Source organism: Brachyhypopomus gauderio, chromosome 2, assembly GCF_052324685.1.
Source record: "Brachyhypopomus gauderio isolate BG-103 chromosome 2, BGAUD_0.2, whole genome shotgun sequence".
Lineage (NCBI taxonomy): Eukaryota > Metazoa > Chordata > Actinopteri > Gymnotiformes > Hypopomidae > Brachyhypopomus > Brachyhypopomus gauderio.
Window position 1 is genome coordinate 18244178 of NC_135212.1, and position 70870 is coordinate 18315047.

The window sequence follows — 70870 nt, forward strand, 5'->3', positions numbered from 1 at the left end:
CTAAAATGCCTACTTGGCCTCTATATGGCCAAAAGTATGTGGACAATTACTGAGTTAGGGTTTTTCAGACACACCGAGGTCTAACAGACATTAAATCTGCACTGTCATAGGATGCCATCTTTGCCCTGTTCAAATAGCAAATGCTACTATTGGGAAATGGAAACATCTGGCAACCTGAGATGGCGTCTGCTCCTTAACCCAAACAAAAACATAAGAGCTGTATGTTTACTTTCTAAGTTCATTTAGGAAATTAGATAATAACAAACACATAGCCTGCCCCTTTGGTTTGAAGCTTCGATTGCTGAATATTAGATCCTTCACAAGTAAAACAGTTAATGGAAATTAAACTGTCACCAATCAAGGATTTAGGATTTGTTCTTTCAGAGAACTTTGGATTAAATCCAATGAATGTGCAGGTATAAATGAAGCCTGCAGCCCAGAACAATATACAACGCTCGTGTCGGTCTGGCTGAGGGGTCTGCCATTATTTACTCCAGTGTTCCAGGCTGTAATCAGAGGTTAGGAGTTACATTCAGCTCCTCTGAAATTCTTTTCCTTAATGTGACTGGTGCAAATGAGAAGAAGGAATTTGCCCTTCTCCCTCATCACTATTTATAGGCTACCAGGGCTCTATTCTGAATTTTGCAAGACCCAGAACCAGGCGTAGCTGTTGCAGTAGAAAAATCAACAGAGGTTTCAACATCCACTTTGACAACACTCAAAACTCTCTAAATAAAGCATTCATATCATTACCAGATTCAGTGAGCATCTCTCAAAATGTAATTTTTAGTATGGGAGTGGAAAAAAACATCCTAACCTCCCCCCCTACCCGAGGCTATGTCTAACCATGATATACGTCACCTCCTTCACCTCAGTAGCACTTCTGTGGCGCGCACATCTCCCAGATGTGTCAACTCTGATCGACTTGCCTTCTAGTCACACAGACTTCATAGCGTGAGCTTGTGCCTTAAATCCACTCACGCCTTAATTCAGCTCTCCACGCTACCTTCGATAAAGTTGCATTTCTTTAAAAAAAAAAAAAGGCTACAAGGTATCATACAGGCTAAAACGAGGAACTCAAATTATAAATGATTACTCAAACTCTATTAAATGACCTTCCGATGTTGCTTGTTCATCTAGTTGCTCAGATTGACAATAACAAAAATTAGCCAGCTTCTTCAACCCAAATGCAGAAAGAACTAGAATTCAGCTCCTTTGACTGGTGCCCAAGCATAACGGGGCAGTGGCAGTGGTTAAGGTACATGACCAGTAATCCAAAGGTTGCCAGTTCTTCGTACCATTGTCACGGTGTCATTTCTGGGCTCCTAAGCAAGGCCCTTAGCCGTCAGGTGTCATAATTGTATGTTTCTTTGGATAAATGCATCAGATTGAGGGAAATGTACCGCGTAGCTGCAGTGACTTCATCATTTATTCCAGTCAGGATGCATCACAGTACCGAACCTGCACTAGTAAAAGTTATAAGTGATTTATTCCAGGACTCAGTGATGAGGTCTATGTCTCCTCATTTTACTACTTGGTCTGATTGCAGCTTTTGACACCATAGACCACAATATGTTATTACACAGGCTAGAAGATCTAGTTTGGATTAATGGGGTAGCACAATCCTATCTGACAGTCCGACATCAGTGTGTGAATATGAATAGAGGGAACCCTACTCATACAAATGCTGGTTCTGTTCTGAGACTATGGCCTTTCACACTCTATCACCGCATAGAGTGGGTTCAGAAAGTATTCAGGAAGTTTCCATCTGTTGTATCGTACATTTGATTTTGAATGGATGTAATTGTCATTGAACCTATTGTACACTACACTACACTATAGTTGTATCTAGGAAATACATGAGATCCTGATATATTGTCACTGAATGATGCAGAAAAACCAGTCTATTTATCATCTCAAGGTTAAACTATGTAATGTAATGTACACATAAAAATTGCTTGTCTGTCTGTCACCCAGTCAAACTGCACAACTGGACGCTGATGCATGTCTGCTGTATGTCACTTCTGGGTCGGTCCGTTCGTCAAGCCAGATGTACATGACATGGCCGGATCTTTGGTGCTTCCTCGTTGGCGCCAGGACCGATCCTTGCTGGAAATGTGATGACTATATTTATTATGCCAGTACCTACACACTAACCATGCACGCTCAGATATGTCTAAGATCTGCTGAGCTGTATACCTGCACACCTGATTGAATACAAGCCTCAGGCAGATGTTGAATATTCCAGACTGAACTTCAGATGCTTGACCACATACATTACCTGGCGTCCTGGAACTACCTGAGCTGAACCTGAATCATCTGGACCCGCTGGACCCGACCTGGAATACCAGCCAACTGCAGCAGATTGAAACGTGTACCCCTGTGCACAAAGCAAGGGTAAGAACACTTCAAATCCTATCATCATGGTTTGATCAGTTTGATGAGTAGGAGGTACAGTTGACCGCACAGAGTGCTGACCTCAGCCTCACTGGACACTTTCTGGGATTAACTGGAATGTTGACTGTGAGCCAAACCTTGTTGTTGAACACTGGTGGACCTCGCTAATACCCGGCCTCATCTTAGGACTGGGAGGGGTTCATTCCCACTGGTTGTCCAAACAGCCCCTCACTTCAAACACCAACTCAAACCATGTAATGTGTCTTTCAGTGTCACTATTTTGTGCTTTGGTGCATGAACTTTACCTAAAAAAACAAAATATATCCAGAAAAGCCGTTTGTATGCCCAATTACTCAGCACAATTAAAGAAAAAATGTTAAAATGATTTTGGCCTAACATGAGCGCAGCAAGAGTTGACCTTTAATGTGAAAACAACATTGCTATTTAATGTGAAAACAAAATTGATAGTAAACATTTGTTAACACTAGATGGCGGTGCTGCACTTTAAAGTTGCCACTAAAATGACCGTTTGTAATGTTTTCAATGCCAAATTCCGCATAAGTCCTGTTTCCGTTGTTACCTCCAAAATGTCTGCGAAATGTTCAACACTAGATTGCGTTACCTTTTCTGTCCCTAGTTTGGTCTAGCTTTGTCTTGTGTCAATTGGCTGTTACCAGCTTAAATGAAAAAATGTAATATATGCATAACAAAGGTAAAATTATATATATATATATATATATATATATATATATATATATATATATATATATATATATACATACATACATACATATATATATATATATATATATATATATATATATATATATATATATATATATATATATATATATATACATTTATACAGAGGACGATTATTGTTACTAGAGATACTTCTATATCTTATATATATTTATATATATATATACAGTGTGTGTGTGTGTGTGTGTGTGTGTGTGTGTGTGTGTGTGTGTGTGTGTGTGTGTGTGTGTGTGTGTGTTGTTTGTTTTAAACCCCAATGGCGTGTAGTTTGTGAAAGTATTCGTAGAGGTCTCGCGCATTTTTCAGTCTCAACTGCCCCATTGACTACAAAACGTCACCGTGCCGCAGCGCTGCTACGCTGGAGGGTTGATGGGATTTGTAGTCCCGTTGGAGGGTCTCGTAGACTCCAGACACACGTTATCCCAGAAACATCCTGGAATTTCAGTCATGCATTTTTGCCCAAGCGATTGGATCCCGCCGGGGACGCATACGAAGCGGACCGACTGAGTGGTGTGGTCGTGCGTCAGGAACACAGAAGGTCCTCCCCTCGTGTGGTTCTACTGCCCCTTTCTGCCCCCTCCCTTCCTCTCTTCCTCTCGTTCCCCATCCCCCTCTCTCTTGTGTTTCCAGACCGCCTCCGAGCCCGAAATCGCTGAAGCAGAACGAGCAGGAGGAGGAAGCGCCAGAAAAGAGGCCGGTACCGAACCCGTTAACAGAGGAGTCACGGAGATCTGCCCCGGTCCACCGAGGTGAGTCTCCTCGCGGATGTTTTCAGATATTTTCTAAACTCGTACAGATGTTCAAACCTAAAAAAACGAGCCCGGTTCGTGTTAAAATGCGACGGAGGTGTCGTGCGAGGTTTAAAGGTCTTGAAACGCAAATACGAGGGTGAATTTATGCACTGACACTTTCATAACGTTCGATAAGCGGAGCACGCGCAGCTGTTATTGATTATGGAACGTGACAGCTTCAGTGACGGCGCGCGCGCCTCCGCTCTCCGGTACCGACTCCTCTCGCGTCTCCTCCGAGAGCGTTTCAAAATGGTGTCGGGGGTTCGGTGCGTCTTGGCCGTTGTAGAGTCCCGGTTATTCCTCCGGGGCCGACCGGCAGACACACACACACACCCCAGCAGACGAGCCTCGTTTGTTCGGGTTCGGCTCTGAAACACACTGGGCCTCGTGCATCTTTTGTTGATGTCAGTTCCAGTGTAACCATGAAGTGATTCATCACAGTTCAGACACTTTAAGCAGATAATAGTCGGTAATTTGGGTAGTTTAGGGGATTACTACTACTTAATGGATCTATTTGGGCGGCTAAATGAAATATATGACTAAAATGTCAATAGCTTCGGTTATTAAGGCGACTTAAGAGATTTTTGTGAACAGTCAAATAAGTTCATCAATAACGTGTCAATAGGCTCGATTATTATTTATGTGACAGGTGTCACGTGGATTTATGTCAGGATGTGACTGAAATATTGTTTCTTAAGTGGTTCCTAACTCGACATTACAGTACAGCTCTTATTGTGAAACATTAGCAGTCAAGGATCCTGAGCCACTGTATGTTTTTTTGTTTTGTGTGTGTGTGTTGGTGGGTACAGTGAGATGTTCTGCAAAATATATATTTTTTTATTGTACGCGATGTTAAAGGGCATCTAAAGGTCAGTTGAAAATGTACCTCAAGATGTCAGTCATGCTGTTGTATCCATAACGTCACCTCACTCTTCTCTCAATAATGACTTATTCATCATTAATGCTGAGAAATGATTGCGATTTGAAAGATGTGGGGGAGGGTTGAAATATGTGTCCATGCTTCTGTGTGAGTGTGTGTGTGCACGGCAATTCTCAGGTCTGTCAGGATTTTGTGATCCTGGCTTTCTCCTTATCTTTTGCCCCCCCCCGGTTTAGTCTCTGTTTATGGGAGTACACGCTGGATGAGTGGGTAGTGTGGTTGTCTCTCCGGGGGCTTCTGTAGTGAGGAGTTTGGCAGAGAGCGAGCTCTGGACTAATCCAACAGCCCCTTCTCCATAGAGGAGGTAGGAGTTCGAACACGGCTTTGAACAAAAGGATCTGCATTTTTTTTTCCTCCACTGCACTGGGGACATGTTGACCGCTGGACCATTTGTTCTGTTTTAGCAACCAATTTCCCCTGCTGACATACACACACACACACACACACACACACACACACACACGTGCGAGAACACCCTGAGGGTGTGTTGGTTTCCCCAGATAACTGAGCGCGGAGGGTGTTATTGGATTCTGCCTCATGGCTACTGCAGAGCCCCATTAAGTTTCTGTCTATGGCTTTGGGTTAATCATGCTGTCTCTGTGAGACAGGGGGACTTGCAAGTTGTGTCCTGTGGCATGTTGGACATGGTTAGACCAAAGCAACTGCACAGGTACTTTTTCATCCAGGAGTAGGTGAAGCAAATGTTTAATACCTTAGACTGAATCAGAAGTGGCTCCCAAGTAGTCAAAGGAGAAGGTGAACTGAGAGTGATTCCTTGATTCGTTTTTTAATCGTCTGCCCCTCTTGCTCAGTGATGCTGTGTTTATGGTAAAACCGCAAGCTGAAAATATTGTCCAGTTTTTTGAGGTTTTGGAATACTTCTGTGAGCATAAACTATCCATGTATTGTCAATATTTCCAAGGAACTGATTGATGAACATTTAAAAAGGCTGTATTTAAAGGGGAGTCATAAAACACAAACACAAAGAAAATGTCCATTTCAAACCAGGCTCCCTGAAACTGACCTTTATCAAAATAAACGGAAAACTGTCTAGTCTTTGCTGTGATCCAGATATGTTCATTCTTTAACCAGTTAACTGTGGACTATTGAAAAAAAACACATGTTCGATTTTAAACAGATATTTCAGAAGTGACCTGTAGTATAGTTTATACCAGGGGTGGATTTATTCTTACAGCCAATACATATGCACCATATATCATGGATGAATTATTCATGAGCAAAGTTTGATGGATTTCCTGTTAACTAAACTATGCTATTTGGGGTGTTGCATATCAGTGGGGCTACTTAACCATGTTAGTCTTGCTTATCACTAGTGATATGGTGAAGCAGCTTGCCACTGGATTCTATGGAAGGTTTCCTGTACTGGGACTGGGATCTCCCTCCCCTCTCTCCTCCTTTCCTTCCACTCTCTCTCTCCTCTCTCTCCCTGTCTCCTCCTCTCTTTTCTGCCTCTCCCCCTCTCCTTCTCCCTGCCCACTTTACGTGTCTTGTACACTCTGTCACTTCTTTGTCCTTTCTGTTCTTGCCCCTCACGCCCTGGACAGTGCCAGTGTGAAGAGGGTCGGTTGTGGTGCACGTGAACCTGAGAAGTGTCAACCAGGCGGGGGTAGGTCAGGGCTAGGGCCCGATCTGGACAGGGTCAGGACTAGGGCCCGATCTGGACAGGGTCAGGACTAGGGCCCGATCTGGACAGGGTCAGGGCTAGGGCCCGATCTGGACAGGGTCAGGGCTAGGGCCCGATCTGGACAGGGTCAGTCTTGTGCCCGATCTGCACAGGGTCAGGACTAGGGCCCGATCTGAAGGCCAAGGCATGGCTAAAAACTGCGGCAGTTCTTGGTCTTTGGCCGTACTGCAGTAGCCTGAGACCCTCCTGACCTTTTGATCCCAGCCGTACAGGTTGATGAGACCACAGGTGCATGTGGCCCCAGACCACCAGCGTGATAGCTGTGCCAAGAACAACTCCCTCTCCTCCCTCTGTATAAATCTCTTCTTCCATTTCCATTTGACTGTGTCACTGTGTGCATGTGTGTGTGCGCACACGTATGTGTGTGTGTGTGTGTGTGCGCATGGCAAGTATGGTCACCAAGGTGACCGATTATGGGATTCGGTGCTGTCTAGCCTGTAGTCAGGCCTGCAGTGACACACCGGGCTTTGTGGAGAGGATGCATGTGTTTGAGTAGACGTGCATGCCTTGTTGAATCGGGTGTCTGTCATGTCTTTACTCTCAGGAGTAGGAGGGATTTTAACTGTGGGGGTGATCACGGCATTACGGCTGGGCCCCGAGGCAAACACACACACACACACAAGCTCGTACTCTGGTGCTCACACATCCTGCTGGATCCTGCTGGTTCATGTGCTGGCCTTGAGACAGAATTAGCATGTCCACACAGGCTGTCTGATGGGCTCTGAGCTCGCTGGGCTGCCCCAGAGGTGATAACAAGAGGCTCAGGGGTCTGTTGCTACGACGATGTACCCAAGGGTCAGATGCTGTCTTTCTCTCATTACGTAGTCCTGCTTTTGCTGCTGACAGTCACATCTCTGACGCAGTTATGCTGGTGTGTTAAGACCTCAAGGTTTTGGTCAGATTATCTACCTAAGCACCAAGTGGGGTGTGTGTGTGTGTGTGTGTGTGTGTGTGTGTGTGTGTGTGTGTGTGTGTGTGTGTGTGTGTGTGTGTGTGTGTGTGTGTGTGTGTGCGAGCGCTTGTGTGCCTGCGTGTGCGCAGACTCCAACATGCGTGGGTGGCGCTGTACGGACTGCCAAACATGGTTTTATTTAGCATCACGCTCCGCACTGGAAATAACCAGCCAAAATCCGCTCCCTCTCAACTAGCCAAAGAATGCAGCAGCCCTTCTGTAAAGACGGAGGGATGGAGGGATGGAGGGATGGAGGGATGGAGGGTGGTTCTGCTCCTGTACACAGGAACTCTCCAGTCCCCACATTTCACACCGCGTGCTTGGAGCCCCCGAGATCGTCCCCCAGTGTTCTGTGGGCACTGCTGAATCACGGTCCAATAAAAGTAAACCCCCCCCCCCCCCCCCCCCCTGCTCAAAATAACAGCGCACCAAACAAAACCATCGGTTATGCTGTGTGAACGCACGGCGAGGTGACTCGCTCGCGGCGTGTCGACGTGCCCGTTGCTCTTGTGCGCATCGTGATGCGTCCTCCGTTTGTGGGGGGAGGGGAGAGAAATGGGCGGCGATGGGGGGGGAGGCGCAGGGGCGGGGTGGTCTTTGTGGGCGGGGCTACATACCTGAACTCCTGGCTCGGTTTGTTCTGATTGTTCTGAGGATAATGGGCCGCAGAAAAACGGAGGGAGGGGGTGGCAGAAAGGAAAACTCGGGGGTGGGGGGCATAACGGGCCAGTTTTGGACCCATAAGGGTGGGAGGACTCACGGGTCACTTAAAACAATGGCAACCCCTTTGGAGAACGACACTCCCTTCTCCTGCTCTCATTCAGGTCCTGTTAGGGTGTACAGGAAGGGGGGGATTATGTGGTTCTGTTGAGGCTTAATTAAATGTGGAGACCGTGAGTGGGATCAACACACTGCTATTTATTATTTGATTAGAATCTACAGCTGTGAAGCGCAGGAGCGTTGGTTGTGAATTGCTCCACGCCGTGAACTGCTGTATTTGAACAGCGGGTGATCGGCGTGCCCGTACCTGGAGTTTGCCCTCGTCTGCCGCGTGTTTCCGTGTTCCTTTGACCCCATTCAGAATGGCTGTTGAAGTCTCTCAGATGCCACCTTTTAAGCCCTGACAACAATGAACAACATGAAACAGAATCACGGCGGCACGGATCAGAGAACACAAAGCGTGCTGTATTACTGTACGTTAGCACGATGTACGGACCACATGGTAAAGTTCTCACAGATTCCCAAATCCTAGAATTCAGTACTGTTTACCATGTTGCTTTGAACACTCTTATGCGAGGGAGAAATCATTAGCCTAGACGTTAATTAAAGCTGTAATGATTAGTCAACATTACTGGCATAAAAAAGCAACTAATGAGAATTTTCATACTCAGCTTTTTTTTTGTGGCCAACTTGCTGTTTTGAAAGGATGGTGCAACTTGAATAATTAATCGTTCACAAAATGGCGGCCTCAGTGACGGGCTGGCCTGCGTTAGGGTTGGACAGGGGATCTCCACGGTCACGCTCACACTCTCATTCAGACGGAGAAAGTGCCGTCTAGCCTTTAACTGATTTTGGGCTGGAGCAACTATATCATGAACGCCTGATCGCTCGCATCAAGCACGGAGGAAAAACGATGATGGGAATGAGGGAGGAGCCCTGAGATAGACCGTGGTCTGCCCTCAAACGTGTCGTTCTCCTGAGGTGAAGGATGCTACGTTAGCATCAGGGATTTATGGCCCAATAAAGGTCCGGAGCTGAGAGAGTGGAGGTGTAACAGTATGAGATGGAGACGGATGTGTCTGTAGCCGACAGGTAAAGCAGACATAACAGCTCGTGGCACCACAAGCTCTGCACACATACCTCAGTCCATGGGCGCTGCACCAGTGTATTGATTGTTACTGATGATGATTATGTCTAAGAAAAACCAGGCTGTTAGTGACTGGGTGATTCTGTGAAGTATAAAGAGTTTGAGAGCTGAGGTGTCTTGGGATACAGCATCCTGCGTGTCCTTCTTAGCTCGGTGTCGGTCCCACAGAGGTCCGTGGGGTGGTGGGGTTGGTCTGCTGCTGTGTGTCTGTGGTGGTGCTGTGCGGGTTAGCTTGTCTCTCCCACTGTGTGCACTCTTCTCACAGCTGGACCTCACAGCAGGTCCACACACACACACACACACACACACACACACACACACACACACACACACACAGGGTGCTAGTGTGGTCTCTCACACAGAGCTCCTCTATAAGTGCTACTCCTCATAATAAATTATTCAGCCCTTCCTGTCTCTTACCCCATGATATCTCTCTCTCTCTCTCTGTCTCTCTCTCCATCTCTCTCTCCCTCTCTCTCTCTCTCTCTCTCTCTCTCTCTCTCTCTCTCTCTCTCTCTGTGAGTGAAGGATGAATCTCTCAGATCAGAGTGACACAGGAGGAAAATGTTCCTCCTGTGTGTGCTAACACAAAGAGAAACAGGAACTGCTCTCTCTGGTTCCTTCCTGCTGTGTGAGGACACACAAAGAGAGGGACACACACACACACGCACACACCCACAGGGACACACAAGCAGAGACAAATGAAATGTAGGTGATTTTTTTTAGATGTTAATAATTCATCAGATTAGATTAAAGGATTAATTATACATTAATAATAATCATTTATGTTCACTGCTCTCTCTCTTTCTCCCATTGGCGTATGGGCTGAATTGTTTTAGCAGTAAAGCGTGATTGATCTGCACTGAGAGACACGGGATGAGACGCACACATAGTGCCAAAAGTGCCTGATCACTAACTCAGGCTGTGTGTGTGTGTGTGTGTGTGTGTGTGTGTGTGTGTGTGTGTGTGTGTGTGTGTGTGTGTGTGTGTGTGTGTGTGTGTGTGTGTGTGTGTGTGTGTGTGTGTGTGTGTGCGCATATACTTGTACATCCCATCTTCCACAGCTGTCCAATTACATGCATGGTGTGTCAGTGTCTCATGCGTAATATCATGCAGCAGTAGTATGGGAAGAGTGCAGTGTTACGCGTATGTGCACGTTTGTGTGCATGTCTGTGTGCACGTTTGTGTGCATGTCTGTGCGTGTTTGTGTGCATATTTGTGTGTGCATTGATCATTTCCTCCTGAAATATCATAGTTTACCCCAAGTATAGTAACAATTAAAATTAATCTCCATGTTGTCATATATTATTCATGTCTTCTACAGAATCCCCATCTCACAATAACATTATCAAACAGAATGATTTTTCAACATTTGATGTATAATTTAATATATGGTTTTTGACTGGCTAAAAGAAACTTGCTTCGTCCATATTTCCATATTTTTTTCTTAAAGCCTTCAGTCTTGTATTTTTTACTACTACCTTTTTGTACTACCTCCATCATATCTAATGTGTTCAACACCTTTCCTGCTTTGCTGACATCTTTATTATTTGAGATAAATTATTCTACCCCCTTTTATGGCTTTATAAAAGGCAAAGATTTCACATTCCTCTCTCTCTCTCTTTCTCGATATCTATTCAGTTTAATATTTACTGGAACAGTTTTATTGCCAAAGCTTCAATTAACATAATAAGTGAAAGATAGAATAGATCTAAACAGTTATCAGCAATCAGCAAATAGCAGGTAGAGATCATTAGACAATAATAATAATATTATAATAATAATAATAATAATAGAAATAAACTACTGATAACAGTAATAATGATTATCATAACATCAACAATACTGCTGTTTAGGACTGTCGCGATAATTACATTATCGACTTATCGTACGATATTTTTTTTTACCGCGATAATTTTTGCTGATGTCGATAATTGGCCATTGGGTTTCCGCGCACATTTGTTTACATGAGAATAAACCGCAACTACGTTAGATTTCAGAAAGGCACGCAGTGCTGCTCTCTCGCAACCCCCTCCCCCCTTAAGGGAAGACAAATCTGTGATCAGAGAGCGACATTTACCGGTTAGGAAATGAGTGCAGTACACGGAGAGCGCATGCGTCAATAACAGTGCCTCTACACACACACACACGTGGAGATGTGTTCACGAACGTATTCGAGGCTAATAGGACTCGAAATGATTCGAAATAATTAGCTTTTTATCACATTATTTAATGGTTGTTTATTATAGTGACCGTAGCGCGACTCCGCCTACCTCTGTGAACGGTGGAAGTGTTTATAGTTGCTTTTCTTTGCAGTGTTGTTCGAAACGATATGTGGTAGTATAAGAAACACCCCTCAAAAACAAGGGAATGAACATTTACCTGATGAACTTTAATGTTGCTTTTTTGTTTCAGGTTTGAAAAGTGCTGGAATTTGTTCGTTTCACAACAAATATCTATCTGATTGAACAGTTCTCTTGTATTACGTTAACAAATACGAGCCTCTTGTAATTCCAGGACGAAACATGAGAGAACGTGAAGATGTTAAGATTGGGCGTTTTGAAAATAAACATCCATTAAATAATGTGATAAAAAAGTCGTGCAACTCTGCAGGTGCACGACCTCGCGAATCGACAGCGCGCGACGCCCTCGCGCACGGGCGGAGTCACTGCGATTACGTCATTTTCGCCGCGTGGACCTTCGCGCCGCTTGAGTCAAAATATTAATATATAAATATAAACGATAAATATAATATTACCGTTTATCGCAATCATTTCTGGGACAATATATCGTTCTGAAAATTTTGTTATCATGACAGGCCTACTGCTGTTACTCTTACTTGTACATTACATTGTACTTACTTGTTACATTTATAACAGTAATCATTTAATGTTTACAGTACATTTATAACTATGATTAGTAATACGTTATTAGCTATTAAATATTATTAATGATAATAATAGTAATAGCAGTATTAATGATGAATAATGATTATAGATTAACCTGAGCATGTGATCAAGTGTCTTTATCTCTGATATCTCTGGACATCTCTCTACCTTCTGGGTCTATATCCTTCCTCACACTGGAAGGACTCAAAGTAGTCCCTGCTTCCCTCTGCTTTAGCACACACGAGAACGAACGCGAAAACAAACAGATAGACGAGATGGTCCGCGTGTCACTGTGGACAAACCTGCCTTGCGGTAGCACTGGCTTGTAATCTCACTACAGAACATGCTGGTGCAAGACGTGTTTAAACACACAGTGTGTGCTGCTGGGAATTCAGGCGAGGTGCATGTAGCTAGGCTGAAGACGTCTGGAGGAACTGGATGAGGGTAGAGATGTATTTGCTCCAGGGCTCAAAGACACACACACACACACACGTTCTGGCTGTTTAAAACTTGCTCCAGCCTGCAGGTTCGAGTGGGGCAGTGGAGGTGTAAGGGCTACAGAATACCGCCCGTGTGGCCGTGTAGCGAGGAGACGAGGTTCCTCTTCAGTGTCTCTTACACTGTTTGGCTGCAAGTGTCTCCCCTGCTGTTCAGGATTCATCATCAATGGGGAAAAAAACTGTACTGTGTCACAACAGAGACCAATGGCCCCTCCCCCCTGCACAAATGTAAATCTGGAAGGGCTCAAATAAATCAGGTGGGGGGGTTGCAAAACTAACGAGCATAGAGAACAAAGAGACAGTGGGTGGGTAGTCCTCCGAGTTCCCCCTGCTGTAGCACATCACGTTCTACCTGGGCAAGATGGCGGCGGTGCTCGTTAGCGGGACCACCGGTCTGCCGAGATCCGTCTGGAGTTCGCAAGTCCACGATCCAGCCAGTGCTTTGTTATTTTTGTTGGTGTGTTTGTTTGTATTTTGCAGAGGTTGCCTCTTGAGTCTAAGATATCCGTGTCAGAATGGGGGTGGGTGAAAGGGGGTGTCCTGCAGCCGAGGGTAAAAAACATTGTTATTGTGGACACTGAGGTGGTCAGATGCCCCCTCACCACTATGAGCGGCACGTGTTAGTGGTCCATTGTTGGCGGCAACACATGGACTCCTACACGGGCCAGAATATGGGTGCTGGGAGCAGCACGCAGAACGCACACATACTTTGCAAACGCGCCTAATTTCACACCTTTTTTTACAAGCGTTTCAATCAGCACTTCCTACAAGTTTATCCGAGAAATGTTATACAACTTTTCATATACTTATAAGCTATAACGTGTGTGTGTGTGTGTGTGTGTGTGTGTGTGTGTGTGTGTGTGTGTGTGTGTGTGTACACAAACTATACGTGTAAATCTAACTGTTTATGTAAGTGTAATAGCTTAACTGAGTTTGTGTAACATTGGTAATCAATGTTTTTGAGTGAAAATGGGGTCAAGGGTCATCCCAAGGTCTCAGCTGTCTCAGTCCTATAGTCGGGGGGGGGGGGGAGTCTTTGAGACAGAGAAGGAGGGGAAAATAAAGACTTGAGTATACGGGAGGCCATATTAGAGAATTCCTACAGTAATCTTTGTGTACACTAGTAATCTCACAGCTGTTGGCGATCTGCAGTTGGGCTGTGCTCCACTATGAGCGGTGTACCTCCGTCTGCGCGCGGTTGGAGCTCGACTACGACCGCGCTTGTGAGAGAGGACCGAAGCGTGCCGTCCACGCGCTATTTTAAGACACGGGTCTCCGGGACGCCGCTGGCCCCGCGGCCTGCTGGGATCGATGGCCCTCCTAGCTCTAATTCCGATGCTCCGTGGCGGGGGGGGGGGGGGGGGGGGGTTAAAACGAGGCGGAAGAGATTACATAAGAGCAGGCAGAACCACGGCACTCCTTGAAAGATAGAAGGCGAGAGCGAGGGAGGGAGGGAAAGAGAGAGAGAGAGATGGATAGAGCAGCAGATTCAAGGGCACTGCTGCAGTGTTCTGTGCCATGCTGACAGATTTACCTCAGGAAAAAAAAATGGTGAGGTAGGGAGGGAGGTGAGGTAGGGAGGGAGGTGGGGTAGGGAGGGAGGGAGGTGGGGTAGGGAGGTGAGGTGGGGTAGGGAGGTGAGGTAGGGAGGTGAGGTAGGGAGGGAGGTGGGGGAGGGAGATAGGGAGGGAGGGAGGTGAGGGAGGTGGGGGAGGGAGGTGAGGTAGGGAGGGAGGTGAGGTAGGGAGGTAGGTGGGGTAGGGAGGGAGGTGAGGTAGGGAGGTAGGTGGGGTAGGGAGGGAGGTGAGGTAGGGAGGTAGGTGGGGTAGGGAGGGAGGTGAGGTAGGGAGGTAGGTGAGGGAGGTAGGTGGGGTAGGGAGGGAGGTGAGGTAGGGAGGGGAGGTGGGGTAGGGAGGGAGGTGGGGAAGGGAGGTGAGGTGAGGTAGGGAGGGAGGTGGGGTAGGGAGGTGAGGTAGGGAGGTGGGGTAGGGAGGGAGGTGGGGTAGGGAGGGAGGTGGGGTAGGGAGGTTAGGGAGGGAGGTGGGGTAGGGAGGGAGGTGGGGTAGGGAGGGAGGTGAGGTAGGGAGGGAGGTGAGGTAAGTTATTCATAGCCGCCAGTAAAGGCTGAAGGAAGAGGGAGCTGACTGGAAAGAGAGTCGAGGAGGAGATGGAGGCGTCTATCGATTTAGTTTAAGGAGGGATGGAGAGAGCAGGGGCAGAGTGAGAGAGGGAGTGGAGGACGGGTGGGAGTGATGAGGAAGAGAGAGAATGCCATCTGTGATATTTGTTACATTTAAATCCCCCTCTTCAGTTCAACAATGCGTTATTGTCAGGAACGCTCCCAGTTAGATTAACACCAGAGCAGTTGAACAGAAGCGAACGGGTTAGCGTGAGCACGAGGGGAAACGACGAGAAAACGAGGTGAGAAAACGGCTTGTTTTGCAGGAAGGTTAATGGCGCAAATGGGATTTTTATTTTATTTTTTACGTAGGATTTGTAACTCGAGCGTCAGCGTCTTGCCTTATCGTCTCTCCTCTGTGCTGTCAGAAGCTGTCACGGTTCCTCCTCCTCACGTGATCAGCCCACACTCCTGTCCCTTGACACGGGCCAGTGTCCCTCCAGCGCTGCGGTGTAGATTCGCCCCGGAGACGCCACAAGGGTTTGTTGGGCCTGGAATCCTGCTCTAATTGAGCTGTGCTCGGAGTCCTCGGTTAGGCAGTGCCGGCCTCGGAGAGAGTGTAGCTGATCCCAGAACAGCCCCGGCTACCTACAGTAGGGGCAAACTTTCAGTGGCCAGGACAGACACACTCTCTCTCTCTCTCTCTCTCTCTCTCTCTCCCCCCCTCCCTCACCCCTCCCCCTGCCCAGGGTGTCTACATTCATTTAAAGCCGACGGCTCTGACCTGCTGCCATCCTGTCAGAGTGTGAGGCGTACCGCTGCTGGGGGGGGCTAGGTGCTGCTTCTCTTGCCTCATTAGCGGGGCACCGAGCGCCTCTCCGGGGGGGACCGTATGGTCGGGGGCCCGCATACCCACGGGGAAGGTGCATGCTTAAAGAAATGAAAACGTCCTGAAGCTGGAGAAAATGCTTATTTACACACACACACACACACACACACATTTTCTGTCTCTGTTTGGCGGGGGGGGGGGGGGGGTGTTGGAGACAGAGCAACAGGTGTTGGGGGGCTAATTACAGAGGATATGAGGACACAGGTAAGATGCGTCAAAGTGTCCTTGGAGAGGGTCTCGTTCATGAGTGATGGGAGGAGGGACTAGACCCGCCCTGCAGTAGCAGCTGTGCTCATGCACTCTCTGGACCAGACTACAGCAAGCAGGAGCTGAGCTAACCTCACTCTGGATTGCCCCGCCCATCTGCCTCCAGGGGGGCGGGACTCACTCTCAGTGAGGAGCTGAGGAGTGATGTGGCTACTAGTCCTCCCCACTGAGAGGAGCCCTGTGTGGAGGATCAGGCGTCTGATGAGGATGCTCTGGGTGGCCTCCCGGTGGAGGTATACAACCCACAGCCAGCTGGGAGGAGGCCCCGGGGTGGACCCAGGACACGGTGCAGGGACTACATCTCCCAGCAGGCATGGGGACGCCCCGGGGGTCCCCCAGGACGAGCTGGAGGAACCTGCTGAAGACAGACACCTGCACTCCTCATCTCCCCGTTACCATGGTACCATCGCAACCTTGAAACGGACCAAGTGGAGATGACGCCACTGATGATGATGATGATGATGATGAGATGAGGGTTGCATGTAGCTAGTTTTATGTGTGTTGACCCACATAGTGTGTGGTTGTGGGTATGTGTGAGGTTGTGTGTGGGCGTGCATCGTGTGGTTCATTCCAATTCCAGGTCTGTGTGAAAAATTAACTTCTGCAAGAAAAACAAATATTGGGACTTGGTGGATAATGATATCAGTTTCATTTCATTTGCGTGTGTGTGCATTGCCCACTCTCTCTGACACACACTGACTGTAGGTAATTATTTGCACGTTTATTGAAGGCATGGGGGGGGGTTCTGAGCCTGTAAAGGTTATGTCTGGTGTCTGGTCTCTCATGAAATCACTAAATCACAGCTTGGAGGTTTTGAATTTCCAATCTACTGATCTGTGGGGTCTCACAGGCCCAGTATCATCAGGTCTGCCTTTAGATCTGTCTGCTTCTTTGTCTCTGTCTTTTTTTAAATAGCCCAAGAATTTTATTTTCACCAAAAGATGTTGGTGCATCCTGCTTTAAATTATGTAGCAATTTTATCCTTTTGTTGTCTTCTAAGATCACGTTTGCAGCCAATTCTAACATTCACCACATTGATTTTGATGAACCATGATGGATTTATTTATTTGACTCAATAAGTCCTTTGATGCATTTATGCACAGTTATTAATGGCAAGATGGCTGTGTCAGTGGTGTTAGTGTAGTGGATAATACTGTGTGGGAGGAGCTTGTTGGATGTCCCATTTCAAAACCTTCAAGCTTTAATGTGGAATTGCCTCCCCGCAACTGAGACTGCCTCCTTCTCCTGGGAAGGCTTTCTGCAGAATTTTGCTCTGTGTGTGTGGGTATTTTTGTGGGGTAAGGCACTCCGGTGTGTCTTTGCCTGAAATCGACATTCTGGTTCATGCCGTAGGTGTTCTTTGGGGTTCATGTCAAGGCCCTGTGCAGTCTAGGGGTTCCTCCACACCAGACTCCCCATACCATGACTGGGACTGTGGCATGCTGAGACAAGACCAAGCATCCTGCACAATGTCTGAATGCTGTAGCATTAATCTTACCATCCACTTGAACCTTAGAACCAAACCGGAACCCTGAAAAACTGAACCAAACGACTATCCCTCCTCCAGGGAACATTACTGCACCACTGTGTGTGGCATTCTCCTGCGATGGGCCGAGAACCACGCCCAGATTGGTCCACCAGACTCCTGAATAGTGATGCTTGGCTGAGCGCTCCAGAGTGTGGTGGTGGTGTGTGGCGATTGTGTGTTTTAGTGGTGTGTGCCGCGGTGGTGGTGTGCGGTAGCGGTGTGTGCGGTAGTGGTGTGTGCGGCAGTGGTGGCGTGTGGTAGTGGTGTGTGCGGTGGGGGTGTGTGGTAGTGGTGTGCGGTGGGGGTGTGTGGTAGTGGTGTGTGCAGTGGGGGTGTGTGTGGTAGCAGTGTGTGTGGTAGTGGTGTGTGGTAGTGGTGTGTGCGGCGGTGGTGGCGTGTGGTAGTGGTGTGTGCGGTAGTGGTGTGTGTGGTAGTGGTGTGTGCGGTAGTGGTGTGTGTGGTAGTGGTGTGTGCGGCGGTGGTGGCGTGTGGTAGTGGTGTGAGGTGGTGACGTGTGGTAGTGATGTGTGTGTGTGTGTGTGTGTGTGTGTGTGTGTGTGTGTGTGTGTGTGTGTGTGTGTGTGTGTGTGTGTGTGTGTGTGCGTGCACATGTACTGCTACGTGGCTGAGCTGCTACTGTTCCTAGATACTTTGGAGACACATGTTATTAGGACGGTATGGTGGAATGTTCTAGGAGGGGCACCTCCAGCCCACAGTAGTAGGACAAGGTGATCCTGGCACTTTGATGAATGATTTTACACCAGCAGCACAAGAACCATCACACACTCAAGCACAGTTACACATCAATATGTGAAGCACATGTTCACAATCTCTTATCACACACACATTATACAGGAGCATTTACTGCACAACCACACACACATCCACACACCACACAGCCACACACACACACTTCCACACACACCACACTCTGCAGGGCTTCCCTGACCTGCTGACCACATCATGCTTTTACATCCTGTACACTGCTGCTACTGTGATTTATGTCTGTAATTCTCTCTCTCTTTCTCCCTCTCTCTTTCTCTCTCTCTCTCTTTCTCTCTCTCTCTCTCTCTCTCTCTCTCTCTCAGAGACTATCTTAGTGTCTCTTTCTGGCTCTCATTCTCTTTCTATCTCTGTTTCACACACACACACACACACACACACACACACACACACACACACACACACACACACACACACACACACCCTTGCCTTGGCTTTGCATGTGTTCTTTTGCTGAGCTGTGCTTGACGATGCGTCTCTAAATCGTGACCTTGCTCTCCTTCTGCTTCTTTCTTTAATTTGGTTTTTTTGTTTTCTTCTCCTGTTTGCTTTGGTTTTTTTCAGATTTGCATATCCATTCCTCCATTTGCCTTTCGCCCCTCAGAATGGCAGGCGGACCCCCCCCAGACAAATTCAGTTTCCTCTACCAGACAGACAACAGCCACAACTTAAAGAGGTCAGTCTAGTCCTTGCCACTCTGCTCCAGACCTCACCGTGCTTCACACACACACAGTGCCCTTGTGTGTGTGTGTGAGTTCGTGCGTGTGTGTGTGCGTATGTGTGTGTGCATGTGCTTCCGTGCATGTGTGTGTGCGTGTGCATGAAGGTGAGTTGACTCATTTGTGGGTGAAGACTGATCTGAGACCTGTTCTCCCACTAACAGCTTTTGCTCCTTTCCTAAATATTTCCAATATAACCAAATTGTGTGTGTGTGTGTGTGTGTGTGTGTGTGTGTGTGTGTGTGTGTGTGTGTGTGTGTGTGTGTGTGTGTGTGTGTGTGTGTTGTGTGTGTGTGTGTGTGTGTGTGTGTGTGTGTGTGCACGCAAATGCTTGCTTATTCGTGTGTGTGCGTGTGTACACGTGTGTGTGTGTGTGTGTGTGTGTGTGTGTGTGTGTGTGTGTGTGTGTGTGTGTGTGTGTGTGTGTGTGTGTGTGTGTGTGTGTGTGTGTGTGTGTACATATGTGCACATGCCACACGTGTGTGTGCATGCACATCTGTGTGCACGTGACTAATGTACTAGTGTGTATTGTGATCCCTTGGCTGAATACCCCACTGAACCCCTCCACACACGCCAACTTCACCACCATGTGACATCGGCCACACTCCATCTTACCACCTGCTATAGTCACCACCGTGTGACGTCTACAACACTACACACTCCATCTTACCACCTGTTATAGTAACACCATCACCACCGTATGACATCTACTACACTACACACTCCATCTTACCACCTGCTATAGTGACACCGTAACCACCGTGTGACGTCTACAAACATTACACACTTCATCTTACCACCTGCTATAGTGACACCATCACCACCGTGTGACGTCTACAACAATACACACTCCATCTTACCACCTGCTATAGTGACACCATCACCACCGTGTGACGTCTACAACACTACACACTCCATCTTACCACCTGCTATAGTGACACTGTCACCACCGTGTGACGTCTACAACACTACACACTCCATCTTACCACCTGATATAGTGACACCGTAACCACCATGTGACGTCTACAACACTACACACTCCATCTTACCACCTGTTATAGTGACACCATCACCACCATGTGATGTCTACTACACTACACACCCCATCTTACCACCTGCTATAGTGACACCATCACCACCATGTGATGTCTACTACACTACACACCCCATCTTACCACCTGCTACAGTGACACCGTCACCACCATGTGACGTCTACAACACTACACACTCCATCTTACCACCTGTTACAGTGACACCGTCACCACCATGTGACGTCTACAACACTACACACTCCATCTTACCACCTGTTACAGTGACACCGTCACCACCATGTGACGTCTACAACACTACACACTCCATCTTACCACCTGTTACAGTGACACCGTCACCACCATGTGACGTCTACAACACTACACACTCCATCTTACCACCTGTTACAGTGACACCGTCACCACCATGTGACGTCTACAACACTACACACTCCATCTTACCACCTGCTACAGTGACACCGTCACCACCATGTGACGTCTACAACACTACACACTCCATCTTACCACCTGTTACAGTGACACCATCACCACCATGTGACGTCTACAACACTACACACTCCATCTTACCACCTGCTATAGTGACACCGTCACCACCATGTGACGTCTACAACACTACACACCCCATCTTACCACCTGCTATAGTGACACCGTAACCACCGTGTGACGTCTACAACACTACACACTCCATCTTACCACCTGCTATAGTGACACCATCACCACCGTGTGACATCTACAACACTACACACTCCATCTTACCACCTGCTATAGTGACACCGTAACCACCGTGTGACGTCTACAACACTACACACTCCATCTTACCACCTGCTATAGTCACCACTGTGTGATGTCTACAACAATACACACTCCATCTTACCACCTGCTGTAGTGACACTGTAACCACCGTGTGATGTCTACAACACTACACACTCCATCTTACCACCTGCTATTGTCACCACTGTGTGACGTCTACACTACACACTCCATCTTACCACCTACTTCAGTGCCACAATATTTTTTCATATGCTGAGTGCCTGCAAACACACACACACACTTACACACGCATGTGAGAGAGACAAGGAAAGACTCATTACATTAGCCCTACCATTAAACACACCCTAACCACAGAACACCAACACTTGTCTTATTTCTGTTCAGCTTTTAGAGGCCCACATGATTCTTACTCCCATACATGGTGCCGTGAATACAGTCCGAGCTGCTCAGAGATCAGGGCGAAGGGGTCGAAGGTCGTCCCTCGGAGCCCTCACGTGCTGCAGAGCCTTAGTTGTACATACACAGTCATACACGTGTCATACAAGTGATGCGCTGCAGTTATATGGTAACCATGGAGCCAAGTCTTCACAGAGTTTTCCCTCCTGGTGATTTTATTGTTTATTTATTATTTTATTTTCTCTCTATCTCTCTCTCACACAAACATTCTTACATTCAAAATCACTGTCACGTGCTCTGTCTTTGTCTTTCTTTTTTCAGATGGTGTTTGGCAATAATACTTTAGGTGTGTGCGTGCGTGTGTGTGTGTGTGTAAAGTGTTTTAAGGGAATGCATTTGTCTTCGTTTGTCTATCTATTGTATTCCATGAGGACTGCAGATGATTCATAGATCACCTGTGCAGTTCTGTAGATTTGATGCATAAAACTGAAATAACACAGCCCTCTCTCTCTTTCTCTCTCTCTCTTTCTTTCTCTTTGTCTGTCTCTCTTTTTGTCTGTCTCCTGCAGTAAGAGCAGACTGTCTTCCACCATGAATCCAGTGTACAGTCCTGTTCAGCCTGGAGGCCCATATGGAAACCCTAAGAACATGGCTTACGCAGGTAAGAACATGGCTTACATAGGTAAAGACATTGCTGACACAGGTAATAACATGGCATACACAGGTAAAGACATGGCTTACACAGGTAAAGACATGACTTACACAGGTAAAGACATGACTTACACAGGTAAGAACATGGCTTACGCAGGTAAGGACATGGCTTACGCAGGTAAGGACATGGCTTACGCAGGTAAGAACATGGCTTACACAGGTAAGAACATGGCTTACACAGGTAAGAACATGGCTTACACAGGGTCTGCGACTGTGCTCAGGTGGCTTTTGGCCTTGCTTGACACTCATCTGCGACATTTCTGTTTTTCTGAAAGCAACAAATAAAAAAATAATAACAGACAATTGTATTAATTGTATTTATGAATATATATGCAGGCCCGTTGACAGTCTTGCTGGGGCCCGGGACAAGAAAGTTTCATGTGCCAATTATTAGAAATAATTCGCTTTTTATCACATTATTTAATGGTTGTTTATTTTCAAAACGCCCAATATTAACGTCTTCACGTTCGCTCATGTTTCGTCCTGGAATTACAAGAGGCTCGTATTTGTTAACGTAAGACAACTGTTTAGTCAGATATCTATTTGTTGTGAAACGAAGTAGTTACAGTTTCAAGCATTTTCAAGTACTTTAGCCTAAATTCCAGCACTTTTCAAACCTGGAACACAATGCAACATTAAAATTCGTCAGGTAAATATTTTTCCTTTCTTTTCTACGCTCCAGATTTCTGTTTACTTTAACTATCCACCACTGTATTTCCCGCTGTAGTGCGGGTACCAGCCGGCTACGGTCGGTGCTGGATCAAACCATTTTTCAGTGGGAAGCGGGGGTGTATGCACTTAATAGAAAATATGCAGATAGGTAAAAGCATATATTTTAGCCATTGAGCTTATTTTGAGTACAGAATTTTATATTAATGAAAGATTTCAAGATTATTTAAAATTATAGACTTTAAATAAAAAATAAATTGCTGGGCTCTTTGATGGGCCCCCCTGGCCCTGGGGCCCGGGACAACAGACCCGGTTGTCCCCCCCTGCCGACGGGGCTGTATATATGTATAAAATATATTAACATTAATATTTCTGAAGACTAGATTAAGGTTAACGTTATGTGCTTTATATAGTGCTCGGAGTTTTACCAAATAAAGGACTTTCTGATGCGGTTAAAGCAACTCATTTGATTCTAGCTGTATCAGATCAATGCTGTACTAAAACCAGAGTGGTTTCGTATGATGGTGTTATTAGAGGACAGACAATACTGGCAGGATTTCATATCGATTGCGTGGACAGAAACGGCGAACAATTGCACCTCTGTTGTGTAATGAAGCCAGACAGGACTCTACATCTCTCATAATTACACCAATCACATCTCCTCTCCTCTCCACTTATTAATACGCCCCTTTGAGTGCATCCGTGCGTCTGCGTGTCCGTCTGTCCATGTGCGTGTGCTCCTCTAAATATCCGCACCAGTACGTGTGGACCATTGGCTTCTGAGCCCAGCTGCTTGCCTGTCTCTATGGCAATAGTGTGGTTTTCACTGGTCTTCTGCTATAATGAGGGCCAGTGTGAATAAACCCTTTACACTGCAGTGGGAATAAGGACAGAGATCACCCACCATGCCCTCTTCCCACCCGAGGACACGCCCTCTTCCCATCTGAGAACACACCCTCTTCCCATCCGAGAACACGCCCTCTTCCCATCCGAGAACACGCCCTCTTCCCATCCGAGAACACGCCCTCTTCCCATCTGAGAACACACCCTCTTCCCATCCGAGAACACGCCCTCTTCCCATCCGAGAACACGCCCTCTTCCCACCCGAGGACACGCCCTCTTCCCACCCGAGGACACGCCCTCTTCCCATCCGAGAACACGCCCTCTTCCCACCCGAGAACACGCCCTCTTCCCACCCGAGGACACGCCCTCTTCCCACCCGAGAACACGCCCTCTTCCCACCCGAGGACACGCCCTCTTCCCACCCGAGAACACGCCCTCTTCCCACCCGAGAACACGCCCTCTTCCCACCCGAGGACACGCCCTCTTCCCATCCGAGAACACGCCCTCTTCCCACCCGAGAACACGCCCTCTTCCCACCCGAGGACACGCCCTCTTCCCATCCGAGAACACGCCCTCTTCCCACCCGAGAACACGCCCTCTTCCCACCCGAGAACACGCCCTCTTCCCACCCGAGGACACGCCCTCTTCCCACCCGAGAACGCGCCCTCTTCCCACCCGAGGACACGCCCTCTTCCCACCCGAGGACACGCCCTCTTCCCATCCGAGAACACGCCCTCTTCCCACCCGAGAACACGCCCTCTTCCCACCCGAGGACACGCCCTCTTCCCATCCGAGAACACGCCCTCTTCCCACCCGAGAACACGCCCTCTTCCCACCCAAGGCAACTGGCACTCCTGGACTTGGGTGTTTAACTACTGTGAACCCCGGTAAGCCACGTACCCCAGTAACCCCAGTCCTCCTGTACTGCAGTGACGCCTGTGAGCCGGGTACCATTACACTTCAGAAAGTGCCATACGCTCCCCCCATCCCCTCCGTAAAGTGAAGCACTGCGTTATGTCACAGTGGCGGTTGGCCGTCTCACGGTTTTCGTCACGCCCGCCATCATTGGCTGAGCTGTTGCCGGGGTCTTTTCCTCGCTCGGCCCGTGAGAGGTGGAGGGGGGCAGGCCAAGGGCGGGGTTGGTGCCGGGCCTTTCCAGGACACAGGGAAGATGCCAAAGGGAGACGTAGAGACAACAAGGGAGAGGTCAGCAGGACGGGGACGTTGACGTGAGGACAGATGGGGTAGGATTGCATCATGGGTAGGAGAGATGGTGAGGAGAGGTGTAACGTAGTGGGTTGTATTGGGGGCGTCGTTAGCGTGTCACAGTGTCCTGGTTAGTTCATGGAAATGTGCGTCTTGTCGTTTCTAAAAACACATTTCTGTTTGGTTTGTGGTTTTTCCTTACACCAGTGGATAGTGATCCTTTTGTGTGTTTCTTTAAAAGAATGGAAGTTTGAGTTTGTGAGGCCCTGTCTGTAAATCCCCTTAATCACATGGAACATGAACTTCATGAAAAACTTTGCCTCTCCATTCTACATAATCACTATATAAATGTTATTAAGTCCATGTAATCACTACATAAATGTTATTAACTCCATGTAATCACTACATGAATGTTATTAACTCCATGTAATCACTACATGAATACCCCTATATAATCACTACATAAATGCATGATCTCTACGGCCATGTTCTCTAATCCATATAAATATTATGTTACTACCTCTCCTGCTGCCTCTAGTATGTTTGTAACTTGCTGGTAAAAATTATGTTTTAACAGATACTGCTGTCCATAACTGAGAGAAACAACCACTCATGGCCTTGAGCTCACAAACTGAGCAACACGAGCTGTGCTACTTCTGTTTATTATTTCGTTACTTCTCTTGTTTTCTCCCCTATCCTCAGTCACTCTGTGTTTTCTGCTTATAACAGCAGTGTGATTATAAATACTGGTAATGTAAACACATTTATGATAAAGTTCCGATATGTACTGTATGTAATTTGGATTATGTACTTTTTCGGCATTCTGCCTGCATTTAAGAATTCCTGCCTTAAACACCAGAAAAAAGCTCCGTAATTAAAAACTGGTATTTATCATGTAATTACTGTCAGTGCACACCAGAGGTTTTTTATAGCTAGCCTGTATAAACCACAGCACAAGTCATACGCTGTTTGCAAATCATCATAATCATCATAATTTAACAAAATACGAATGGCTAATCAGTACGTGTTTTGGTTTTAAGCCATTATTATAAGCACAGTAAAAAATTAACTTGACCAGGCTTCCGCATTAATGTATACCTTAATTACGTTGTTCTGCTAATTTTCACAATACGTATTCCTAGTCGAGGTTTCCGCCAAGGTGAATTCGCGCCTTCCGTATGCGCGGCCGCGTGCGCCCCGCCTTCGTGATCCAGAGTACTGCAGGACTCCGTCTCCAGGGAGACGCGGGCCGTGAAAAGGAGTCTCTCCAAGGCCATTTCTGCTGTAGATCTTCTGAAGTATTGCAGAAGCCGCCATGATTAAATCTAACATGCTTTCAAATTGAATTTTCTTTAAACAAGTCGTAAAGCTCCCCCTGCGCGTCTGCGAATACGGCAGGTGAAGATCTGCTGTTCTTTCAGGATTTATTGCTCACCAGAATCGTGTGGCGGGTGCTAGAAATCTTGGGGTGGCATAAACTTAACAGTAAAGTGTCCAGCCCTGCCCCAACGTTGTTGAGCACCCTCCCCCCGCCCTCCAACCCCAGTGCGGCTGTTTGGAACATAAGGCTCTTACAAATGAGGTGCTGGATTGAATGTACAAAACAGCCAGGACAGGAATTGGAAGGAGAAATCATCTGGGCGTTTGAGTTGTTGGGGACTGTGAGCAGACACGGCTTTCTTCGAAATGTGTGAGGAGCTCACAAGTGTTCAGTCGCACTAGGCTCTGTCTCGTTGTGTTGTGTCTCGTTGTGTTGTGTTTCGTTGTGGTGGCGTGTTGCCGTGGCGTGCTGTGTGTCTGACAGCTCCCCTCCTCAGTATGTCTGAGGTGCAGTAGGTTCGCGCTCAGCTGACTGAGGCTTATGAGCCCAGACGAGTGGTGATGAACACCATCTGTGTCCATCCTGCTCCTTCCCCATCCTCTCCTCCCCCATCTTTCCCCTCTCTTTCCCTGAAGCCCTTTCTTCTCTCTCTCTCCCTCCCTCCCTCCCTCCCTCCCTCTCTCTCCACCCTCATGTCTCTACGTTATCATGGCAGATTTGTATTCCTGTAATACCAAAACGATTCCAGTGCCCGATGTCCCTCTGAGCGCTCGTAGAACGTCTCCGCACATCTCCTGGACCCCTGGCGTCCTCCAGCTTCTGCAGCTCTGTCTTTTGACTCTCCTCTCCTGTGTGTTGCTAGGGTACGCAGCAGGGTATCCGACCGCCGCCCCCGCCTACACACCAAGCCTCTACCAAACAGGCAGCCCAGGCTACCCTCCAGGTGAATACAGCGCTAACACACACACTCTGCACACACTCCTTAGTGCCTTTGCATTAAGGACATGCATAATCGCAGGTTTCAACTTATGGCTGACATTGAAAACTAGAAGAAAAAATGAAAATGCAGGAATTTACTCAATATATTTGGGATTTGTCTATAACATAACACATTTACTGCACATGGGCTAATTAGGAGCTTGGCTAATTATTAGTAGGTGGTAGTCGAGTGCTTCTAGGCTGGGCTGCACTATCACTCATGTCACTCTGGGATATGATCAAATTTTTGTTGCACAAAGCAGCCGGATGTCACAGGTTCTGAAATCATCAGCACGAGGTTTGGGGAGCTCACGGGGGGCTCATGAGGAATTCATAGAGGGTTCATGTGGAGTTCTTGAGGAGTTCTTGGAGAGCTCACATGGACCACAGATCTACTTGAGCAGGCTCAGAAGCAGCAGAGCAGTTCAGCTGTTGGGGGCCCCGTGCACCAAAATGTCAGATATGCACGTGGATCATGTAGTCGGTCCCCAGGGGGCCTCGGGCGACCGTCGGTGCAGGTACGGCTGTGCGGAGAAGAGCAGACGCTGGCGGGCCCTGTTTGGTCGGCTGCTTGCAGTCTTCTGCACCGTAAGCATGATGTTGGTATAAAGAGGCTTCGGAAGCCTCTCAGACTCCTGCCTCGCTGGGAGGGGCTTGAGTGAGAGAGGCGGGGCTTCCTTCCCCACCTGACAGATGGGTGCGAATAGGCGGAAGGCGAGGGTCGGGTCAGGCGTCCTGGACACCCCCGGCCCAGCGCACAGACTGTCTGCCACGTCTGAGCAAGACCCACAGGGCGCACAACAACATCACTTACCTGTCTGGCTGTGGCCTTGAACAATGTCACATGCGTCTTTCTCTCCTCTCTTGTTCTCCTCTCTCTCTCCCCCCCGTCTGGATTTTCTTGTTTTTGTCAGGAACATATAGTCTCCTGGCCATCACAACCATAAGATCCACCATTTCCTATGTGAATCCTCTCCACCACAAAGTGTGCTGTTGTTACAGTGAATCGCTGGTGCGTTTTGCCCAGTGATGGCATGCTGTTTTTACCCTAGGGGCTTTTAGGCAGCTCGGGGGTGCGCTCCCATTAGCCGTGCCTCCGGCGGACCGTACACACGGCCGTGTATCCGCGTTCAAGGCTGCGGCATTGTTCGCGCTGCAACATGGTCTCTTTGTTCCTCCGTGTGCTTGGCAACGCTCTCTGGCCGGGCAACTGTGGCGCACCGCTGCCCCCTTGTGGCGGTCGAGAGAAAGTGCGCTCTGTTGGTGAACAGATTCTTTCTGTGGTGATTGCACACATGAGTGGAGAATGTGTGCTGGGACATGTCACCGTGCCAACACACCGGAGAGCCTATGGGACAGGAACAGGACAAGAGTGAGACACAGGGAGTGAGACACAGGGAGTGAGACACAGGGAGAAGTGCACAGGAATTGCTCAGGTGACACGACACTGTACTCTACAGTGTGGTACACACACACACGTGTGCACATGCATGTACGCCCGTGCATTCGCCCCTGCGTTTGCCCATGCATGTGCCCCAGTTTGTGCTTGTGTGTGTGTGTGTGTGTGTGTGTGTGTGTGTGTGTGTGTGTGTGTGTGTGTGTGTAACTCCTTATTCTATTGTGTGTGTTGGGACAGTTGTGCTGGTGAAACCAGGCTGGCCCCAGACGGTGTCGGCCCCAGGGCCCGCCGACGGCTCCTTTGACCTGGCCGTGGACACGGGCTCAGAGAGCAGGCAGTTCCAGGCCTCCTCCACAGCGTTCAGTAAATATACCTCACACTAATACTAATACTTCACCTTATCTGACCCAATCAGCAGGGCATGTACACAGGAGCACACACACACACACACACACACACACACACAGGGCAAATATACTTTCACCACTATGTACCAGTGTACCTCAGTGTGTGTACAGACATACAGCATTGTAAAAACATGTTGCCCTGACACACTCCTGTGCTTAGGACAAACACACTTGTAGTATGTTCTTTACTCCTACACTTCTCAAACACACACACACACACACACACTTGCAACAGGCACTCTGAGCAGTGCCCAGCCTCTATGCATCTCAAACACACACACAAATTCATACTTACAACATGTCTTCTGTCCAATGAACAGCCCCTCAAAAATTCACACACACATACACACACAACTCCATACTGTTTGCCTTGATATTTTCATATCCAGAGTGACTTACGGTTTCAACCAGATGTACCAGGTACCCAAGTGAAGCGTTAGGAGTCTTGGAAACCTGTTGTAGAGAAGAACTGCTAATCTGAAAGGGGCATTTAACAAACAGATGGGAAGGATTGTACCTGCTGTGACCGGTTAGCCTAATCACAGCTAAATGATGGGGTTTAGTTTGCTAGCCTAATCACAGCTAAATGACGGGGTTTAGTTTGCTAGCCTAATCACAGCTAAATGACGGGGTTCAGTTTCCTAGTCTAATCACAGCTAAATGACGGGGTTTAGTTTCCTAGCCTAATCACAGCTAAATGACAGGGTTTAGTTTGCTAGCCTAATCACAGCTAAATGACAGGGTTTAGTTTGCTAGCCTAATCACAGCTAAATGACGGGGTTTAGTTTGCTAGCCTAATCACAGCTAAATGACAGGGTTTAGTTTGCTAGCCTAATCACAGCTAAATGGCGGGGTTTAGTTTGCTAGCCTAATCACAGCTAAATGACACGGTTTAGTTTGCTAGCGTAATCACAGCTACATGACAGGGTTTAGTTTGCTAGCCTAATCACAGATAAATGACAGGGTTTAGTTTCCTAGTCTAATCACAGCTAAATGACAGGGTTTAGTTTCCTAGCCTAATCACAGCTAAATGACACGGTTTAGTTTGCTAGCCTAATCACAGATAAATGACAGGGTTTAGTTTCCTAGTCTAATCACAGCTAAATGACGGGGTTTAGTTTCCTAGCCTAATCACAGCTAAATGACACGGTTTAGTTTGCTAGCCTAATCACAGCTAAATGACAGGGTTTAGTTTGCTAGCCTAATCACAGCTAAATGACACGGTTTAGTTTGCTAGCCTAATCACAGCTAAACGACAGGGTTTAGTTTGCTAGCCTAATCACAGCTAAATGACGGGGTTCAGTTTGCTAGCCTAATCACAGCTAAATGACAGGGTTTAGTTTGCTAGCCTAATCACAGCTAAATGACAGGGTTTAGTTTGCTAGCCTAATCACAGCTAAATGACACGGTTTAGTTTGCTAGCCTAATCACAGCTAAATGACACGGTTTCGTTTGCTACATGCAGGTTGGGAGTGTAAGGATTATATCCACTGATGTTCTGCTGATGTGTTCTTTTATACATAATTATATTATGTAAGTCATCTCACTGGTGAAGCTCCCACAGGCTCAGTCTCAAACAGGAAGACCATGTGTGCAATAAGTCATTCACTTCACTTTTGTCTGCAAATCATGTTGAGCAACCACTAAGTGAAAGTGTGTGTGTATGCGCGCGTGTGTGTGTGTGAATGACATTCTTAGTAATGTCTGTTCCTCTGGTCTCTGACAGCTGTCTGTCTGCAGTATTCAGTAAACTTTGCTACAAGACCAACATACTTCATTTGACAATGACTTCACTTTTTATGTCGGTAATGGGAGAACCGCAGGCCAGTCGCGCCTCGGGTCAAAGCCCCATGTTGGACCTCCCACCACCCACCTGTCCAATCAGCACCTAACGTTGCCCCTTCTGTGTTCTTTCCTTCCTTTCTGTTTTTTCTTCCTGTCTTTTCCTGTCGTCTGTATGTTCTCTCTCAGGATACACTGCAGGGACCCCTTACAAAGTGCCCCCGACTCAGAGCAATGGGGCCCCCCCGCCATACTCCCCCTCCCCCAACCCGTACCCCACCGCCATGTACCCCATACGAAGTGCCTACCCACAGCAAAACCTTTACGCTCAGGTAAGGCTCCTGTACAGCAGCTCGGGGGGTCCAGTTGTTCGAAATTTTTTGGAGAAGAAAAACGTAAAAAGACTCCTTTGGCATTCAGAAAGGCATGTGATGATCAGGGTGAGGCACATGTGTGAAGTTTTTATCTTTTTTTGAATCCCTTGCTGTCTGCTCCAGCCCTATATCCAGGACTACAGTTCACATTTAGTGTGAAACTACGTGGAAGAAGCCCGTCTGATTGTTGTTTCAGCTTTCTGTTCTAGATGTTTCCCACAGCATCCCAAGAGACTTCTGAAGTAATCCAGCTGGTTTCTAGAGAAAACCCTTTTACAAGGGGTCAGCAGCAGCATCTTTCAAACATCCCATCACGTCCCATTTGTAGCTACTTGTTACAGGAACAAGATTCATGTCCGCTCCGCCCAGAGTGGCCTTAAAGCACCTGGCCTGCAACAGAGTGGGTGCGTGTCTGCGTGACTCACAGTGCACCTACCCTTCTGTTCTCCTGTGTCTCCAGGGAGCCTACTACACACAGCCGGTGTACGCCGCACAGCCCCACGTCATCCACCACACCACGGTGGTCCAGCCCAACAGCATCCAACCGGCCATCTACCCCGCCCCCGTCCCCGCCCCACGGCCCAACGGAGTGACCATGGGCATGGTGGCTGGAACCACCATGGCCATGTCCGCAGGTCAGGCCGAGCGCTTTGATACGGTGTTCACAGCACCATCGGTTATGCAGCCATATTATTTATGTAGTTCTGTGATGAATAAGATTCATTTAAATACATTTATTTTAATTAATTCCTAGTTTTTGCCCTAATGTCAGTAAAATGTATATAAAAACAAATCTGCCTGATGATTACAATGTAAGTCAAGTTCTTAGAGGCTCTTAAATCAGAAAACGCATTCAGTACAATGTGCAACACTGCCTTCTGGGAAATGCAAAGAGGCTAAAGAGTGCTGCCCTATCATCTTCTTTAGGAACCCTGTTGACCACGCCCCAGCACACTCCCATTGGTCCACACCCCGTTACTGTGCCAACATATCGTCCCCAAGGAACACCGGGGTACAGCTATGTTCCACCTCACTGGTAGAACCCACCTGCCAATCATGTAAGTGGAACCCTTCACACTTTCCCCGCCCCTCAAGACAGAAGCAGTACATCACAGATACTCAATGACTTATTTTCCCTCTTCTAAACAGATCTGGAGTCAAACATTGTATGCAACTACTCAAGTCTTACATTGGCACTCTGTGATCAACAGGGACCACGTCTATTTGCAAGAATGAAAGAAAAAAGGTCACTTTATGCATTCTTAAGTGTTTTTGTAAAAGCTGCTTTTTTATTTTTTTATTTAAGTAGAATTTTCTTCTCGTGTTATGTCTTATTATTTTGGGCCCGTATTGTTGCATTAGGTTGTTTTAGTTCCATGTTTTCAACAAATAACTCCTGCAGAAACTCCAGAATGATTTTGACCAACCATGACTCTGAAAACGATCCGGTTTCGTGGTCTACATTAACATCCTCACGTAGGAATTTGTGCAGCACAGTGGCATCACCATGTTCATCACGTTATGCTGCCAAATTTGATAACTTTTAACTCTTAATACAGTTTGTTATTGTTATTGTTTTTGAATTAGGCGCATTATATTATTTTCAGGTTCCCTCACACTGTACCCTTTAAGAAGGGCTTTTTTGTGCACGTTTAATTTCATAATACATGAAACCATTTTTTACATTTTCCCCCACTGACTTCTGTTCTTCTAGCATCGATAACAAGGGTGTCTTCCAGCTTGTAGCAGTTTATTAGGTACATTTGTAATAAATCTAGCAGCAGTAGGACAGTGCAACGTGGTTAAACTTCATTAGAACATCGAGTACTTACAATAATCTGAGTTGTTGTTTGCTTAGTAGAGGATGCTGGAGTGAGCTGCTTTCATTATTAGTTTTGTTCATCAGGATAGAGTCAGCTTCTAAATTATGATGTGCATATTTTAATTATATATATATATATACATGCACACATACACACGTGTGTGTGTGTGTGTGTTTGTTCATAGATGTGCTAAGCAGTGGCATGCGTGTGCACGAGCAGAGTGAAACCCGTGCGAAAACAACTGTGGCCACAGGGCTGCCGTGGGGTGCGTCGGAGGACGTGTCCGTGGCGTTTAGCTGGGGGAGCCACGTCCCATGTCTACTTTACCAATATTGAAAACTCAAAACCCAATACGTGTGCCAACACAAGAGGGCACTCAGAGGGGAGGCACTCTGATTGAACCTTCAGGATCTCCGTGACAATTTAAAGGGACTTTTATATTTATTTTGTTTTGTTTTTTTTAACCCCGGCACTGGGGTGAAACGCAGGTAGCACGTGTTAGAGTAGGCAAGACAGAGGAAAAGGGGACAGGGTACAGGTAAAGGACAAAGCCCTGACCTTCCCTGGCCCCTGGGGACACTGTAGAACAGCCTGCCTCGTCCTCTGTGAACTAACGGGCCAACAGGTCCCACTGCACAGGTCTGAGGTGTATAGAGAATCGGTTGGTAAATGCAATAATAAGAATGCCTAGATGATTGAGCCGTGTGTGTCTGTGTGTGTGTGTGTGTGTGTGTGTGTGTGAGAGAGAGAGAGAGAGAGAGAGAGAGAAAAAAAGGGAGGGAGGGAGAGAGAGAGAGAGAGAGAGAGAGAGAGAGAGAGAGAATGAATAGTGAACTTGGTTCATGACCTCCCCAGTAATCTATGAACGGTGCACTCAAAACACTACAATACATATCAATTATACCATTTAATGATATCAGTAATGAAGCATTGCATATTGACATAGATATAACCTAATAACCAAGTATACGGTACACTCTCTTATTTAATGATCTAATAAAGAATGTCAAGTATTTACTATGGTACCCAGTAGTCTTGGTAATGTCTTTGGAAGTACTTATTATTCTCAGTAAACAGTATCACGTTTTTAAAGTTCATTTAGGCTATTCAACCACTATTTTAATATATTAAGCTCATGAGGAAGAAATGACTCACAAAGATTATGTAAAACCTACTAGCAGTATAGCATGCGTTACGCAGGAGAATGTGGTGTGGGCTACGCGGGTGAGCGGAACCCTAGCTAAGCATGGTGGCATCTTGAGGGAACGTCTCTTTGGTCAGGCTTTTGTAGAACCTTCAAGGGAAGGAAAAACAAACCCATTCCCTATAAAGAAGTGAGAGGTGGAAGAGAGAGAGAGAGAACGCCCTGGAGCATTACGGAAACTTCCGCAGGCTAAACGCACGGAAACGCAGCAGTCGGCAAGACCCCCGAGCTGCCAGGCGAGTGTGTTTGAAGTCTCTAACTTCAGTAATAAAGGAAGTTGCTCTGCGATGTGATCTTTAAGTTGACGTTTAAATTGACATGCAAAACGATCTGGTGTCTCCCTCCATCCCTCTTCCCGCCTCTCACGCTCTTCTTCTGATATTGTCCTCTAGTCTGAAGAACAGTGTTATGGTAAGCAGTGAAATAGCAGCAGTGAAATATATATTTTGTATATCTTTGCAACAGATCAATTTGTAATGCAAGACTTAGTCAATGCAATTATTAATAAAGTTATTAATGAGTTCACTGGTCCAGAACTAAAACAGGTAGACTTTTGTTGGTTGCGTGATGGAGTTAAAACCTTTTAAAATTTAGGAATACATTTGTTTTTGTTTTTGCAGGGGATGGGTTAACATAAGCAGCTGGTATTTTAAAACTAAGAATAAGAATTAATGAAAGCTGAATACATTTAAAACAAAAAAGATCACTAAAATGGAGTCCACTCTCACCTGTAATTAAGCGCTTTTTACCATAAGTGTTATTTAAGGTTTTATTGATCATTGATGTTCTTTTGTTCTTTAGTAGACGATCTTTATGGCTGATTTGGGAGCGTGGTGTGTTCTAGTATGTGTGGCAGAGGGGCATTTCAAACCACAAGCCTGTAGGGGTCTCCTGTTCCTGTTCATACCTTCAACTCTCTTATTTTCAGTTTTTAACAGCCTGCCTTGGAGTGAAATCACATGATTATATAGGAGCTGTGACAGTTTTGCCATTACGGGAGATCCTTTTTTAAAAATGCTTTCCGAAAATAGGTGTTTCCCATCTAACTAGAAACAAATGTATAAAAAATGTCAAGATTAGAGTTCACTTATTGCCTCATCAAATTTTCAACAAAGAGGTTCGAACCATTTTGACATTCCATCAAGGCAGCTGGTTTGATGGATTTTCCTTTGGAATCCAGTGGTTTTGTCCAACATCATTTGCTAAATTTGCATACTTCTACCTTTTGCTTTGATGTTACTGCAGCCATTGCCATCTGCTCTTCACAGAAGCCTCCTTAGAAACCCATTAAGGTACTGTGAGTGGTTTACACGGAAACGAGAACTTCGTTTTGGTTTTCAACAGTATCGTGCATTTTCGTTTCTTCTAAAATCTCAGAGAGGTCATGGAGAGGTCGTGAGAGATGTGGCCATCCACCTTCGCTGCAGTTTCCCTCTTCTAGGCGGTTTCAGGCAAAACGTGGTGATAATGTCATTACTCACAGCTGTGAGGGACAGCAGCTATTTAGTTATATTTTGTAAGAAATATTTGTTATTCAAATACTGAATGTGAAGCAAAAAAGGTGAAAGTTATCGTCTTCCAACTACATTTTCCGACCTTGAGAAGGCACGAGGAATCCCTGGTGTTTGATGTTCCATAATGCCACTATGTTGTGGTAAGTGTGTCGTTCTCATCTTCTCACCTGTAGCAGGTTTGATGACAGCACTCTCTAGAGCAGGAACTCAAGCTGAATACAACTGGAACACAACTGGGCTTATGAGGCCAGGAAACCCAAATCAGGCTTGTGATATGAAGTGTGAACCTGTTTGGTTTGTTTTAAGAATTTTTTTTATTGTTTATGATTTTGTTTGGGTATTATTTAGCTTTTATTTTTTGGTTTGGGTTTTTTTTTTTTCGTTTTTGTTTGTTTATTTTTGTTATATGGGGGGATGTTTGGTTCTTTGTTTTTTTTTAGTTTTTTTTTTTTTTTTTTTGAAGATCAGTTAGTGATCTCGGTGACAGAATTAAGCCAAGTTTGTAATTGTATAATATTTACTGTAAGATGATGTAGAACGTTCAATAACTATTAAAATTTTTCCCAAAAAAAATCCCCAACATAATCCTAATGTTTGTTGCAGTCTTTGGTTTTTTTTCTGCTCTTGTAGTGTCTGGCGGGGTGAGAAACAGGCTTTACACACTGACTGTCTCAACACTGCCGGCCATTTCCATACTAGGAACCTGCTACGTGCGGTTGTGCAGCAATGAAAGTGCAGTGCAAATCACTCCAGCTTACGTTCCTCCATCAAAATGATGCAAGGAATATTGCACAGCAGAAATGTTTTGACCACATTCTTTTTTAGCACAGCGAGGATAAGCAGATGTCTGCTGTGATGAAGGTGTCGCAACGCAGGCTTATCAGCGAGTTTCAGTTCTGTTTCATTGACTCAGACTTCCTGCAGGAAGAACGACTTTTAACACGTCGAGTTAAAACGTGTGCGCGTTTTTTTGCTACGTCTCACACCAAACCCGAAGTCGTGCAGGACTTCCCGAGATCTCTGGAGGTATTGTCCTGCTTGGGGGAGCAGCAGAGCGTAGTGGCTGGCGTTATCTTCCAAGGACAGCCAGCAGGTTTGAATCCTGCTCATCCGTACCTGCTGCTATCCGAAGGTGACGAAGGCCAGACTCAGCACCACGGAGAGCGCCCGCAGGACCCTGGCTTCCATTCCCAGCTTTACAAATATTTCTTGTCCCATTCCTCCCAGTACTCCGTTATCCAAATTTGTTAGGAGACATAAGAGATGCATTTCACTGTTAAATTGCATAGCAAAGAGTTATGTGTAAGTGCAGTGATCTAATTGAGGACTATATGCTATATGATGCAATATTGCACTTTTAAAGACATCAACTGTGGACATACAAAATCGTCGTTTATGTTTGGGGGGAGGTGGAGAAAAGTCCGTAAGGGGTTCTTGTTTTGTAGATGATTCCTTTTGAAAATCAGAGTATCTACTCTTTGTACATGCCATGTGCGTTTCCTTCCTCTCTTCCACAATACTGACATCTGTATGGTTTTACGCAATCCAGTGTACTGGCATCTGTGTGATTCAGTTGGTGAACACAGTGTCGAGACACGTCTCGATCCCTTAGACATCAAAAGACGGAACCAGTTCTGCAAGGAAAGAATCTTAGAATCTTACAGAAGTAATTAAAGTCATGCTGTACAAGACATTTGGCAGCTGATCTAAGTATGCATCAGTAAGGTAATTTATCGCACTTCTCCGACCATGTAAAACGAGTAAAAAATTAACGAGTGAAAAGTTAACCCGTGTCTCGTAATGATGCGTTAATGGACACACGTATCACTATATGCATATGATGGATCGTCCGCTGGGCTTGAATAAGGACCTCTACCGGCATTTGACTTTCAAATAAAACATACTCGGTGAGAAATCACCAAAATAAAAGCACGTCAACGTGCAAAGTTGTCGGCGTGGAGCCTGGACATTACTACACTTCGTACCGGGACAGCCTCGGGGAAGTGGGCGTGGTTAAGGTACAATTAGGCGCTGGCTTTTCCGGTGATGTCACAGTTCCTCTGTGTTCTAACGCAAACACTTAGGAAAACAAAGTCCATAGAAAATATACTACTGAATTGATTCTTATCAACAACAACAAAGAAACTGATATCAGATAGACCAAACATAGTGCATAAACTTGCCGTTGGGGACATGGAGAACTTTTTCAGGTTTACTACTAATTGACGTCCTTTGTCATCACCATTATACGACCAGTGAGTCCGCATATAATAAACTGGAATCATACAACAGATTTGACTGTTCCAGGATTGTGTGAGGGCGGTGGAGAAGACTACACCGGTGTACATCGGTGATTTTTATTCCACAAGCACGTACATTTTTTATGGTTGGTGTAACCTATGTTAGCCCGGTTCAGGCCAGCTAGACACATCTGATTCTAGTACACGGTGTAGCTTACAGGCTGCTCTAGAAACATGATTGGGAGGCGTTGGTACAGTCCTGGGATCAGAGTAACGTCACTAAAAGTGCACTAGGACTAACTGGGCATACACACATCGACACGGGGTATCAAGTAACTAATGGACAAGCTAATGTATAATAATGTATTATAATGTATATACATTATAAAACATTTGGTTAATATTGGAAATACATTATTGTTTTACCGAAAGGATGACTGTCCTGCTGATGTATTGACTCACTGAGTGCGCAAATGCATGCGGCACTCTCCACCCGAGACTGTGGGGATCTTCTCAGAGATGTACTGAATGTTTAAGGTACTTCACATGCGTGTTTGCTGGCTTGTTTACACCTTTCATTATAATGTGTTAAATGTCCGGACCGTATCTGGATATACCTATACATGGGCAGTTTTGCCTATACCAAAATATTGCCATTTCAGAAACATATCTGAAAGTATCCCCATCGTGCAACACATTTATTTGTGTTCATTTTTATTAATTTTCAGCACAAGCTCGGCCAGATCAATAAAGTATTATCATAGATCACTTGGGCGGCTCGCAAAGCTGCTTTATAAAAACAAGATCAAAGAAATGCAAACGTTTTATTTGAAAGTTTCTTAATTGAAACCCAGTGACAGAAATACGTGTACAAAAGAATTTATGAAAGAAAAATGATGCTCCAAGCTTCTCTTTTTTAAAAGCTTCAAGCTAAATGTGATCAGGAACTTCTTACTGCGAAGGCGATGCCCCAGTAGACCCGGGCCTGGAGGAGAAGATGAAACGATGCTGGAGGCATTAAAATGTCAGTACCGTTTACACAGACCAGTGTTGACTCCGTGTAAACAATGTCACGGTTTTCAAAATAGTTTTCATTCCACGGTTCGTTGTAACTTGTTCCTCGTCGCCTTAGCTGGAGGGGAACTGGTTCAGTGCGTTAGCTGTGTGCAGATGTAAAGAGTATCAGATGGATATGTGATATGTATGAAACTGACATCACCGAACCGTTTAAAGAAGTAAAAGTCGAAGTGTGAGTAGAAATGTAGTCACAACGGTGGGGCTCGTGTTGCTTACTGACTGATATGGATGATACAAAATCTTTAGTTGTTCCCAGTTGAACTCGCCGGTTCGTTTCACCCCCTTGGTTCATGAGAAAACGTAGCGTGGGTGGTTGACACACAAGACTTCTGGAGTCCAAGAAGGACCAGCAGGAGAAGTCACAGCATGCTTTAGCGAGTGTGGAGCGGGTGGTGTAACACCCGTGATGTCTATGTAGACTACACTCGCTTTGGGCTTCTCAACACACGGAACCGGACCACTGCGCTCCGTCTGCGGCAGGCGAACCTGACACCTGTTTGCGCGCTTTTAGGGAGTAAGAGGAGAGACTACGTTTTGTCAATAGTGAGGTAGGTTCTCTCAAATATCACTGCTATTCTGGGGGAAATATTTCGTTTACTTCCCTTTCGACTGAATATTTTAACTAAGACATGAACTGTTGCAGGACAAACTGCTGATTTATCTAAAACATTAATTGATAACTTTTTTCGAATATATATATTGATATATGGTCTAGTTCGGTGTAAGTTTGTTAAATGACTGTCTTTGAATTTACTTTTAGTTCCTCAAGAATTAGCGGCTATGGTAGAACACGTGACTTTTACTTGACTGTGCCGAAATATACACCGCATAGAAACCATCACATTACAGCATAAACCAGCACATTACAACATAAACCATCACAACATAAATCAGCACATTACAACATAAACCAGCACATAACAACATTAACTATCACAACATAAACCAGCACATTACAACATAAACCAGCACATTTCAACACAAACCATCACAACATAAACCAGCACATTACAACATAAACCATCACATTACAACACAAACCATCACATTACAACATAAACCATCACATTACAACACAAACCATCACATTACAACATAAACCATCACATTACAACATAAACCAGCACATTACAACATAAACCATCACATTACAACACAACCCAGCACATAACATAAACCAGCACATTACAACATAAACCATCACATTACAACACAACCCAGCACATAACATAAACCAGCACATAACATAAACCATAACATTACAACACAAACCAGCACATAACATAAACCATCACATTACAACCACACCGTCTGTTCAGTTATCTGGTAGACTAAATGTGGTCCAATCTGCATTTCTATAAGCTACTTTAATCTTTTTAGACAATGTAATAAATGCAAGAGCATCCCATTCCAGACCTAAGGACGTAATTATTTAGTAAAAAACTAAATATATTTTTATTTCCATATTGCATTGCGTCTCTGTTTGAGCTAAGTAACTTTAACGTTGTGTTTTTAAAATAGCTACAGATCAGTCACATTTTTGTTAGAACGATGGTGGATATTGCATATTTAGAAACATTGACATTTGTTGATTTAGCTCATGCCGCGGTTTCATGAATTCAGAAACAGTTTGGACGTCTGGACCGCTGTGATGCTTTTACTGTAAAGCTTTCTGGAAACAGACTACAAAAGAACTTGATGTGTTTTCATTTAGGAGTCCATTAGATTAGAATTACTGCCATGAATGCTTTTCTGCGATCATCATTTCAAATACTGAGACGTATCTAAAAACACAAACTGGGGATGTCACACAGCAGAAATTAATGTTTTCCTTAATTGATTTAGAAAAAGATCATTTGATGAAAGTCGGGAAAATCTAACAGAGGCGTCATTTTGTTGGTTGTCTCGTCAGTGAATTAGTTAGGTGGTCAGTTTTGAACATTACACCCCACTGTTGCGTTGACGAGTTCAGGGACACTTCATGAGATAAGATAGATCACAGTGACGTACATCATTATCACATTATCATTGAGTTAGAAGAATTTCTGATGCTTTTTACTACAATCACTTGGCAAGAAAACACTTAAGAAATGTGTTTAATGGTACAATTAGTGAACTTCTGTCAGACAGCAGCACTCAATATGGGAAAGTGCACTGATTAAAAATAAACGCTTTTATGTCCATCAGCCGCAAGAATAGTGACTCATGTCTCATGTCTCATTGCTTTCTCTTTCAAATGCGCAGAAACTACTTACAATAATAAAGGCATTAGCTGGAATATAACAGTTGTCAGCAAAACGTGGTCGTGTAACATTTTTATAATGGACGCCGCTTCTATGGAAATCCAGTAACCCAACCCAACACATGATCATAAATACACACATGCATTGTTTTTGTTAGCTGGTACTAACTGGCGTTTTCTCTGTAAATTGATTGGATGAGTTGGTGTGCGTGCGTGTGTGTGTGTGTGTGTGTGTGTGTGTGTGTGTGTGTGTGTGTGTGTGTGTGTGTGTGTGTGTGTGTGTGTGTGTGTGTGTGTGTGTGTGTGCACGTTTGTTGGTGCGTCTGTGTTTTTGTAGTGCATACTGTCCCACAGTCCAATGCCTTTGAGGATTTATTTGAAGACTCAAATCCCACAGCTTCCTTTATATTAGTAAGGACAACCAATATGAAAAAGACTCTGAAATGTATTTCTGTCCTTATCCATTATATTTATGTATCTGTATGACATGGTTCTTAACTGAAACTAAATGTGTGTTAGATTGTTCCAATCAGTCTACATCAGCCTGTGTCTGTTACCTGTAGATCCTGGAAGACTAATTAAAGACTGGTGCTATGACACTCTTTTTTTTTACTTAAGTCATGTTCAGAGGTGTCAACTCCAGGTTCAGAAAGTAAAAGTCCTCACCAGGATTTTGCTCAAGCTTGCTAGATTTTCTAATTAGTGCAATCCAGGTAAAATTAGTGGAATCAACACAATCCAGGAAGCCTGAGCAAAATCCTGGTGAGGACTTTTACTTTCTGAACCTGGAATTGACACCTCTGGCTATGTTAGACCTCACTGCAATCACAAGCTACACTGCAGGAAGTGGAGTGGGGGACTAACTTTCTTTCCACCGAGCAGAGTTACTGTGGGCCACACTGGGTTAGGTCTATAATAAACTCACAGGAGCACACTGCTCAGAACCATGTGAGAGATACTCAAAGTGTGTGTGTGTGTGTGTGTGTGTGTGTGTGTGTGTGTGTGTGTGTGTGTGTGTGTGTGTGTGTGTGTGTGTGTGTGTGTGTGTGTGTGTGTGTGTGTGTGTGTGTGTGTGTGTATGTATGAGCTATCTTCAGACATGTCATCTGCTGCAAAGCCTCATCTCCCACCTGTCGGAATATGGAGTGCTGTACACTGGACACACTCCAGAGCTCGTTCACACACACACACACACACACACACACACACACACACACAAACACACACATATGCGCAGACATACACACACGTACACACACACACACACACACACACACACACACACACACACCTTGCATGCAGAACATGTCAGTTCCTTCACACATTCATATTCCAGCTTCACTGTTATCCAAGGCGGAAGTAGAGAAATGCGACTGATATCCGTTTCCCAACAACATACGTGCATACACAGTCTTCTGTTTCAGTACATGTTCACTGTACACTGTCAGATCATCCTTACTAAATGTTCATCATCAAGTGGACAGTTTGTGCAACTAAAGCGCTGAAAACATATTTCAGTTAGGCTCAGTTAGGCTCTTATACGGTTGCACACATGTGCAGAAATAGAGAGATAGAATTAGGCGGTCATGTTAATGACCCCGTTAAAGACCCAGCAGAGTGGAGACCCACTTGTTGATTCCAAACATGGTGACACTTGATCCAAAGACCGTAACCCATATACACTTGCAGATTCCAGTGTGTGATAAATGGTTGTTGTCTGGTAGCTATTATGATCTCTCACTTTCCAGGGGCAGAGAGTCAATCGTGTTCACACGCACCAGTACATATAACAAGTCTATGACAGGAGAAATGAAACCTGCGATGATAGATTAATAGTACTGTTATAATAATAAGTCAGTGACGCAGGTGGACATGTAGTAAGGGTGGCCAATAGTCATATGGTATTCTTGTGTTTTGGCCAACGTGGTGGGTCGCTGGTTAGCGTGTTTGTTTCTCCACAATTGAATATTGGGTTCAAATCCCTATCTGGGAGGAGATTGAATGTTCTCACTTTGTTTGTGTGGGTTTCCGACAGATTCTCTGGTTTCCTCTCAAAGATGTGGAGGTTAGATAAATTGACTGCCATTTTAAGATACTGTATTAATAATTTTCTAGGTGTGTCTGTGCATGTTTAATAAACAGTTTAATAAAGAGTTTGTGTGAATGGTTTATGTGAGTGTATCTGCATTCCCAGTGATGGATGGGTGTGTCCTGGGTGGTGTCCTCTCTCTCCTCTCTGTGTCTGTATGTCCAGTGGTGGATGGGTGTGTCCTGGGTGGTGTCCTCTCTCTCCTCCCTGTGTCTGTATGTCCAGTGATGGATGAGTGTGTCCTGGGTGGTGTCCTCTCTCTCCTCCCTGTGTGTGTATGTCCAGTGATGGATGAGTGTGTCCTGGGTGGTGTCCTCTCTCTCCTCCCTGTGTCTGTATGTCCAGTTGTGGATGAGTGTGTCCTGGGTGTGTCCTCTCTCTCCTCCCTGTGTCTGTATGTCCAGTGGTGTATGGTGCTCTGTCCTGGATGGTGTCCTCTCTCTCCTCCCTATGTCTGTATGTCCAGTGGTGGATGGGTGTGTCCTGGGTGGTGTCCTCTCTCTCCTCTCTGTGTCTGTATGTCCAGTGGTGGATGGGTGTGTCCTGGGTGGTGTCCTCTCTCTCCTCCCTGTGTCTGTATGTCCAGTGATGGATGAGTGTGTCCTGGGTGGTGTCCTCTCTCTCCTCCCTGTGTGTGTATGTCCAGTGATGGATGAGTGTGTCCTGGGTGTGTCCTCTCTCTCCTCCCTGTGTCTGTATGTCCAGTGGTGGATGGTGCTCTGTCCTGGGTGGTGTCCTCTCTCTCCTCCCTGTGTCTGTATGTCCAGTGATGGATGAGTGTGTCCTGGGTGGTGTCCTCTCTCTCCTCCCTGTGTCTGTATGTCCAGTGATGGATGAGTGTGTCCTGGGTGGTGTCCTCTCTCTCCTCCCTGTGTCTGTATGTCCAGTGGTGGATGGGTGTGTCCTGGGTGGTGTCCTCTCCCCCTCTACACCTGGTTCAGTCTCCCAGGGGGCGGAGGTTTCAGGTTCAGGTGATGGAGGTTCAGAATATGCTATTTGGAAGCTGCTTCTAGCTGGCATGTGATTGGATGTAAAAAGGTTCTGTCTATGTTCACTGTAAAGTTATGTTGGGTATCAAGAAAGGCACTATATGAGTGTATAATTCATATCTACATTTTTGCCCCAGTACACTTTTCTGAGTATATCATGGATATCGTCGATACTTCTAGAACTCTGAGCAACTGCATGTTTCATCAATAATTAAACACCCAGTGGTGTCAAGCTGTCAATATCAAACTACAGTATAGTACCAGGTATTTGTGACAGGATGTTAATTACTTGGTCTTACTGTCTGATTACTTTGATGGTTCATGGTCGATTTGTTAGTACATGTGAGATAAGCTATATATTGTGATCTATGTTGTAAAAAAAAGTATTTTATTTTTACTTGCCCCAAGTTGTGATAATCTCAATAGTCTCCACAGATGTGAAGATGTATTGTAAATTCTGTTGTACTTATGTAATTTTAGTCTGGGAGTCAGCTGGCATGGAACGACCTGATACATGTGCTGCTTATTCCAGCATTTGTGCCAATTACATAATTACATAATGTGGTGGTATTTGTTTAGATTCTTAATTTTATTGTTACATTGCCTACAGTACAGTGGTCTACCTCCAGTGTTGTCTACTCTGTTCAGATATGGGATTTTTATTAATTTTCTACATACGATAACTAAAAAAACTGTGTGTGGGGGGGCGTAGGGAGTTGTGGGGGTGTGGGGGGCGTGTGTGGGGGCGTGTGAGGGCGTGTGCAAGCGGCCATTAGGCTACACTGGACAGCACAGTCGTTCAGGTGTGTAAGACACCATCACAGCAGTGGACTGGCAGAATGTCACCACTGGAAAAAGTAGGACATCCTTCATTGAGGACATGAAGTAAGACATATTTCAATTAGGACTTGAAGTAGGACATCCTTCAGTGAGGACATGAAGTAAGACATATTTCAATTAGGACTTGAAGTAGGACATCCTTCAGTGAGGACTTCAATTAGGACTTGAATTAAAATGATACAATATATATGAGAGATATACTTCAGTGAGGACATGGAGTGATATAGATTTCAGTGAGGACCTGAATTAAGATGTATTTCAGTGAGGACATGGAGTGTGATATACCTCAGTGAGGACATGGAGTGTGATATATTTCAGTGAGAACATGGAGTGAGATATACCTCAGTGAGGACATGGAGTGTGATATATTTCAGTGAGGACATGGTGAATACCATGAGAATAGCAGGAGGGAAAAGCATCCTCTGATGACACACATGCTGATTACATAAGCACCCCCTCACTTTCCCGGTCCAGTTTCCACACATCAGTAGTCAGCATCTGACCAGTGCCTGTTGGCTGGATATCTGTGGATGGCAGACTGCTCTCGAAGCGGCAGTGAAACTGTAAAGGCTAAAAACTCCAGCAACATTGCTGTGCCTCACACTCTTGTACCTGGGCAACACTTACTACCATCAGTACCAGTGTCACTACTCTACTGAGAATCAGTTGCTTCTAAATAATCTATGCAGTAAACATGAAGTCACTGATCAATAATGAATGAGGAAATGGTGTGATACAGTTTGAACTGTACACATGTGTACCTGTTAGTGCATCTAATACATTTGCATCTAATACATTTGCAAAACAGGAAACCTGTCTGGATGGTATTAAAAATAGATTAGGATATCATCATACTAAAACTCATTCATAATCTCATGATCACACATGGCAGTGTTGTCTTTTTTAGGCAGCTGTTTTAATTTAAGAGGGTCAGGGTTAGTGTAAGCCCTGAATGAACATGACGATGAATGCACTGGCTTAGTTTATGTATCACTGCCCAAAGTTTTTCTTAAATTCTGAAAAAAAAATATGTCTTGATGTTAACAATCCTGTGTCCTAGTAGTCGTGTTTACAGTTTGTTCTTTCCCCTCTCCTCTTTTCCTCTTCCTGTTTGTGAACTTTGAACTATACAGCAAGCAGCGGACACAAGGAAGGACACAAGCGGACACAAGCGGGTGCCTGGGAGTTTAGGATTTGACTTCTAAGTTAGAAATTGTGGTTCTTAAAAATGCAGATGTTACTGTAGTGCCATCTAGTGGTAGGTCTACACATTAGCCCACATTAGCTCTCTCTTAACTCCTATGAAAAGATATTATCTTTATATTTTCTTCTGTTATTTTTTGAATATGTATTTTGACCTCTATTAAAATGTCCTCTCTGAGCACGCTCTGATTCCTGTTTGGGCCTCAGGCCTCCATTATATAATTAGGCTGTGGTCATTACAGGAAGCAATCAAGATCCCCTACACTTCCCTGCACACTTTGCATATTTCCTCTCTCTCTCCCTCCCTCACACACACACACACACACACACACACACAAAGAAATCAAAAGTGCATTTCCTGAAGAAAATGCATTGATGCATTGTACAGATTGTGACTTTGTGGTTGCCACGATATACCAAATGGTTGCTATGTTTTTGCTATGATTGCTAACTATTGGTTACCTTTTTTGTTGCTAATGGATTTCTGTGGTATCCCTAGTAGTTGCTATGGAGTTCCAGGTGGTTGCTGTAGCATTACAGGTGGTCTTGCTAGGTGGTTACTATGGTATACCAGGTGACAACTATGCCATAATAGATTCCCATGGATTGGAGGTCCCTCGTGATTATTAAGCTGTTAATACATGATTGCAAGCCAGTTACTATGATATCCTAGATTATATTCCAGGTTGTTGCAAAGGGTTTGCGATGGTATCCCAGGTGGTTGATAGAGTGTTGCTATTGCAGATGACTGCGATTGCTAAGAGACGCTGATGGTCTTTTGGGCTGTCTTTGCTAGTCTCTGCAGGGCGTTGTGGTTGGAGATGGAGCAGTTAAAGGTCGCACTCTACTGTCCCCTTGTGGTACATGGTTATGGGGACTGGCTTTCTTCAGTCGCTGCTGGACATTCTTGGCTATGGAGCCCGAATTGAGAATCCAGGTGAGATTCTCTGCTAGGTGGACACCATGTAGCATGGTGGTTGTTACAATGTCTGCGAAGAAGCTCTTGATGTTGACTGGAGAGTGATCATCATGTGCTTTGCTGGCCCTTATGAACATACTCTCCACCACGTACTCTCCACCACATACTCTCCACCACATACTCTCCACCACATACTCTCCACCACGTACTCTCCACCACGTACTCTCCACCACATACTCTCCACCACGTACTCTCCACCACGTACTCTCCACCACGTACTCTCCACCACATACTCTCCACCACGTACTCTCCACCACGTACTCTCCACCACATACTCTCCACCACATACTCTCCACCACGTACTCTCCACCACGTACTCTCCACCACGTACTCTCCACCACGTACTCTCCACCACATACTCTCCACCACATACTCTCCACCACGTACTCTCCACCACGTACTCTCCACCACGTACTCTCCACCACATACTCTCCACCACATACTCTCCACCACATACTCTCCACCATCTCCATTGTTCCATGTTCAGATGTTTGCCTTTGCTCCGCTCCATCGTCTGCTGTTCCATGATGGGACCCACCACGGTCATGTCATCATCAAACCTGCTCATGTGTTGTGGGCTAGCAGAGTGAACAACGTTGGACCCAACACACAGCCCCAGGGCTCAGTGGTACTAGAGACGTTGCTCTCTGACTGGGCTCTCCCAGTGTCAGGGAGTCCAGGAGAACCCAGTCAGATAGGGGACAATAGGAGAACTGTGGGGGCCCAGGGAGCGGGGTGTGGGGGACGTAGGGACAGTTGGTACCACTGAGGGACGTGTAGATGTCTGTGAGATATTCTGCAGGTGGTCTGCACATCCTCTGATCTCTAAGAACGTTGTTTATTGCAGCGATACATAGACGATGCTGTGTGCTAGTGTGTATGGAACATTCCACCTTTCATTTCCTATGAGTAAAAGAAAACTGGATTACAAACGGTTGCTTCTCAGAAACCAAAAACACCAATAATGTTAGTATTATTAAAGATCAACACAATTCATCCCATTCTCTTAAAATTAATTGTTACAAACATGTTTACCACATTAAACTTTATTCCAGTGCTCCAAGAGTCTGGAAACCAAACCTTTCATAAAATGCATACTGTAGCAGCACTTAGTGACATGTATGCTCGCAACATTGGGCTGTGGGCTGACACATTTAAGATCACATTTAGAATGCTAAATGCCTCAATAATGTATTATATTTATAACAATAATTATACCTGGAGTAATTAGCAAATCCAAACGGTTGAAGCAAAAATCTTTCTAAACCATGCGCAACCTTTAATGTATTCTACCTTTCTACCTTTCTGTTGGAATGCAACGCAATACTCTGCTGTGATGTCAGGCATTGACTAAACACGCAGCAGCAATTAGGGTGTGTTTGGCTGGCTTCAGGTGTGATTAGCGTGATTCATGTATGCAACCACCAGTGCTCTCGGTGTGTCTGCCAAACATGATTTACCCTACAGGCTTCATGCATTAGCTAACAGCACTTTGACTCCAAAGAAAATCCCTTTCTTCTTTTCTCCTCTCTCCATCAGAATGTGAAGTGGGGGGTCTGATGGATAACAGCTCCTCTCCCGTCGTGCTGCCCAACTGCACCTACAAAGAGGACTTCAAACGCTACCTCCTCCCCGCCGTCTACAGCGTGGTCTTAATCCTGGGCCTCCCGCTCAACGCAGCCGTCATCCTGCGCATCTGGGCTTCTCGTCGGGTTCTGACCCGCAGCACCATCTACATGCTGAACCTGGCCGTGGCCGACTTCCTCTACGTCTGCTCCCTGCCCCTCCTCATCTTCAACTACGCCAAGGAGGACTACTGGCCGTTCGGCGAGTTCGCCTGCCGCGCCGTCCGCTTCCAGTTCTACAGCAACCTTCACTGCAGCATCCTCTTCCTCACGTGCATCAGCGTCCAGCGCTACCTGGGCATCTGCCACCCGATGGCGCTCTGGCCCAAGCGGGGTGGGCGTCGGCTGGCGTGGGTGGTGTGCGGCTGCGTGTGGCTGGCCGTGGCGCTGCTGTGCGCCCCCACCTTCGAGTTCGCCGCCACGGGAACGCAGCGCAACCGTACGGTGTGCTACGACCTGAGCACGCCGGAGCGCTCGCCGGAGTACTTTCCCTACGGCATCGCGCTCACCTGCCTGGGCTTCGTGTTGCCCTTCCTGGCCATCGTGGGCCTGTACCTCAGCATGGCGCGCGAGCTGTGCCGGCCCGCGGGGGCACGCGGCGAGGTGGCCGAGCGGCACCGGAGCAAAGCGGTGCGCATGATCGCCATCGTGGTGCTGGTGTTCGCCGTCAGCTTCCTCCCGTTCCATGTGACCAAGACGTTGTACCTGCTGGTGCGCACCAGGCCGGACGCGCCCTGCCAGCTACGGAACTTCCTGTCGGTGGTGTACAAGAGCACGAGGCCGTTCGCCAGTATGAACAGCGTGCTGGACCCTGTCCTGTTCTACTTCACGCAGGCCAAGTTCAGGCGTGGCACACGCAGCTTTCTGCTCAGGATCACGGGCCGGGACAAACACCCCTGAGACTACGGCTCTGAGACTAGGGCCCCTGAGACTAGGGCTCCTGAACTAGGGACCCTGAGACTATGGCCCCTGAGACTATGCACCCTGTGACTACGGCTCTGAGACTAGGGCCCCTGAAACTAGAGTCCCCTGAGCTTGCACAGGGCCAAAGCACTACCCATATTTCACTGAAACTTATTCAGAGGGGGGATCCTTGCAATAATTAACATAATGCACCTTTCTCAGACTGTGGTTTTATAGAAACTGTCAGAAACAAACAAAGGCTATGGCAATAAGTAACACGAACACGTTGGCAGGGGGCTAGTTTCAGATGTCTCTTGCTCGTGTGGAGTGGTCTTAGCTTGGGGTTCCATAGCTTTGCTTACACTTAAATGTATGAATGTATGGATATCATTACTGAGTAAAGATGTATATGAAGGTACTGTGTGGATACGCGCTACCATCTCTGAGATACATCACAGTTAAACTCAGTATAGAGAAGCATTGGCAGACAGGACGCTTGACTGAAGAACGCTTGTCTGTTTTATGACCGGTTTCAGCCACTAGATGGCGCAGCTTACTAGGTAAGCTGTCCTTGTGGCAGCGCAGCTGTTACTTCCCGGTCCAGAAAAGAGTGGCTAGCTACTTCCTGCTCACACCCATTTAAAGGGCAAGTATTCTAGTCACCACAGAAGTGGCTTCCCAGGCTCCGTTTAAGAGCGGTATTTATATCATGAGAAAATACAACTGCATGGATGAAGTTGCCACCAGTATGCAAATTGTACAGGGAGATGCAAACCAAATGTCTAACTTTGTGTCCACAAATACATAATACATTAATGTTTAATGTGAACGTCAGAAATTGCACTTTGTTTTGCACACAAGTATGATGCACCCTTGACTGAAGATTTGATTGTTTGTATGATAACTAATGTGCATGTCATTAAACAGAAATATGTTCGTCTAAACAGCACCTAGCCTAACAGAAGTAAACCCAGTTTCACTTGTCTTTCCTTTTAGTGAAACGTAAGCCGTCACAAAGCTGCATTGGTGAAGTCAGACATTATGCTCCTGTTAGACTAGTAAACCTTTAAATGTGTGTATGGGAACTTTGTGGCTCTTGAAGTAATATGTAGAGCAGAGAGTATACAGCGTAATGTAGCGTCTAAGTGCTGCTCCATCTGAGCACCAAATTTATTCTGACATTTGGACATTTTATTTCTCAACCTGCAGGAATGTGACATTTACATGTAAAGCGGATCCGTGTTTGCTCTTGCAACGTTGTGAAGGTGTAAAGGTTACAAAGTGTGTATGTGTGTGTGTGGGGGGGGGACAATAAATGTGAATATCATATAGAACTAGAAGAATGTGTCTATTATCTGAAATAAAACATTGCTCTTTACCGTAAGCCTGTGTCACGCACGCTTGATACTGCTGTTTTTTTTTTTATTATTATTTAACCGTATTTAATAGTTTTATAAACCTTTTACATATTTTGAAGTATGAGACATCAATAGTACGGAGTGTGGTTTATATGGGTCTGCTTATCCCTCCATCTCATAGTGCTAAGAAACACACGGGGAAATCCTCCAAACGAGGGCGCACCAAACTAAACGTCGTGATTTGGGGGATGTAGAAACAAAGACGTTGAACAAATAATAAATGAAAACACCTAAACTTTACAGTAATGACAATCCAGGCGCACAAAACAAACATGAAGTTGATACAAACCGAAGATAACAACAATAGACATTAGACATTTGACTCCTTTAAAGTATATTTTCACTCCATAAATTCTCATAAAATGAGCGGTCCCCTCATGTTTATTCGTCAGTATGATTATCCGCAATATCTGCGTTCCCACATCAGACCCCCCCCCCCCCCCCCCCCGGGGCTTCACCGCCCTCCCCATGTTTAGCCCCGCCCCCCGCTCTAACCAAACATTTGCATGTAAAAAGACATAAGTCACCGAAACCTTAATTATGTCAAAATAAAATTGACCGCACTAGGACAATGTTGTAACAAAAGATGCGTTGAAAGAAAGACAGTCGGCTTCCGAAATGGGAAATATTCTGGATAATGTATGTGATTCAAAACTTGATAGAGTGTCTGCAAAGTTGAACAAGTTAGAAGAAACTTTCTGGTCAATCTTTGAGCCCTTTCTACCTTCGTGGAGGGGAATGAAGTGGTATCGAGGAGGAAAACGCCGAAAGGTCAGGACTCTACTTTTCCTCATGTAACTGTCGCATTAGTCGTCTATTTTTTCGTTTGTTTTTGAACAGTTTTCTCTGTTTCATACGGTTTTTTTGTCCTTTCTCGAAAGCAGTACCAGTAGCGTGTAGTTAAACGGAGACGTTGTGGTAGTTTTCATGGCGTAAGTAACCACGAAGACAAAAGTGTGGAACATTTATCAATGAACTAAAACAGGGAAACGCACTAAAGAGGGAGGACACGCGCAATGGCAGAAAAGGAGACGGAGAGTAAAGCGGCTGTTTATCGGAGCGTCTCTTTCAAAAAGCTGGAAAGCTGCAAGGTAAATAATAGCGGTCGGGGAGCCGAGGATCAACACCACAAATCAGAGGGTTCGGAGAGCGGAGCCCTTCCCCCTCAGGGCGCCGAGGCAGCGGCCGAACACGCGCAGCCCTCGCACGCGCACAGCGCTACTGTGGCAAGAAAAGTTTCCAAATTCTCAGCAGCCACCCTCTCGACCGCAGAGCTAAAGAAAGGCTTCGCTCACCCCTCCGTCCGCCTGCTCTCAGAGAGGTTCAGACCGTCTACGCGGAACTCGACGACAGACCCGAACACTGGAGTTCTTAAATCCGCAACTTCACCGGGAATTCAAACTACAGACGACTCTTTACACGACACTGGATGCGTGTCTGACCAGAACAAAGATCCTTCAGAAGTTCCAGCTGACAGATGTTGGGAGCGCAAGTGTTATTCAGCTCAGGAGTCCGTGTCCGGCTCTGATTCAGACAGAGGTCAAAGACGGAGGGTTGGCAAGACTCCAGGTGGCACACACGCAGGTAAGAGCAGCTATCCTGAAATGACTGATACTTCTGTGAACTGTAGCAGTAATACGCTATATTCAGAAGATGATGTTTTTGTCCTAGGAGTTTCGACATACAAGTCTCGTCGCAGCTATCGCTCCCCCCATGGTGAAACTATTCACGTTGACTCAACCTGGCCAAGTGTTACAAAAATACGCAAGTTGTTTGGGGATGGCAACAGAAAGCCGCACAGGTCAACGTCAGACGCAGAAGACGTGAAATCGACTGGCGATCATGTTCATCATTCCTTTAGCGCACAAGACAGCAGCGTCTCCTTAGGCAGACGTAGAGACGGGCGGGACACAACCAGCTCAGATCATGACACTAATAGCCTGTCTGTAGATTCCCAAAACCACACAGACAGTAGGTATCAGGGCACTGACTCTTCTTTTAGCACGGAAAAGTACTCTTATGGTGGTGATCGTAGAAAACGGCCTCCAGATTTAAGAATCCAGGGAAATACCAGAGAGGGAGCAGAGATCAGGAGTGACGGTGAACTCCGACCCTCTCCCCCGACACCCCCGCCTCGCAGCAGCTCCATCTGTCAGCCTCCCCGATCCCGCTTGTGCACGTACGGCGAGGGTAGGCAGACAGCAGCGCAGTCGCCACACGGTTTGCACTCCCAGCGTAGCTCCTCCCAACCTCAGGCGGGCCCGTCGGCAGACGCAGCCGGCGCTGGTGGAAGGCTGAGCTCCGGAGGAGAGGAGGACGGGCCCGGAGGACGGGCGGGCAGGAGCCGAACCAACGGCGAGACGAGCACGCACGGGTCTCGGAACAAACATGGCACATGGACCAAGCCTCTGCGCCGGTCCTCAGGCAGCGAGGAAGACGGTTTTGCAGGGTTAGCTCACCACGGCAGAGACGTTCGCCGCCGCTCCTTGAGGAAAAAGAAGAAAAGCAGCAGCAGCCGAGACGATGGGGAGTCGGATGACAGCGACGGGCAGCCTGTGACGATGGAGCGTCCCGAGTGTCAGCAGCAGGCCTGTAATTCACAGACAGATGGCCGCAGGTTTGAAGGCTTGCGGTCCAGGGCTTGGCAGACACAGGAACGAGGGCATCCAGTACAAGGTTCCTTCCTGGTTCAAGACGGTTACAGGCCCCTATATAAAGGCACTGAGGGAGAAAACAGCACTGGATCTGTCCCGCATGTGTCCCGCGTATCGAAGGTAAACATCCCCTCATTTCTTTGCAGTCCTTTGGAGTCACGGAGTAGCAGCAGATACTCCAGCACTGAGACTCTGAAGGAAGAAGATCAGCCAACATGCACTTCCTCATCTTCAGTCCTAAGCAAGACGTATCACGGTAATGCCACTATGTACCGCTCGCCCAGCTTTGGCCATGGAGATAACTTTTCTCGCGCCCCTGTTCGAGTTCGGCCTAGGCTAGTGCCTAGCTTATGTCCAGGAGAGCGCATCTCCAAAACCAAAGCATCTCACAGCTCTGTCATTAACGAAAAAGCCACAGAGAGGATTTCCACATCAAATCCTGATATTGCCTCAGAGACCCTGAAGCTGCTAAATTACCTGAAGACAGATTTACCAGGACTGAGGATGAAAAGGAGAGGGCAAGACGACGAGGAAGGTCTGAAGTCCAGCGTCCAGGGTGTTCAGGGCACATCAGCTGCGTACAGAGTGGGCTCCAGACCCCCAGGGCTCACCACCAGACGGCCCTCACTGAAGGACCTTACTGCCACTTTGAGAAGGGCCAAGTCTTTTACTTACTCAGATATGCCATTGGGGCGGCGCTATTCTGCGAGCGGGTCAGCTGTGAGGAGTTCTTCTGAACAGAGACTGGACTGTGAAAGGGATGGAGATCAGACCGTGGTCTCTGACAGGGAGGTGGAGAGTGATGATTGCAGGGGGGTTTATGGCTACGAGGAGCCAATGCCTACCCCTCTACAAGAGCGCTACGTTCAAGAAGCAAGACAGGTAATAAGAGATATTTGTCAGATGAGTGCTGGCAAGGAGGAGGACGATTTTGATGACAATGTGCATTTTAAAAGAAAAGAGAATTTTGGCATGGAAGAAAATGGTAAAGAACCAGATAAGATGAAGCAGCAAGACACTAAAGATGAAAAGATTTCGGTTGCTGGATATAAAGAACAGACAGATGTTGGAGAAAGTGAAAAGTGCTTACCCAAGAGAAGTTTTGAGGAGAACATGTTCTGTGACAAGTCACTGGATGAACTTTCTGGCCATGAGTCCAGTCTGACAGACGAAGGAATAGTCACGGAGCCTGAGGTCGGCTCATCCAGAGGGACTCCGTCCAGCACAGACCTGCTGGGTGAGACGCTCACTGCTTGGACTCCTTCTGGACTGTATGAAGAACAGTGGCCTGGTATGACTCCAGAGAAGAATCCCGCCAGTCGGGCCCCCTCTGTAAGGACGGAATATGAGGCCGTGGCCATAGGAGGGGATGTAAGCATCGGTAAACATGTAAACCAGGTGGCTTTAGAGGCCCCGCCTACTCCCGGTGCTCTTCGAAGACGGAGGAAGTTCTCCGCAGCTGGAAACAATGGGTCTGACTCCAGCAACGGGAGCAACGGGGAGTCGAACAACGAGTCAGCGTACCGTTCCCTTAGCGATCCCATGCCGCACCGCCACCGGCCCGTAACGGATGACGGCAGCAACAATTTCTCCGTGGACAGCAACTTGCTTGGTTCGCTCTCCCTGAGCTCCAAGGCGGGCATGGGCGTGGACTCGTCGGCGGCCGACCTGTCCGAGTGCACCTGCAGCGCGGCCAGTGACCTCTCGGTGTGCAGCGACGTTCTGAGAGACTACAGCACCGTCATCCACAGCATCGTGCACGAACCCGGCGCCATGGACAGGCTGACCGACGAGAAGGCGAATGGAAAAACGGTGAAGAAGAAGAGCTTCAGTGACCCCAGCAGACGTGGAGAACTGGCCACCCAGATGGCCGACGTCCAAAGGGATCCAAAGGAGGCCGTTAATGAGCTGGAGCAGCCCATCCCGCCTTCCAGCAGTGAGCCAATTTTGTCGGAACAAAGAGACGAGCTCTGGGAGCTCAACGGCAAGCAGACGCAGTCATGTTCCAGTAGGAGGGCTCGCTCCCAGTCAGAGCACGCGCTGCCGTCCCATCTGGATCGCAACGGCAATTCTAAGATGGATGATGAGGAGGCTCAAAGCTTCCCCTTTGATCCGAAGCTGGCCCAGGTATTGTCTCCATGCATAAGTCGACGCAACTATAAGAAACGTACGCACAGAGTCACAAATCCGCAGTCCTGTGATGACGGGGAGGAGTTGGGGGAGGAGGAGGAGGAGGATGTTGAAGATCAGGCTGTTGAAGATCATGTGGACAGGTCCACATCCATCCAACTCACTCCACCTAAAACCAGGCCCAAACATGTTCGCCATACCAGTGAACCTGCCATGTTTGTGCCCATCATGCCCACCAACACCCACACCACCCAAGACAGGCGAGGTGGAACCTTCAAGACCCCAGCTACCCAGCCCCCCATACACTGCCAGGGGGGAGGAACGCCATCCCTGGAGGACGTGACCGAACAGTACAGCCTGGCTTTGAATCCATCTGAAGGGACTTCAGATAGCCCTGCACCTGGTGATGGAGCTGTCGTCGAGGGCATCGGGTCCGTTCCTGCAGCACCGACCGGAAACATTGAGCCTCAACTGGAGAGGAAGTCCAGTGAAGAGCTGACCCCTGCTCCACTTAAAACCAAACCTCGAGTGGTAAGTGACAATTTCTCCTCTGTCTGTTATTTTATTGATCCATCTTGTCACGTCAGCGTGTGACTTGGATGAATTGCATGTGTGTGAATTGGATGTGAGTGTTTATGCCAGCATTCTTGCCTGTTACTTTGTTTTGTTGAGATTGTTGGCACAGAGAGGAGATATCTGGTTTGGGAAGGTGGTTTAAACTGAAACAGCCGCTAAAGTGTTTGGTGAAAATTTCTAAATTGATAGTAAAGTGAGACGAGTTGTTTTGCAGAGTTCTCACATTAGTTTCAATTAGATTCTGTTGTAGTGCTGTCCTGGACCGTGTTAGGCTATGTCATAGTGATAAATCACCCTGAGGAAAACTTGGACAGACTTTAGGTAGGTGTGTGTGTGTGTGTGTGTGTGTGTGTGTGTGTGTGTGTGTGTGTGTGTGTGTGTGTGTGTGTGTGTGTGTGTGTGTGTGTGTGTGTGTGTGTGTGTGTGTGTGTGTGTGTGTGTGTGTGTGTGTGTGTGTGTGTGTGATATGTCTGGTAGGGTGTTCATGTTTGCCCATGCGTCTGACTGTGTCTGTATTTGACAAGACATGTTGTTGTCTCTGATTCCAGTGCACTGAATTTATGGCCTAAGGTTTGTTATTGTCTGAATGTGATTGAAAGAACAGATACAGTGTTTCTAAGAAAATTTAAGGGCTCTTATTTGGTCCACCTTCCCAACAGTGTGTGTGTGTGTGGGGGGGGTGAAGAGAGAGAAAGCGAGTAGAGAGGTGTGTGTCTGCTTTATAAGCCTAACTTTCACTAGTATGTGTGCTTTTTGGGGGGCTTCACTCTTTGAAAAGTCATGTTCAAACCTTCTTTCTTGGCATGCTGGGGACTGATCACTTTATCTTGTGTATGAGATGATGATTTAGCACAGAGAGTAGTTCATCTTTATTCCACGCTTTAGCCCTTTGTCGTGTAGCTTTTGTGGTTACATATTTCCTTCAGATTTTGTGAGGAGGCTGTTTTGTGTACATCATGCTCTGTATACTTCCAGGTGTGTAGACATGGTCTGTGGATGTCCAGGTGTGTAGACATGGTCTGTGGATGTCCAGGTCTGTGGATGTTCAGGTTTCCATGCGGTGCTCCATTAGGATGTGGGCGCCATAGTGTTTCAGGTTACCGGCAGCTTTGTAGATCTTGTATAAGGGCATGTTGGTATGAGAGGGCGGAGACATATTTCAAGGAGCAGATTTGCATCACATGTTTGCCAAATGTATCTTGGGCCCTGTCTCCAAGGCTCTGAGGTTTTATGACCTCTATTGTAATGTCATTTCCATCACTTTCTCGTGACACTGTTGAGGCCTTGTGACCACAATTGGTACTTTCTTCCAGATGGAAGAGCGTGATGTCACCACTGACATCAATGATGCCCGCTGGGTTAAAGGCAAAGATGACACGGGCTTAGATTTGCCATGTGTTGGTTAGGTTAGTCACAACATAAAGCCTGGGTGTGGGCCCGTGTGTGCGTGTGCGTGTGTGTGACAGAGCTGCCGGCTAAGCATTCCTTCTGGAGAGTGTGAGGCAAGTCATCTGTGTGCCCACCCAAACACCCTCTGAACCACACGTGGTGTGTAACAGGCGGGACACTCCCTCAGTGTGGGGCAGCAAGAGCACCTGTATTATTAATCTGATGGGTTACTGTACACCACTCTGTATCATTTTATTACCATCAGAGAATATGAATAGTGTTGATTACTTACATGACATACCTAGTGTGCATTATACCAAAATAAATTAGGAAGTTGTGGGTCTAAAATGCAGTGGAGTAGGACATGGAACTCAATATTTTCAAAGCATGTTATGTGAAAATGTTCCTGAGGTACCAGAGTTGAAGGGTCACTGCAAGACAACACGGCCGACACACAGGAGACCTCGCGCCTGTAGAACCTCATCTCATCGGCAGGAGTGTGGCCATCACCGAGAGGAGGATTGAGTGTGTGTGTGTGTACATGCTTGTGTGTGTGTGTGTGTGTGCGCATGTTTAAGCAGTAAGCTTCTTAACGTCTTAGCTAGCTCCTGAAGCATAACCAACACCACCCAGGCTGTCCTGTTCGCCCCAGTAGGACCCCGCGGTGCCACAGCCCTGACGGCCCTGCCTGGCGTGTGTGTGTGTGTGTGTGTGTGGGGGGGGGGGGGGGGGGGGGGGGGGGGGGGGTTGGGTTGGGATTGGCAACAATGTGCTGCTAATATTGTCCTCCCCAAAGGTTCTGTTTATAGCCAATGCTGTTTATAGGAGTTCTCTCTCTTTCTCGCACTCACACACATGCATACATTTGGAGAGGTAAGACTTTGCCTTTAGCATGTATTTTTAGTGGCATGCGTTGTTTATATTGAGAACAACAGAAGATGAACTTAAGGTCATTCGTTTAGAATAATCTGCTAAGAGCCCAGCAAAGGTTTGTGCCAGAAAGATGTATTCATGTAGACGTGTCTCTCTGAGAATAGTCTCCGAGACAATTTGCTGCTGTTTGCGTACATGTGTGCATGCACGTGTGTGTGTGTGTGTCCGTGTGCGTGCATTCATATGTGTCTGAGTGCATCGCTGGAGTCTCAGCCAACTCCTTTGACGCCGGCCTTGTGGAGTGATCCTTTGCAGACAGGAAGCCGGGGAACAGAAACAGGAAGTTGTTGTGGTTGCTGATGTGCTTGATGAGTTGCAGGGGCGGGTGCTGGGAAATAAAGTGTGCCAGACTCGAGAGCGTTCTCCCACCCGCCCCACAGTCCGACACCCCCCCCCCCCCCCCCCTCTCTTCCCTTTCCAAATCTCTAAGTAGGACTGTATGTCATTTGCTAATAGTTATCACAACACTGTTCTTTGCAGTACTGATACTGCAGTTTGCCTCCTGCAAATGACCTTTAACGAATCACAAGATGTTTTCATTCGCACCGTGTGCATTCGGACCATTTTCAGATGCTCCACATGAGGGTTCTGTGGGGGTTTAGATGAATGTGAGCATTCACAGGATCCAACAAGCAGAAATAGTTTTGGTCAGAATGATGCAGGCTGATCTTCTGCCTTGTGACGACAAGAGTGCAGCAATGTGGTTTTAATATATTGAGAGGAATAGTGCAGATGCAATATGTAGTAATATAATCACAATACGTAAAAAACAAATGGGTTCCTTCAACACACACACCCACAAACTTATTACTGATTACTCATTAGTGATACTGTACAGTTTTAAGTGTATCCAGTTAGCAATGTCGTATATGTGTGAGCGTGTGTTCGAGAGAGAGTGATGCAAAATGTCCTAAATGCCAATTTGAGTGTGGAGGGTGTGTTTACCCTGATTAAGTGTGATCCCCAGCAGAGACGTGCCTGGTGTCAGAGAGGACCTTCAGGGCTCTCCGCTCCACCCACACCCTGGCCGTCCAATCACAGTTCACTCCCACGCTCTCCTCTCTTCCATCTCCTTATTACTATCAGATGTTTCACCGGTGCATTCTGGGATTTTTGTAAGAGTATCCCGTTGGTATGTCATCGTTGTGGCCGGGTTTTCCTTTGTTACTAGGACGCAGCTCGGGCGGTGTTGTTTTTCATGGCTCCCGTACCACGAGATGCACGCTCGCAATCTCGGCCCCCCCCGCGATCGCCTTGGCCCACTGCCTCGGGCCGGCCCCTTCAGGGGGGGCGTGGCCTCGGACCCTTGCGTGCCACGGTGGGTTCAGCTGTTGGCGTTTCTGGGCGGCGCTCCAAGCTCGAGGCACGGCATCGTGCTCAGGTGCCCGAGGGCAAAAGCTGAACATGGTATGAATGTGGTACGCACGACTCGCCACATGCTGGCATTGCTGAATGAAAGATCGAACCGCCTGCACAATGGGTTTATGAACACTATTACTGTGCACTCTTTCACTGTGCACTCCTTTACTCATGTGTTTTCTCTCCGTCCTAAACACCACCTAGATATAAACATGTCCATTTATAGCTCTCACTCTTTTCTAGGATGGTTATTAGGAGACGCTACTTTTTCCAGTTCCTTACAGCTGTCTGTGGTTAACTCTGGCCATTACATAGGTGTTGTGCTAGAGATGTTACCTGTGACCTTTGCCTGGGCCTGCTAGAGCGTGCCCCCCCCCCCCCCCCCCCCCTTTCAAAGTCATTTGCAGACAGTGGAGAGAGAGAAGCATTGCAGAGAGATGAGGTCATCGCCGTCATGCTCCCTGAAATGAGATTCAAGTGTGATATCAGGTATGCCAGCGGGGGGGTGGGGGGGTGGAAAAAGAGAGCAAAGATATTTGGCAGAGAGGGACCCAAGTGAGCAGAAGAGTTATTGAGTGGACTTGGTGTAAGTGGGACGAGAGAGGTGATGGGGAGATGTGTTTGGGGGGGGGAGTGTGTGTGGTCACACTGTGTTATTTTCACTTAAAGAGGCAGGAGGAATGTGGCATATCTTCCCTCGCTCCACAAAGGCCTTGAAAGCCACACAGGGAGCTGAACTGTCTGTGTGTGTCTTTGTGCTTGTGTGTGTGTCTGTGGGCATGTCTGTGTGCACGCGCATGCCTCTGTGACTTTGGGCATTGAAGTTATGAACAGGAGAACAAGGTGTCCAATGAGAAACCCCTTTATTTGGGGTTACTATTTAAGGGACCTGGTTTCTTCTCCCTGAGTAAACAAAATCAGGGGAGTATTGGGAGGTCATATTTCTGAGTGCTTCCAGAACCTTTCCTTCAAAACACCATTTTTTCCTTAAGCCCAAAACCTCCATCTCCATGTCCTCGTTATTTTCACATAACATCACCCTATCAGTAAAGGGCATTGTTTTCTTTGCCTGTTTGTCTTTCTCTCTCACACACACACTTTCTCTCTCTTTCTCTCTCATACACACACATACACTTTCTCTCTCTTTCTCACTATCTGTCCTCTTTCACTTCTTCATAGAGTCTTACTGTTGGTGGTCTCTGAGTTTAGTGATTTGGTGTCGACCTTGATGAGGAGGCAGGCATGGCTGCTTTATTGGGGTAATGTTTTAAATTTGTCACCCAGTAATGCAGAGGAAGGAGAGAGAGGGAGGGAGCCTAACTCACTGTAACATCAAAACACACCAGCCTCAACGTCAACAGCCTCAAATCACAACTCACTAGATTACCAGAAGGTAAACTTCAGAGAGTGATGGAAGATTGAATTACTGTGTGTGTGTGTGTGTGTGTGTGTGTGTGTGTGTGTGTGTGTGTGTGTCATGGAGTCAGGCTGTGTAATGGGTTACCAAATACACCATTTGCACCATATATAGCACCAGGTTTGCTTTGCTTTGATCAAATCCGGCTCAAAATGAAATAAGCTGTGTGAATGCCATGTTTGGCTGGTAGACTTTAAACTGAACGTCTTATTTGGGCTAAGTCAGATTTGGACAAAAGTTAGAACATTTCAGGGTGTTTAGTTTGACAGGATTTATGGAGAGGAGTTGAGAGGTCTGCTGTGAAAGGGCTTCTTTCTGGGTGCGCTTTGTAGGTCTTTCACATTCTGGCTGGTGAGGTTGGATGTTTGGAGATGTTTGATATATAGGCAGGAGTTTCTCGGCGAGACCAAGAAAGGCAGCGACGCTGATCCTTCACCAGAAGGCCCGGTACATGCAGAGAAATGAGTTTCCCCAAGACAACAGAACCAGAACATGTTCCACCTTCAGCCATGAGTTCTTTCACATGTGAATGTCAGTCCCTTCATCAAAACAAGGAACCTTGGGTAGAGTGCATTAATAACTGCGGCATGGCTCCGTGTGTGTGTCTGTGTGTGTGTGTATGTGTCTGTGTGTGTGTGTGTGTGTGTTTCAGCTGTAGTGTCCTGGAGGCCTTGCTCACAGAGCGGGTGAAGTCTGTGCATGAGAACAGGGTCATGGGGTGATGGAGCAGGCAGCGGACTCCCTCTTTCCCATAGCACCCCTGGCCAGGCTCCAACGTGTGTGTGTGTGTGTGTGTGTGTGTGTGTGTGTGTGTGTGTGTGTGTGTGTGTGTGTGTGTGTGTGTGTGTGTGTGTTTGGGTGTGTTTGTTTCTTCCAACCGACTCAGCCCATGGGAGGGGTAGTAAGAGGGAGTTTAAAAAAAGACGTGTTCATTGCCCCCTTTCTATCATTCATCTGTGTTCTCTCTCATCTCTGTCATCTTTGCAGGACACGCCATCCCGTTCTGATTCATATACATCGCTCTTTCCATCTCCTGATCCTTCTCTCTCTCTTTCTTTCTCTTTCTCTATCTCCCTATTTTTTCTTTGTTTCTCTCTCTCCCCCTCTCTTCTCACTCTCTTTCTTTCTGTATCTTATACTTTCTTGGTTTTATGCGTGCATGTGAGTGTGTGCTTGTGTTGACATGAATTCTCCAAGCAACCGGAAAAGCTTTGGTCCCCAGTGAGGAAGTGCTTTGGAGGGAATTATCAGTGCATTTCCTAAAACATGCCCTCTCCCTCTTTCTCTTTCTCTTTCTCTCCCCCCCCCTCTCTCTCTCTCTTTCTTTTCATGCAAAATTTCAACAGTGAGGAACTTCGTATTCATTCAATAATCCCCTTAATGTACACGATTAGTAATAATCCTAATCCGTGTTCTTGGTCTGATTTGTCTCGCATTTTCCTAGTCCATCTCTGCTCTCTGTCATTTGTTTTATTCCCTTCCTGTCTATACTAACCCTCACCTCCTATCTCCAACACACACACACACACACACACACACACACACACACACACACACACACACACACACACACACACACACACAGAGGGAGGGAGACACCCTGCCTAATTGCAGAGTCCTCTCTGCTTATGTAAGACAAGGCGTTCTGAAACAGCACTTTCTGAGTTGCGTGAGTGGTGTGTATGTATGTGTGCGCACCTGTGTATTCACATGCTTAAGTGTATATGCTAATTAAAGTTTGTGCGTGCATGTGCGTGTTACGGTCAGCCGTGTGTTTTGCAGCCGAAAGAAGGCAGTCCTGGCCTGGCTGAGACTACAATGGCGCGTTTGTGTGAGCGGACGAGAACCCACTCCCCTGTGATGTGGTGCCTTCAGGTTCTGCCATCCAGCCTCCGTGCCATTAGCACTCCAGGACACTTCCATTTCTCTTTGGTTTTTCACATTTTGGATCGCTGTTTTCCACAAGCTCGGAAGACCAAAAAAACACATTCTTGTTGAAGATCTTTGCCACATCCGAGATGACTGAAATGTAAGGGCAGTGTGAGTTAACAGCTGCGTTCCTGATACCCACAGCCTCTCATCTGACCACAGTAACCACTCTTAAACTTGTTTTGTTTATATGGTATTTTTCAAAGAGTAAGACTCAGAGATGCTTACTCGAGAGATGGATCTTGATTGAAGAAGCAGGCCACCATTGTGCGGGAACAGATTGGGTAATTGCATCCCTCTACAAAATATCTCCCCTTTTCCATTTATGGCGTGTTTCAGTTTGTGCCTGCTAAACGCCATGAGTCGTTCTGTGGCATTTTCAAACATCTAAAGTGTGAATGGCCCAGGTCAAAGGTGTTTTCCGTGTATGTTGTCTGATCCTTTTGTCTGATCAGGCCTTTGCAATCGTCCTGCTCCAACACCCGCTTCTCACTGAGCTTTGCAGGAGAAGCAGGACCACGAAGTCCGACTCCCTGGACCTGCGGCCGTAACTGCTGAAGCTCTCTCACGTATATTAAAATGGCTTTGATTCCTGCCAACCCCCGGCGACCTCTCCCCACCGGGGCCGCAGTCGAATCAAAACCCGTCTCAGTCCTCAGCTATTTCCTCGCCCGCGTGTGAGCCCACTCATGGCCCCTCGCGCACAAAGTCAGCTCTGTGGTTGGCGCGAGACTCGGCCCGGTGCCGTCCCGGGGCATAACTGAGCGAGTGGGCCGCCAGGGACAGTCTGTAACCCCCAACCCCCCCGTCCCTCTGGCCGACGCGTCCACCCTCCAAGGCAAGGGGACGTGGCCACACGAGAGCTTTTTTTTGGGGGGGGGGGGTCGTCGTCAGCTTATCACTTCGGGGGGTCCCTGTAGCGACGCGAGAGGGCGCTTTCATTGACGCAGCTCCACCTCCGGGAAGAACATTGCCGTGAGGAACCAAGGACTGAAAGACCAAACTGACCCTCAGGCAGGTTCCCGACACTCCTACCACCAGGATCTAGCTAATGCTAGCTGGAGTGAGGCTATAATCAGACTTTTACCTAATACCAGCTATAGGCAGAAAGACTATAATCTGACTCTTAGATAGTGCTAACTGCGGTCAGGTTGCAGCCTCTTGGCTAATGCTAACTGTAACTAGCGTATAATCATGCACTTGCCTAATGCTAACCAAAGGCGTGCACGAAAATTCTATAAATAAGTCTAATCATGCTAATCATGCATCAGGCTTTTTATCTTAGAATAAGGTAAAAGTAACTGTTGTCAGGTTCTTATGAGACTTTTCTACTTATTTATTTGCCATTACGGTTCAACGTGATGCATGTTCTTGGTGTAGGATTAGTAGTAAACAGTGTTGTTTTTACTAAAACAGCCTGTGTGTGTGTGTTTTAAGTGGTTACTCTGTTTGTGGGCTGGGTAATGGAGGTGAGCCACTGGAGCGCTCTGTAGTCCAGGCTAGCGGTTTTGCTTCATGACATCACCGCTGCAGTCTACTCTCGTGTTGACTGTAGCGTTACACTTCTGTATACGTTACACCACACATCCTCGATCAGCCAACATCGCTAAGGAACAGAAGACTGATGCGCAATAGGAACTTCAGATGGCGTTGCTGTGTTTAACTCTGCTTGTGTTTGGCATTCGGTCCACATTAGGGGGGCTTGACGAATGATTTTGTATGGCTTTCTGGCGCCGTGTTTGACAGGCCCAAAATTAGCCCTCGTTTTGGTTTTTCCCTTTTTCAGTCTGTTCCCTCTCCGCCCCGAGAGCCTTTCGATAGAGGGGGAAACGGGTTTTGACCAGAAATGTTTTCGAAAGAAGAAAGGAAACGGAGAAGAGGGCTGGAACCAGAACGCTGGCTGGATCCGCGCTGTGGAATTGTGGTGCGGGTGCCAGGTCCGTGAGGAGTGGAGACTGGCACTTTGCCTCCTGTCCCAGCAACCCTCACCCCGTCCTGCCGTTCCTGGCAGGAACCCGAGGACACTTCTTCCCCTTGTTCCAGTTCTCGTTGTGCCAGCTCGGTTTTGGACGTGCAGAAGCTGGTTCTGATGAGGCAGAGGGACCTCTGTTGCTTTTTCTTCTCTGCAGCCTGTTTGTCTCTCGCTCATTTGACGGAGCCGTATGTTTCTGTTTGTGCCGTTAACCCGATTGGGACCTCGTGCGGTTTGAAAGAGGCGTGTGCTTCTGAGGACCGAGCGCTCCACACCTGAGCCATGTCGGACAGTTCCGCAAGTGTGAACTGCATCCTTGCGTCCCTGGGCCACTCGTGAGTCCTTGTGTGTTCGTGGGCAGAGAGAGTGAGGGGGCGTTGGGCTTGTAATCCGCCTTTGCATGTCTAACTGTAAATTCCGGCGCTACAGAGTCATGATTTATTTGACAGGGTAATTTACCTATTACCAGCCCCATGGCTTTTTTCATTAGCACACACTGCATTTTCTCCCTCCCTCTCTCTCACTCACTCACACACACACACACACACACACACACACACACACACACACACTTTTTACTTTTCATATGAAATCGCACATGCCCCCCAATCCCGATTAAGTCTCACTCAGCAATTACCAGTTAAGTGATCGGCCTGATAGCGTTTCTGCGAGAGGGGACCTGGGCCATTATAGCGAACTTTACCCCCCAGGAATGACGCTTTTTGATGTAGAGGACAATCCAGTGGTGAAGATGTAACTGCAGAATGGGTCCTGTAGAAGCTTGTAGATGATTGGAACAGTTCAGAGTGTTTTGTGCTCCTGGTTTTCATAGTGTTCCACAAACACGTTCTGATGTTTGTTGCCGACTTCAGAATGTTTAGACGAGGAACTTGGAGCACGAGCTAGAGTGGGAACTGTTGTCTTCCTGACACCATCATCACATCCCAGATGTAGAATTATTCCCACCTGCACTGACTGGCACTTCTAATCAAAAGCATGACTGTAAATACACAAATGAACACATTTCTTTAAGGTTTATAGTGATTGATTTTGTGAGCAGTTGACCAAACTATAATCTTTATTCCACTGAATAAGTTTAGAGAGTCTACCAAGTGGTGCCATCATTGGTGGTGGTGGTGGAGGTATCTAAGGGGCTTGCTCCTCTCGGTGTGCAGTGTCTCACAGGTAGGTACCTCCTCTTCCCAGAAGTCATGGTGAGCACAGCTGCCCATCATTAGGAGGCAGGAGACAGATCTTTCTACACAGCACCGCACAACAGCTGTGGTCAGACTCCACGCTCTTCACCAGTAGCAACGTTTCAGAGCTGAAGGCAACTGAGCTGCAGACTGAACTTGCATTGCTAGGGGTAAGAAAAGTATTGTAAAGCATCTGATTGGTCAAGTTTATGATGCTCTGAATCCGTGAGCAAATGCGTATGGTCTTCCTTCATACACACGTGCGACGTTGTACACGGCTGCACTGATGCTCTCGACTACTACAGTTCCCACTGGCCTCTGGCCCGACCCAACTCGGTCGAGATTCGCCCCAATCCTAATGACCCTAATTTCCCAGCTAATGATGATGATTGGGATAATGGTAATAATGCCGGATCGGGTGTATATGGGAAGGCGGGCTGGGGAGGTTCGGGAGAGTGCGGCCCGGGTTCTGGCCATCACGGGTGACAGCTGTACCACAAAGTCCTGCTATTGTGTTCTCACTGACCTCTCCTGAATAAGACGTCTGTGCTTCTTGGATCATGTAATAGGAACCTGGAGTTTGGGGTGTGTCTGTGTGTGTGTGACAGTTTCTTTGCCCTAGATTACTAGCATATGAGTGTTTGTTATTTAATTGTTTATTCCAACAAAAAAAAAATGTGTTATACGTAATATGTGGTCAGTTCACTTTTTGGTTTACTCTAAAGTGCAGTTGCCCCGAGTGAACGTATCCGTCTGTTGTTCAAAAGCCGTTTTCTCCAAAAGTCACTTTTTTTTTGCACGTAGGAAGTATTATGTCATGTTTGTGATGTTCCTATAGTGCAGATGTAATAGATCAGCTGCAGGAGGTTTATGGGAGTGGGGGAGGTGCTGGGGGCCTTTTCTAACAGCATCCATATAGTTGCTGCATTCTTTATGGTACCCCTGAAGAGCTCGAGAGTGAGTCCTTGGTTAGCTTTTACCTTTGCACATACACGTGTGCACACAAACACACCAGCACGTGCATGCACACAGACAGCAGGGTTCTGCATCCCTTATGTGTGTGGGGGGTTAGTCTGTTAGTCTGAGTCTTTGTCTCTGCATCCTCAGGCATTTTGGCCCACTCACTTCGGCCATATAAACCTTGCGCCTGGTTTCTGTTTTTCTTCTATATCGTTCCTTTATTCTCTCACTCCCCCCCAGCCTTCATAAACAGCAGGACTCATCCAGCTGTAATAACATGGCCCGAGTCTTCATTCTCAGTCCCCTCGGACTTGGGGAAGGGGTGTGGTTTGGACACGCCTTCAAGAGAAGTAGTGGGGGGGGGGCCTGCTGGGGTTTTTAACAATCTGGCAACATACAATTAAGTGCCTCCCCTGTGATGAATGGCAAGCCAGTTTTAGCCAATGTGTCCTGGGGGAAAGGGACAAAACACATCGACGTGTCTTCGCTGCCATAGCCGCCCATTAGCGAATAGCCTTCACAGCCCTTTTTAATAATCCTGCCCAAATCGTTAGTTTTGGGTTAGTGGCAGATTGGAATGGCATGACCAGTGCAGTTTTACTCTCACCCACATGCTGTTAGTCTCTGTGTTAGAGGAGAGATGGAGTAAGAAATGCCAAGGTGTTTGTTTTTAGTTCGGTCTTTATCTTTCCTTCTTATTGGCCAAGTTACACCTCCTGGCCCCGCCCAGGTTTTTAATGCTTGGACGGTGCACTCTTTGCTTGGCTTTGATCGTTGAAGCTTGTAAGCATCTAAGCCTTCAGCGATGCGGTTTTTACACCGTAGCTCATTCACAAAGCAGGCAGGACTCCTTGATTGTGCTCATTCTTTCAAAGCTACGCCCGCCTCGCCGTTTCCATCGAGTTGACTGTAACTGTTATTGAGTTTGCTGCAGGTTCCACCGAGTTTACTGGGTTGAGGTTGCTGTAAATCTGCACGCATGTGGTGCGCTGCTAACGGGTTTACCTCCTCAGGTGCGCTGCTAACGGGTTTACCTCCTCAGGTGCGCTGCTAACGGGTTTACCTCCTCAGGTGCGCTGCTAACGGGTTTACCTCCTCAGGTGCGCCGCTAATGGGTTTACCTCCTCAGGTGCGCCGCTAATGGGTTTACCTCCTCAGGTGCGCCGCTAACGGGTTTACCTCCTCAGGTGCGCCGCTAACGGGTTTACCTCCACAGATGCGCCGCTAACGGGTTTACCTCCACAGGTGCGCCGCTAACGGGTTTACCTCCACAGGTGCGCCGCTAACGGGTTTACCTCCACAGGTGCGCCGCTAACGGGTTTACCTCCACAGGTGCGCCGCTAACGGGTTTACCTCCACAGGTGTGATCTGCGGAGGATGGAGTTTCTGTTCTGCCTCCACCACCCCACCCAGTCAAGGACTCCACCTCAGACTCCACATCTGTGGAGGGGCTGTCCCTCTGTATGGGGCTATTTTTAGCCTTCAATCTGGCTTTGTCCTCCAGCTCACATCTGGTTCTCATTCACTGGAACAGCAGCCATTCCATAAAAGACAAAGTTGCACTTGGTAGGAGGAAAGAACAACGGTGCAGATATGAAAATATAACCTACTGTATTCTCTCTCTCTCTCTCTCTCTCTCTCTCTCTCTCTCTCATTGCATTCTGTTACTTTTGTCTAGTTATTAGGCATTTCAATTCCTGGCTTAACAGCGAACCCATTAATGATTTGGTTGTGGGCAGTTTATTTCAGATGTGGTTTCATTTTCAGGAACGACTCCACACTGTTTCCTCTTTGCATAGCCACAATAAACTAAGAATATTTCTGAAGCATGTTGCTGAAATTCTGTGGAGCTGCCTTATTGTAAGAGGAATAAGAGGAGTATCTCGCAAAGCTGTGGCCCTCTGGGTCCTGACATTGATGCCCTGTGTGTGTGTGTGTGTGTGTGTGTGTGTGTGTGTGTGTGTGTGTGTGTGTGTGTGTGTGTGTGTGTGTGTGTGTGTGTGTGTGTGTGTGTGAGAGAGAGAGAGAGAGAGCACGCAGATACCAGACCATCTTTATCTGGTAGTGTTTACACTCAGCAGCATGTAGGCTCCCAGACAGTGACCTCCTTCTGACCTTTGACCTCAGCCTCACAGTTATCACCATTTGAGGTATTTACCACCTACAGGAGAAAAAGGTGAGAAGACGCGAGCGTCAGGCGTAGTGAGCGTGGCAGGGGCAGGGCCCCCTTCTCTGGTGACCTCTGGGGCAGGGCCCCCCTCTCTGGTGACCTCTGGGGCAGGGCCCCCCTCTCTGGTGACCTCTGCCCCGTGTGTTCACAGCACGTGGTCGGATTGGACACACTCGTCTGTGTGTGGCAGTAGTGCAGTCTCCTGTCCCACACCTGCACATCCACTGGGTTTAATGATTAAAATGCTTGTTCGAGTAACAGGCCTAAGAGCACAGTGATTTACCCACGGCCCAAAACACTACTGCCGAACGAGACTGCTCTATAGGAAAGGTTTACTTCCAGAACTTTCTTTGAGCTAAAACTCTGTGATGTTTTACTCGTATATGAATCACACGGTACACGTTTCGGAGCAGACCAGGGCCTTGGGCGGTGGGTAGTACCACTCTGAACTTGCCCTGGGGGTGTTCAGGAAACAGGTCCTCCCCCACAGTCGGAGCTGTTAAAGTGTAAGCCCGATTGTGGGTGTGGGACTCAGCAGGGGGCTGGAGGTGAGATGAAAGTAATCACAGCGGTCAGGAGTTAAAAGAAAGCCCCGCTACCATGGCAACATCTCTGGAGCCTTCAGTCAGTTATGATGGTCATGTGTGTTTTTGATCAGCCTACACAGCATTAAGCGGTGGTGTGTGGTGATGACCACCAGTCTACATGACGCAGAAGCACTACGACGATTGGGTGACCAACCGGTCATGTGACTTGATTAACCCGTAAACTGTGGGCATGTGTTTGCTTGGGCTTCACCTGGAACCAGGTGCGGGTGGCCAGAGGAACGGTGGTGTGTCTCTGTGCCTCCATCTGCTCCGTCACGAGTGTGTCCCCTGTGAGTGCTGTTGGAAACGGCCATTTTGTTGTTGTTGTTGTTGTGTTGTCCTGTGTCTGAATGTATGACTCGTGTCTGTGACTGCATGTCTAGACCAGAGAGCTCCTTCCACCACAGCTTGGCAGACTTTAGTGTGAGCTTAGCATCCG

The 70870-nt window shown here is 46.9% G+C and overlaps 3 protein-coding genes across 9 annotated transcripts; all 3 read left to right on the plus strand.

Annotated features, from left to right (window-relative positions):
- Positions 1-3555: 3555 nt before the first annotated feature.
- On the plus strand, positions 3556-33670 carry fam168a (family with sequence similarity 168 member A). 6 transcript variants are annotated; one of them, XM_076989288.1, is made up of 10 exons: positions 3556-3697; positions 3790-3908; positions 18953-19064; positions 21893-21984; positions 26936-27016; positions 28688-28813; positions 30829-30971; positions 31474-31648; positions 31941-32071; positions 32163-33670. In XM_076989288.1, the coding sequence occupies exons 3-9, from the start codon at positions 18994-18996 to the stop codon at positions 32051-32053; spliced, it is 801 nt and encodes a 266-aa protein (XP_076845403.1). In that variant the 5' UTR covers positions 3556-3697; positions 3790-3908; positions 18953-18993; the 3' UTR covers positions 32054-32071; positions 32163-33670. The 6 variants fall into 6 exon arrangements, with proteins under 6 accessions (XP_076845403.1, XP_076845411.1, XP_076845430.1 ...); XM_076989296.1 differs by having other exon boundaries at positions 3565-3697; positions 18993-19064; XM_076989315.1 differs by lacking the exon at positions 18953-19064 and having other exon boundaries at positions 3566-3697.
- A 5052-nt stretch (positions 33671-38722) lies between these two features.
- On the plus strand, positions 38723-51125 carry p2ry6 (pyrimidinergic receptor P2Y6). 2 transcript variants are annotated; one of them, XM_076989337.1, is made up of 3 exons: positions 38723-39419; positions 47031-47171; positions 48753-51125. In XM_076989337.1, exons 2-3 carry the CDS (start codon positions 47099-47101, stop codon positions 49736-49738), a joined length of 1059 nt encoding a protein of 352 aa, XP_076845452.1. In that variant the 5' UTR covers positions 38723-39419; positions 47031-47098; the 3' UTR covers positions 49739-51125. The 2 variants fall into 2 exon arrangements, with proteins under 2 accessions (XP_076845452.1, XP_076845458.1); XM_076989343.1 differs by lacking the exon at positions 47031-47171 and having other exon boundaries at positions 38727-39419.
- A 517-nt stretch (positions 51126-51642) lies between these two features.
- Positions 51643-59960, plus strand: LOC143508647 (uncharacterized). The gene is made up of 5 exons (XM_076997309.1): positions 51643-51930; positions 52041-52743; positions 52831-56474; positions 57833-57920; positions 59809-59960. Exons 2-5 carry the CDS (start codon positions 52176-52178, stop codon positions 59958-59960), a joined length of 4452 nt encoding a protein of 1483 aa, XP_076853424.1. The 5' UTR covers positions 51643-51930; positions 52041-52175.
- The last annotated feature ends 10910 nt before the right edge of the window (positions 59961-70870 follow it).

Excerpts from the sequence above, each read along its gene's own strand:
- fam168a (XM_076989288.1), top strand. The coding sequence starts at position 18,994 with ATGGCAGGCGGACCCCCCCCAGACAAATTCAGTTTCCTCTACCAGACA. Across the intron at positions 21,985-26,935 it reads TAAGAACATGGCTTACGCAG|GGTACGCAGCAGGGTATCCG; the intron begins GTAAGAACATGG and ends GTGTGTTGCTAG. Across the intron at positions 28,814-30,828 it reads GGCCTCCTCCACAGCGTTCA|GATACACTGCAGGGACCCCT; the intron begins GTAAATATACCT and ends GTTCTCTCTCAG.
- p2ry6 (XM_076989337.1), top strand. The coding sequence starts at position 47,099 with ATGGTTATGGGGACTGGCTTTCTTCAGTCGCTGCTGGACATTCTTGGC. Across the intron at positions 47,172-48,752 it reads AGCCCGAATTGAGAATCCAG|AATGTGAAGTGGGGGGTCTG; the intron begins GTGAGATTCTCT and ends TCTCTCCATCAG.
- LOC143508647 (XM_076997309.1), top strand. The coding sequence starts at position 52,176 with ATGGCAGAAAAGGAGACGGAGAGTAAAGCGGCTGTTTATCGGAGCGTC. Across the intron at positions 52,744-52,830 it reads TCCAGGTGGCACACACGCAG|GAGTTTCGACATACAAGTCT; the intron begins GTAAGAGCAGCT and ends TTTTTGTCCTAG. Across the intron at positions 57,921-59,808 it reads CTTAGATTTGCCATGTGTTG|CAGAGACGTGCCTGGTGTCA; the intron begins GTTAGGTTAGTC and ends TGTGATCCCCAG.